The 72,089-nt window shown below is 40.9% G+C and overlaps 3 protein-coding genes, 1 long non-coding RNA gene and 2 pseudogenes across 8 annotated transcripts in view; 2 read left to right on the top strand and 4 right to left on the bottom strand.

Moving 5' to 3' along the window:
• Positions 1–1,201, bottom strand: part of tmem243b (transmembrane protein 243, mitochondrial b) — a 7,514-nt gene extending 6,313 nt beyond the window's left edge. For 4 of the 5 annotated variants that reach the window (XM_048235421.1, XM_048235422.1, XM_048235423.1 and 1 more), the window contains exons 1-2: positions 1,016–1,201; positions 297–397 (exon numbers count right to left, since the gene is read on the bottom strand). The gene's annotated coding sequence lies outside the window, so the exon portion shown is untranslated. The other variant, XM_048235424.1, reaches the window with a different exon arrangement.
• Positions 1,202–5,271: 4,070 nt separating this feature from the next.
• Positions 5,272–7,795, bottom strand: meig1 (meiosis/spermiogenesis associated 1). Its single transcript, XM_048235213.1, has 3 exons — positions 7,712–7,795; positions 7,009–7,180; positions 5,272–5,604 (listed from the first exon to the last, which is right to left on the bottom strand). Exons 2-3 carry the CDS (start codon positions 7,159–7,161, stop codon positions 5,476–5,478), a joined length of 282 nt encoding a protein of 93 aa, XP_048091170.1. The 5' UTR covers positions 7,162–7,180; positions 7,712–7,795; the 3' UTR covers positions 5,272–5,475.
• Positions 7,796–39,904: 32,109 nt separating this feature from the next.
• On the top strand, positions 39,905–40,023 carry LOC125289000 (annotated as a pseudogene).
• A 10,794-nt stretch (positions 40,024–50,817) lies between these two features.
• Positions 50,818–50,931, top strand: LOC125289007 (annotated as a pseudogene).
• A 2,707-nt stretch (positions 50,932–53,638) lies between these two features.
• LOC125288767 lies at positions 53,639–55,387 on the bottom strand. The gene is made up of 3 exons (XR_007192529.1): positions 55,310–55,387; positions 53,777–54,116; positions 53,639–53,655 (listed from the first exon to the last, which is right to left on the bottom strand). It is a non-coding gene; the product is annotated as an uncharacterized LOC125288767 (long non-coding RNA).
• Positions 55,388–56,575: 1,188 nt separating this feature from the next.
• LOC125288665 (unconventional myosin-Vb) lies at positions 56,576–59,885 on the bottom strand. The gene is made up of 3 exons (XM_048235208.1): positions 59,837–59,885; positions 58,293–58,643; positions 56,576–58,171 (listed from the first exon to the last, which is right to left on the bottom strand). Exons 2-3 carry the CDS (start codon positions 58,636–58,638, stop codon positions 57,648–57,650), a joined length of 870 nt encoding a protein of 289 aa, XP_048091165.1. The 5' UTR covers positions 58,639–58,643; positions 59,837–59,885; the 3' UTR covers positions 56,576–57,647.
• Positions 59,886–72,089: the final 12,204 nt, after the last annotated feature.

Here is a 72,089-nt window from a genome sequence, read left to right as displayed (position 1 = left end):
GAAACATCAACCACTTCAAAGGCCTGATCAGAACTAAGTGACTCATCTAAAGACATAAATTAATTTCACCATCAAATCATTTATAAAGTCACACAAGCTAATAGGGGAAAGCCACCTACACACACTTTTATGTTGCAACACGCACCCGGTACTATATGGATGTTCTACATGCAGATTATTGTTCGCTGTATTGTTTAAATTATACACATGCAAAAACAATACAATCCAACACCACATACACACGGGCCCTCATCTCGACAGAGCAGTATGCTGAGCGTTAAATTAGGTTAACTTACCTGTCAAGCCAGGGGTTATCTTCATCTCAAGGTTTCTTTCTGTAGCATTCAAATATTTGTGCGAAGGTAACGTTACATTGCCTTTTTTACAACCTTTTTGTCTGGAGATGAAAACAGCATCGTTAGCGTACAGGATATCTAACGTAACGTTATGACACACCTGAACAAGATAGCTTGTTAGCTAACGTTAGAGATAGTTAGCTAGCTTAATGAGTTGTTTGCAGTGGTGTTGTGGTTAAACTTACATTTACTTCCAAACTAGCATTAATGGTATCTAGCCACTTAAGTAACTAAAGTATAACCCGAGGAACAACAATGCGCTGTTTACTAGTATAACTCAGCTGACAGATGAACATGAATGACAACACAATTAAATGCAACACACAGCTAGCTAGCTAGCTAGCTCACGTTGGCAAACTACAGTAGGCTAACGTTAATGTGTCTCACAACTCTGCCCAATGATGTTAAAATAGCATAATATTCGTTTTAACAAATGCGCAGATACGCTTTACAGCCTTCGTAAAAATACATGTATATCACTTGGAAATTGATCAATTGACTCACATTAAGATTATCATTACACCATAATGATGCATAGAGTAAAACAAGAAACGTTCATGTTAAACTTGAACTTACACTTAACATCAAACTAACGTTAACGTTGTTCAGTAAGCGCTGCATGATTTCAAGGAATTAACGTTACCAAGGATTTCACTCACCTTACAACAACAGCCTACTCAATAAACTGAAATACCACAGGTCAATATTGTCAGTGATTTATGTTGTGCAAAGTTACTTATTGATAGATAAATAGCTAACGTTGCCTTAGCTATAGATAGTTGGCCTACTACGAGGATCTGCACTGCACCAGCTAACACTATTCTTAGCAGCGTGAAACTAGCGACAGTAAAGACAATTCCAATATGGCCGACATTCGCGAATCCTTCAAAATAAAAGTCAGAACATATTCATTACTTTTTCAATTCATGAAGACGAAAATTATTATTTTAAAACTTTATTGTGTTACCAAAGGAAAAGTAAAGTTAGAAAATAATGAAATAAGATATTTCAATCGAAAATACACCTTAGAATGCTATATTTCTTCTACTTTATTTTCTAGTGTTGAATTATGTGGCTGATAAAACAATAAAGTTGTTAAAAGGGGGATGAAATGGAATCCTTACAACATGTTCTTTCAGAATATATATATTTATACCAAATTCACCTTTGTAGTACCAGGCCATACTAACTCTGTACCGAGTCACATATTAGGCCTGTCATTGACACATACTGTTGAACTTCAAATTGTGAGGCTGTGAAAACAATAAGTTGTGCATATTTAAAAAGGAGGTAAAATGGAATCCTTATAAGACGTACTTATAGGAAATATATAGATATTTATACCAAATTCGCCTTTGTAGGTACCAGGCCATACTAAGTCTGTACCGAGATTCTTCTTCTTCTTCTATAAGGTTTATTGGCAGTTTGCATACTTAGTGCACTACCGCCATCTTCTGGGCTGAGGTGTGATCCAGTGGGATGCTACTTTATATCCATTTTTTTTTTAAATAATAAAATAAAATAAAGACAGAAAAAAACTATTAATTCTCAGGAAGAGCCTTGTGTGGGTGGGCAAGGAAAATTAAAACGATGGCGCCTATCGCTTAAAAGGAAGTAGCCTACCCACCAGCTAAGAATAATGTCGACCCAAGAAAATGTGGCAGCAGTTGACATATGTGCTTGCGGCTGTTAGAACGATTATGCAGAGAGGAGTGAAGTAGGCCTAGAGCTGTAAAAATGCTCTACAATTTTCCACTGTCACATTTTAGAGATATTCATATGTATTCCTGATATAGGCCCAAAATCTTCAAATGCAAAATCATAAAATAGTATGCTGTGTAAATTTATGATGTTAAACGTGTAAAAGCATGTTAGACATAAATTAAATTATATGATAAATGATGAAAAAGCTGTGATACATGTTACAAAAATAAGACAATCACAAAATGCATGGCTATTTAAGTTGATAGCTATATGGAGGGAGATATTTTTGTTGTAATCTATGACATAAAACAAAGGGCTTCAAAAGGGCTTGCAATAGGCTCTTTATAGGTCTACTGTAATCGTGTACTATCATTTATAAAAAAAATAATAAAAAAAAAGTGTTGCCCACCTCTTGCTTAGGGCCATCACACTGGGCAGGTGTAGCCTCACTAATACAGGTGTAGCCTCACTAATACAGGTGAACCCTGTCAGAGGGCATCAGATCTGGCAGTTATAGAAGTCACTGAATATACTTTGGGCTAATATATTCGACACAAGACAAAGTTTTAGGGTCACTAGACTGTACTGGTAGAGTAGTGACAGGCAAACTGTTGGGGCCACTCGGTCAGGCTGCGGACCAGCCACAGGCCATCCGTTGGGGCCATGCGGTCAGGCTGCGGACCAGCCATTGTTGCACCTTTGCAGCAAGGTAAACCTTTAGAGTTGGACCTCATATTGGACTGTAACAGCTGTCAGCAGAAGTACCAGGTTGTATAGTGGTGCACTTGTTGTATGATCTTCAGGGCTGCTAGGCTGGACTAAAAGAGCAGTCGTGGAGGCGCCTAAAGCAGTGGCAGTAATCGGAACATGTCATTCAGTCTTTCTGCTTTGTTGGCTCCCAGATAAGATGTTCATGGCATTTTCTTCATCACACGCTCAGCACATTGTCTTTCTATGTGATTCACTCAGAGACTGTGTTGGATTCACTGTGCAAAGTTTGATGAAGATCCTTCAGCCCCCTTTGGGGATGTTGTACAAACACTGCTATAACAGCCAGATGACCAGAAAACAGTACCTGTTGCCAGCCTGGACTTTCATTGGCTCCAGTGTTTTTATGATCACTGCAATGTTAGCGTGTTTGTGAGATTTTTTTTACCCCCTGCAATTTTCGGTCAATAATTCCCGGGACACATGAAATTTGGTGGGCATGCAGCATGGTGGATTCACCATATTCACCAGTGCATCTTACGGCATCATTATGCAAAAAAAAGTCCCGTCTTAGAATACAGGTCACATTTTTTTAAGCAAGGCGAACTGTTTTTAAATGTTTTCCCAAACCTTAATGTATTGGCATACTATCTAACAAAGATTTTGTAGATTTGCTTGATTTTAATTGAGCAGATAAATCCAGTCTGCTTAGTCTTTAGCTAATTCTGGGGAACCAACCAACAAACCCTCTCTTTAGCTCAGTGTAGTGCATGTGGGTCTGGTGCGCGTATCAGGCTAACAGGGCCCACTAGGTAACTTTAATGCTGATTCCAACAAATCAATCACAATCCATATTCGGGTCTATCAGCTCCAATATTGTTAGTTGTGTTCTCAATGGTAAAAACAAGTGTAACAAGTTAAAAAGTGTCTCAACGGAGGCTGTTTTAATCAGTCTATTCTTTGATATAGTTTTGTAAGTAAATAGTACTGCCACTGTTGCAGTTTTTATAGCTACAGGGGAGTGAATGTCCCCTGCAAGACTGTTTTTTTTTTTAAAAACTAAACAGACATGGTGCCCAAAAATAGCTAAATCTCAGATAAATGTCTCTGCTCCGGCCCCAGCCGTGGTGCAACTGGCTGGGGCACCTACACCTTACTTAAAAAAAAAAAACATGTCTCTGCTCCATAACAATTAGTGAGACAAACAACTGATGAACACAAACCTCCAATATTTATTCTTCGATTTTCATGTATGATTAAGAATTATGACCTCATTCAGAACACGCCACTTGTTCTAAATAAAAATTCATGCTGAAATGATTCACCTGAAGTCTTTTTTTTAACCTTACACAACTAATGACTTTAATTTCATTTGGTTTAAAAAAGACACTACAATATTTGGCTTAAAGGACAGTATGTGGCTAAATACCATAACTAGGCTTACTACTGCACACTCACCATGCATAGAACATATTCCCATACTGTATCTCCAGCCTTCAGGGGAAAAAAGTGAATTTGGCTGAATTTCTTGGAAGTCATTTGATTAACCTTTGTAAAGTGGCTGTGCTGTATACTGTTTGCCCACATATCTAATAACACATATCAGTAATAATTGCCAAAATGTATGAACATTTGAACATTTCCCAATACATACAACAGTGCCTACTATTCAAATATTCCCCCATGTCTTGGCAGGTGGAAGCAGTTGTACAGCTACAAGCATGGCAGCCTTTTCTGGCCAGACAAAGCACATAATGTGATAGGTTACTGAAGTTAAAGGAAATGCAAATTTATTCAGAGACAGAAAAATGTCCAGAGTTGAAACGCTGTTCGTGCTACTGCTGTTACATCTCTGCTGGAATTGCGAAGAACACAAAAAGAAGGGAAACAAATAAAAAAGACAAAAGATAGAACATTGTAGAAAAGAGAAGAGAAGTGCTGCTAGGGGCCGCGTGCTGCTCAGTATGCTCAGTATGCTCAGTATGCTCAGTATGCTCAGTATGCGTAAGTATGCTCAGTATGCTCAGTATGCTCAGTATGCTCAGTATGCGTAAGTATGCTCAGTATGCTCAGTAAGTATGCTCAGTATGCTCAGTATGCTCAGTATCCTCAGTATGCTCAGTATGCCAGTATGTATGCAGTATGCTCAGTATGCTCCAGTATGCTCAGCCCAGTATGCTCAGTATGCTCAGTATGCTCAGTGGTGCTCAGTATGCTCATCGTAAGTAGCAGTATGCTCAGTATGCTCAGTATGCTCAGTATGCGTAAGTATGCTCAGTATGCTCAGTATGCTCAGTATGCTCAGTATGCTCAGTAAGTATGCTCAGTATGCTCAGTATGTCCGGTATGCTCGTGAAGTATGCTCGGTATCGTAAGTATGCTCACGTGCTCAGTATGCTCAGTATCTCAGTATCAGTATGCTCAGAAAGTATGCTCAGTATCGTAAAGTATGCTCAGTATGCTCCAGTATGCTCAGTATGCGTAAGTATGCTCAGTATGCTCAGTATGCTCAGTATGCTCAGTATGCTCAGTATGCTCAGTATGCGTAAGTATGCTCAGTATGCTCAGTATGCTCAGTATGCTCAGTATGCGTAAGTATGCTCAGTATGCTCAGTATGCGTAAGTATGCTCAGTATGCGTAAGTATGCTCAGTATGCTCAGTAGTATGCTCAGTATGCGTAAGTATGCTCAGTATGCGTCAGTATGCTCAGTACGCGTACACCTTCACTTTGCGCACTTCTTTGTCTTCACACTCCCGTTTCCTGTTGTAATAGTAGAAGGTGTTATCCCTCCTCTGGAGCTTTTTCACAAAGCCAGTCTCTGGCCATCGGTCCACCTGTCAGTGACAAACAGTCAGTGACAAAATATAGGCTACTCATACAGCAGGCAATATCTCAACCCTACTCAGGTGACCAAACCGAGGTGAAGTAAGTTTGATATTTGATATTCGACAGATATTCAATTTTTTTTAATGCGGCCGGTTTCACCCCGTGTTTGCAGACAATGTACAAACAGATGACCTGTCTACTTGCTCCCAGCCGACCTACTTAGGGACCTTCTGAATTACCTTCATAGTCTTTCTATAAAGTACCTTCTGAATTACCTTCATCAGAGTTTTTTTATAGCGACTGTTTTTTGTCAATAGAAAATACATTTATTTTTGCCAGCCATGTGACCTAGTGACTCCAAACCAATGCAGAATAGTTATCCTTTATGGGACTCATCAGACACAGGTCTAGTGGTGTGCGTTACTGTAAAATTTGGTTTCGATCCGATACCAATTAAATATAGGGCCAGTATTGCCGATACGATACCAATACTGATATTTGTAACTAAAAGCAGTTAAATATACTTTTATGTAGGGGGGAACAGTGTGTCATGGTTTATGATGTGAATAAAACATAAATATGCTAAATTTGAATACATTTCCATGACCACTAATGATTTTATGATTTCCACTGTTAATACTTTACAAATATTTCAGCAACGAAACATTGCAAAGCGGGCATGCAATATGTGAAAGGAATGGTGTTTGCATGACTATAGGCTAGCCCTTGGTGAAACAGGCACAATGTGTAAAAGGTGTGCATACAGTGACTATAAAAAGAGGTGTGTCTGATGAGTCCCATATAGGATAACTATTCTGCATTGGTTTAGAATCACTAGGTCGCATGGCTTGGGAGGTATTGAAAAAAAGGAGTCTGTTTCTTATAGGAAATAATGTATTTTCTTTAAAATATTCATATAAAATACAGTGTGCTTACAGTGACTATGAAAAGAGGTGTGTCTGATGAGTCCCATATAGGATAACTATTCTGCATTGGTTTGGAGTCACTAGGTCACATGATGTCAAAGCTATTGACAAAAAAGACTATGAAGGTAATTCAGAAGGTACTTTATAGACGGTCCCTAAGTAGGTCGGCTGGGAGCAAGTAGACAGGTCATCTGTTTGTACATTGTCTGCAAACACGGGGTGAAACCGGCCGCATTAAAAAAAAAAAGAATATCTGTCCAATATCCGAATATCAAATATCAAACTAACTTCACCTCGGTGGTGACCAACACCTTAAGCCCAAACTACACACTTTAAGTATTTTTAATTTCCTGAACACACCTATCAAGATTTTCAGACAGACGAAAATGCAATGCCATGGGGACCTCTAATCTCCAGTAATCCTACATAATCCATGTTCCTTTAACTTTTGAATAGCAGTAGAATAGCAAGAAAACATATATTTACCAGCTCCACCTGCTTGACTTGACGGTATTCCCTCTCATCTCGATAGCCTGCCTGCTGGAATCTGTACAGGTTCTCGATCTCGTCGGTCCACTGTCTCGCCCGGCTCATGGACTTGGGCTGGCAGTTGCCATCAAGCAGCGCTGCACAGGACATTTTTGAGAGGGATCCACTCCTTGCATGTTTAAGGACATAATGGTAACGTTAGTAGCTGGATTTTATAATTTTACCTATTAGCCTTGCAAATAACGAAAATATTAATTCTAGTCCTCTAACGTTAAAGTCCTCTGATCGTGCATGTTCGAAATAACGCTAACATTAACGTTAGGTGTCACAAGCATGATGACGTTGACTGTCAAGCCCATAGCTTATTTGAGCCTGTTTCGCTCAAGACAAGGTAATGTTGGGCTACACGAGGTCATAAGGCACCCATCAAACACATACGATGATGTTAATCTTTTAACTTAACTAACGTAAATTTAGCTAATTTATCCGCTGGCATGTTAGACACATTGAAGAGTGCACTGTGCACAGCACTACAACACTAACAGAGTACAAATATGTTCCACTAAAATAGACATTTGAATCAAATGATTTGATCGAACATTATAACTGACTACTGATACCAATGGGTTGCGAGAGACTAGGCTTTATGATAGTAAAATGATCACTCAGATATTACCACGAAAACAGGTTTCAAACTTACAGTTGTCACGACCACTTCCACTAAGCGGGGACTTGCTGCGGTATCCTAGCAACAGCTAACGCCTTGACGTGTTTTTTTCCTTACCCAGGATTCCGTGCGCGTCTGTGTGTGTATCTTGGAGTGCGTAGAGGTTACTTCAGTTCAGCCGCTGGTCCCATCTCCATTCTGTCCAAATCCCTTGTAGAAGCTCGTTTTTATTGATCGTAAATGTAAATGTTTTGTTTACCAGGTGGCCAGTCGTCATAGCTGCACACCCAAGAATGTATACAGATATGTTGTTGAGACATAATGTATTGTGGACAGAAATTGAGATGAATAAAGAATTTATTATGAACAAATAGCCTAACTAAGTTGTTAAATTCAAAAAGGAAAAATGACATTAGTATAGCCTATCATAGACACACCTGTAGGCTGTAGGCTAAGTGTTTGATAGATTATAGGCATTAATTGAAAAAAACAAAAAAAACAACAATTGTTAAACTTATATATCAGAGGAAAGTTGGCAAACACCATTTTTACTTTTTCAGTTTATTCATAAAATCCACATCCAAGCTTGTAAATGGAAAAAGATGGAATTTGACACATACAAAAAAATTAAATAATAATAATTTGACCAGTGGTGGAGGAAGTACTGAAACTAAGTACTTAAGTAAAAGTACCACAATGCCAACCCTACTTAAGTAAAAGTAAAAAGTACCTGCTTTTAAATGTACTTTAAGTATTAAAAGTAAAAGTACTTGCATAATGATTTACTATCTTAATATCTATAGGCCTATTCTAATAAAACATTTTTTTAATAAAGCTAGTTTTAGGTTATACTAGGCTAGATAGTTTTAAGCTGATGTAATTGTGCTTACCATCCGTGGCCCAGTTTACATTCTGACTTAAAATTCTGGAGACTAATTATGGTTATCTACTAGTGTGATCTGCTGAGTTAAATATCATTCAGCAAAACACGAGAGCCTGAAGTTTAACAGGGTAGACAAGGGAAACGTCTGGTGGATCGTAATGCCAATTCTGCTGGTCCAGATTGAACAGAAAAGTTGTTGAGAAGGTGTCTTTATGAGAAGGTTCAGTTTCACTTGTGCAGACGCGCATAGATATTGAATGAGCGCTCACATTACTACCCCCCAATTGTAGGCTATGCCTCTTTATTTGATCACACAATTAAGAAATATTTTAATCTGGAACATGTTTAGTTTTTTTCGGACAGCGGTTCTATAGTCTACCATTAATTTGAGCCGCAAATGATCAGACGTGTGACAGAAGCATGGGCATACCCTGTAACTTCGCTGCTCCGCGGACTAGCAATCTCATCAAAGAGGAGCTGTCGGAGAGGAGGCAACACTGCAGATAATAGACAGAGAAAGGCAAGCATATGCGCAGGGCACAGAACACAGTTGCATGTCCAGTATAGCCATGGGTCTGGTGAATATAGCCTACCGAATGCAGATGGCTACAAGCTCAAGTTTTGCCTGGTCTAGACTAGTTTCAAAGATTTAGAAGTGGGCACGTAGCGCTCTCTTTGGTAGCAACTCAGCCCCCTGGTGAAACAAACGTGTTTGTCAAAGAGAAAAAAAACTGATGTAACGTAAAAAGGACCGATGGTGTTGCAGAAATGTAGCGGAGTAAAAGTATGATGGTGTTGCAGAAATGTGGCGGAGTAAAAGTACAGATAATTGCTGCAAAATGTAACGAAGTAAAAGTCAAAAGTATGCACTATAGATTCTACTTAAGTAAAGTACAAATACGTGAAAAATTTACTTAAGTACAGTAACTACAACACAACAAGTATTTGTACTTCGTTACATTCCACCACTGAATTTGACAAATACCCCCCCCCCAGCATACACAAACACACACACACAAAAATACTAACATACATGCAGGCACACACACTCAATAAACACACATATACACTCTAAAAAATGCTGGGTTATTTTCTCTACCCAAACGCTGGGTTGAAACTGTTGAGTCATTGTGTGGGGTAGTTTTTATTCATGTTGGGTTATTTTCTGTAACCCAGCTTGTTGGGTTGATAGTTCAGGACAGCGCCCCTCTTCTCCCTCACCTGACGTGAGTACACTACCCAGCACCAGGGTAACTTTAACACAGCTGCATAGTTATTTGAGAGTTCAGGGGAAATCGTTATTCTTTTAACCGTCCATGCAGTCCAGCAGCTGTCAACATGCAGTGGAAATCAGGCGATTTCGGAAGGTATGTATCTGCTTTGAACTTTTTTTTTTATTATTATGCAGACGGATTTTAGAAGTCCACCCATACCCTTTGTGATATGAATGGATATTCTGCCTCAATAAGAATTGTGTCATTCAAGCCAGCTAACGTTAGCTAACATTAACTTACAATTACTGCTCATGTTAATGTTACATCTACACAAAGACAGACTCTTAAAAACATAGTTCTGTGTTCACTGGGTATGAACTGCTGAACAGAAACAAAACAAACTTTTAAAACGAACTAAACATTTGCATACCAACAGCTGGCTAGGTAACGTTAGCAGACGGTTGGTATGCTAACGTTAATTAAATGCTTCGTGGTAACAGTGCAGCATGTGTGTCAGCTAATGTAGGCTATACAGTCGAAGTAGTCTCTTCACTCCTACGGTATTCATTCCAAACAACATATTAATTCATTCAGGGTAGCTTCATATTATAGCCATGAAGTTACACTGGGTGGTTTTTGGTGGTAACATTAAGTATAAGTATATATACTCTTTTGATCCCGTGAGGGAAATTTGGTCTCTGCCTTTAACCCAATCCGTGAATTAGTGAAACAGACACAGCACACAGTGTACACACAGTGAGCTGCCTGCATCAACAGCGGCGCTCGGTGCCTTCCTCAAGGGCACTTCAGCCGTACCTACTGGTCGGGGTTCGAACCGGCAACCCTCCGGTTACAGGTCCGAAGTGCTAACCAGTAGGCCACGGCTGCCCCATTTTGTGAAAGTTGCAGGGATTAAAGTATTCCGGCACCGTGCCGGATTTCCGGCGTTCAGCGTTTGGCTGCGAAAAAAAAAAAAAATCTTCTAATTTAAAAAACACTTTTAATATCATCCCCATCGCTTTCGAGTGTATGCGTTCGTCTGCAAATGATATGAAAGGAGCACAACTCTTCCGCTCTCAAACTAACATATTAGCCAATCAGAAGTAGAATGGGGCGGGTCTGGGGAAAACATGCTGCAATCAGAAGTAGAATGGGGCGGGTCTGGGGAAAACATGCTCCAATCAGAAGTAGAATGGGGCGGGTCTGGGGAAAACGTGCTCCAATCAGAAGTAGAATGGGGCGGGTCTGGGGAAAACGTGCTCCAATCGAGTCATATGTTTTCACTATCGCTCTGCCCGAGTAGAGAGACGTCTCACTGAAGGAGAGTAAGATGAGTAGATTCATGAATCCTGGGGAAGATGCCCTCCTAGTTGAAAAATGCCCTCTTAGTTGAAAAATAAATGGCGCTGGGCCTGGATAGAAGAGATAGGAAAGGACAGTAAGCTTTTTAGTTGCTGGTGTAAAAAGTTGAGAGAACCGGGTGCTTGCTTCTGCACTCTGCTTGAGAAAGCTATATGCAACTAGCGGCAGAAAAGTGCTTCCATGACACGAGTCAGACCCCGCTCACAGAGCAGCTGTTCGCGCTCTCCCACACAAAATGCGTTTACCGGGAGCAACAACCACAGCTGATACCGGGCATCAATACCGGGTACTGGGCATCAATAACTGACCGTGTGTGACTTGAAAATACGCGTGTGCGCGTTCTTTGAAGAGCATGATCCATCTTTCAAGCTCGCCCAACCCCTGGTGAATTTATGCAAAACAAATAGCTGAAGACAAAATTGCTTTGACTAAACCAGGGGTGTCCAAACTATGGCCACGGGCCAACTGCGGCCTGCCACACACTTTAATCTAGCCCACAGAGCATTTAATTAGGTTATCATAGGCTGCTAGCTATTTTTTTCCAGCGATAGACGATGTTGTGAGTAGCTTTAAGCTACTGCAAACTGCTTTACACTCTTTTTAGAGGGCGATTGAAATGTCAATGTCAAAACAGCTTGTTAATGTAGGGGAGATTATGTGAAAAATCTAACGCGGTGGATAGAAGCATGAAATTTGGTAGATATATTCCTTGGGTGACCCTAAGACATCATAGAAGGGGTGATCAAACATATCTCAAACAGGAAGTGAGATTTTGAAGAAATTCAAAATGGTCACCCATATAATTGACAGCTGATTCAGAGGCCACTTAAACAACCTCCTAAAAGCTTGAAATTTGATATATGTCCCTTGGGTGATCCTACGTTATCCTGGAAGATTACTCCAAGAAATCTCAAACGGGAAGTGAATTTTTAAAGAAATTGAAAAAAGGCTGCACTGCCTATCCCCATAATTGGCAGCTATTTCAAAGGCCACCTAAACAACCTCCTAAAATCATGAAATTAGGTATATGTGTCATAGATATGTCTCTGTTTTAAGCAGACAATACGGCTACACTATGGCTATATCCACCTATTGTCTCAAGGATACTATAAACACAGACAGTCAAGCAACTCAGGCAGACCTCATAAAAAACATACAATTAAGCACACATGTCCCCTACAACTTCTTTGTACTTCTCACCTTTGCTGCCACATTTAAGAGGTTCTCTACATACTTTGGCTGCCTCTGGTAAAAGTGTCCATAAAGGTGTCCAAAAATCATCTAATTTGGTCCATCCATATTTTTCAGGAGAAGGCACTGACTGGGTAGCCTGCAGACCTTTGGACCAAATGCTAGCTTGGTACACTGCTCTATTTGAATGGTGTATCAGTGCAGCCTGTGTGGGAGGAATATTTTCCATTGAGAGACATATTTGAGAAAACAAGTCCTTCCTGAGATCATTGACTTTCATGATCTGTTTTTTTATCGTAAAGAACACAAGTGTACTTCTTCAGCATGCAAACATGTTTGATTCCTGGCTAAGCAGTTGAAAAGGATTTGCTGTCATAGCAATGAAGGCATCCTTTACTTCTGGAAATGGTTTCCATGCTGCCCACCCTTTAGAAGGAGTCTGCTGTTCCAGAGGTAGCCACCCCATTATCACATAGTACAGTTGTTCAACTACTTCCATCTAAAAGTTATCCGATTGTGTTCCATAGAGCCATCTATATGTGTAACCCACCAAGCATTACAAACATCTCTCCATAACAGTCTGGATCTCTGAATCACTCCACTGAACCATTTTTGTAAATGTATATACAGTAGTGGTTGCTCAAATGCCATGGTTGGTCAAATGGTCAATGGCCGGAATTTAGGTGCTCTGTCAATTGTTTTACAACATTCATGCCATGTCTGACCATAGCAAAGCTGGCAGCTTTTTCATGAAAGAGAGGAAGGAGTGAGTTTATAGCAGGTGGGTCAGACAGTTCTGGCTAAAGTGAAGCATCAGTTTGATTCCATGCTCACCCCACTTTCCCTCCTCTGTTATTGCCCATGCTAAGTTCGGTTTGGTTAACTTTTGGCACTAAGATGGCCTTTGGTTGACAAGTAACAGCTGGAATTGTAGTGTATACTTCTCTGGAAGACAGAACATATATTTTTGCACTTTTTGAGCTGGCTGAATGTATATTTGCTCTCTAGCACCTCGGATCGGGAGGCGAGCGTGCTAGTAATTGAGCTAAAAGCCCAGGCTGCCAGTTCTCTCACTAGCACGTCAAGGTATCATGAGGTTTACTCAATGAACATACTGCACAGCTAAATACTAGCTGGCTACCGTTACTGTAGTACAGAGGTTCCCAAACTGTGAGGCGCGCCTCCCCTGGGGGGCGCCAAATAATTTCAGGGGAGGCGCGGAAGGTTGATTCAAAAAAGAAGGAAAAATGTTTATTTCATGTTAGAACTATCTATGTTTTTTTCCAATGATTATGTAATTGACAACATTATAAAATCGAAATAAATCATAGAAGAGATGTATCCTAAATCTTTGGGATAGTGGAAAGTATTATTGATCCCTATCCTGAGTGAGAATGTATATGTGCCAAACCTCATAACGTAATTTAGCAACAGTGCCGCCAGCCGAGCTAGCTGCAAGTTACCAGTGCAGATTTGTACACGCAGCCTTACAACACTGTTTACAGCTCTTCGAGTCACGGTAAAATGAATTTTTTGGTACATAGCTAATTTAGATAAACTTATGGTGTGGGTGCTTGCGTTCATTTAGGAATCCGCTGCCTTGGTTTGTATAGAAATTAATATTAAGTGGCAGATACACGTAAGAGGTTGGACATACGTGACAGTAATATGTGACGTTCCGATAGCTAACTTACTTTAAAATGGACAGATTTGTCACATTGTATTGCTGCACGGCCCGAGCCTGATATGGGCAACAAAGCCAAACGTCAAAAATATGAAAACTCATTTCATTGCATAGCATAGTATACCACCGATTTAAGTGGCTTAACTGAAGTGAATATCATTATTTGAAAATGATTGTTGTGGGGGTCACTGTTTTCAGAGGGGAGGCCCACATTGATGGAGTTTGGGAACCCATGCTGTAGTACAAATCAAAATTTCGTAGCTTCTAATGTTATTCCCGAAATAACGGTTGATAATTTGAACCCAGCTAGTGGTTCTACATTGGCTAATGCTAACGCTAACACTGGCATAACATTTGGTCAATGAGTTGTGTCCCTATTTAGGGCTTGATCTCTGATCATGTGGAATTTTTTAGCAATAAACTGTCTTTTGAAAAATTATTAAGTGATTCTTCCAAAAGTTTTTAAAAATATTTGTTATGCATACATAAATAATTAACTTCTCAGATGAGGATTCATTTGGGGAGTCATGTCATTCTGACCATTTTAAGCCTGTTTTCCCCCCTTTAAAGCTGTATAAAAGGCATGTAAGAATATTTTCAGGGGTTATCTTGCACATATTATTTGTTACCCATCTCTATATATATCAAATGTAAAATAATAAAGTAGCAGAATAAACCATGATCCCCAACTATGTAATGTTTTATTATCCTTGGGTCGGTTTAGGCGGCCATCTTGGATTTTCCCTTTAAAAATGACCTAAATGAACCAGAAATTTTGGGCACCCCTTCTCAAATGATGAGATACATCATAAAGAGTGTTTGTACCAATTTTGGTGCTTCTATCCACCGCGTAACGATTAGGTCCTTTTTTGTTGATAATATTATTACATTGAGATACATAGTATCTCCTTTGCAGCAGATCTAACTACGTTATGCTACTCCATTTAATTGGGAACGCATTTGAGCCTGCACAAGAGGGAGAGAGCGCAGCAGGTTCCAGCTGGCTTGTCATTGTTGATAATTGATATCTCCTTTTTAAATAAGAAACTTTTAAAAGGAAATCGCGATGGCAACAGTAGTTCCCACTACTGACCACTTATAAACTGTGATAAGCTATTGAGTGGAGCTGGCAAAAAAGTGACAGTGCACCATTTATAAATTAATTAAACAACATCAAATGAACAGTATTTCTTAAGAAATTAATTTTCTACAACAAAATTAATTTGTCATTTAAATGATATATACTTATACTTAAAAGTATACTTATACACACATTATTTTTTGTTGTGTGTCCCATCGGCAAATTTTCAAAACCCAATGTGGCTCGAGTCAAAATGTTTGGACACACCTATCTTATCAGCATGCCAGCTATTTGAACACACACGGCATAACACCAGAGTTTAAAAGATGTATTTCGAAAAAGCAAAAAAACTGCATGTTTTCCTTAAATGTCGATGAAGCCACCAACACGAACATGGACAAAGTCCTCAATGTCCTCGTTCGTTTTTTTGATGAAGATGAGAATACAGTTAAAACGCAACACCTGGTGAGCAGGAAAATGAATATAGCCAATGCCTCAGCACTTACGGTGTTTCCACACACCGAAATTTCGCGTCGCTCTCATTGAGGTTGAATGGAGACGAAATTCGCCCTGGTTGGGGGAAATGAAAGCAAATCGCCGAGGCAGGCGAAACAAAGTTGGCCAAAGTTTAACTTTATTTATACGAGGACCATTCGAGAACCAATCAGGTCTGCGTCTTTGTGTTTGGAGGCGGGAGTTACAAAAAAGTCTGACCAAGATGGCGGAGACTACCTGAGCTGTAACACGAAAATGTTTATGTGATTAAACTGTTTCTACACGAACATTGACACTTGTATCAACACGAATTGTGGTTTATATGCCACACAAACTTAGTCAAAGCACATACACCACTATATATGTTAGTTTAAGCACTCGATCTTTTTAGCTAGCTGACAGGCGAAATGCTAGTATTTTAGGACATTGGATTTCATTGTAAACCTAGCTAGACAGCTAGGCTACATGTTGCAACACAGGTATGAAATATATTATGTGTTATTGACCTTGTTGTTTCTATGAACATGAATTGTTGTTTATAGGCAACATCACCTTAGTCGAGGCATAAAGACCCCTGGATATCTTCATTAAGTACTTAAACGTTTGAATTAGCTGATTAGCCTAATTAGCTCGCTTGCCACCACTGGCTAGACACTCTAGTCAAAAGGTTAGCGGTTTCGTCGTCACGCCCCCGAGGCGAAATTTCGCTGGCCGAAAATCGCGAGGTGTTTCGCTGTGTGGAAACCCACCGTTATGCTAGAATTAAAAGATGTCCTGCAGTCCAATGGTTTGGGGCTGCCACAGGATGACCCACCACCCACATAAAAAAAACTTTAATCCCTGAAGTTGTAGTCAATATTGTTGCAGCATATCAAGGCTGCTAGCCTGATATTTGCTAAAACATGTCTTGGCATTTCATTTGGTCAAATTAATCTATTATCTAAGGCTCTTCTGTCTGTTACCAAATGGATGGATGCCTATGATTATATTCATTCATCTATGATTAATGGAGTTGGATGAATAATAAAGCTAATTCATTTTATGTTGTTTCTTTTGTAGGTTCTGACCATTAGCATAAATCATGGTATGGACTGGAAGTGTAAGCAGAGACTTTCTAATGAGGAGACACAGCACTTAAAAACTCCTCCATAGAAATGCATGCGTTGTTTACTCATATCCTACCCCTTCCGCGGCAAAACGTCGACATGTTAATAGATTGAGCCAATCATGTGTTGTTGTTGTGAATATATTGAGCCAATCTTGTGGTGTGTTGTGAAGACATCGTGCCAATCATGTGTTGTGATCTCGCCTTGGTGTTGTGAAGCCTTGCGCACACACATTTCTGCCGAAGTAGATGCCCAATAAGTGCCCAAAAAGCGTGGCAATATGGCCGCCGAGTGGAGGGACTTGCCTAAAAGGACTTTGGTGTAAGTACTGCTTCTTGTCTTTTGAAAAGAGGGCTCAACTCTTTAAACATTAGCGCTTAAAACATGGAAGCTACACCAGGACTACTCCAATGCCTTGCCTCCATGCAGATTGCATGTGTTCGTTTATATTGTTTAATGTCCTCAAAGTGAGTGCATCTGATGAAATCCCTGTGATATTCCATTGTCCTCCTTGTGATTTTGAAGAAGCATGTACAGAAACTATTGTTTTATATGAAGTGTCCATATAAAAATTGCACTCAACATTTAACGCTCTATAATATCTGACATGGCACTACAGGGGATAATCCAACAACTAAATCAAATTATTCTTCTGTCAGAACCTCTACTGCATAAAGACATTCAAGCTATCCTCAATGAACATGGTGTCAGTGACAATGAGTCAGTTGTGAGGGAAATTATGAATGCCAGACATTATGAATGCCAAAGACAATAACCAGTTTTTGAAAATGACTGATTCTGGGCAATTGCTCTCCACAGCCAGTAAAAGAACATAATATTTCCTAAATGAATTTCCACTGGTCATGCCAATTGAGTACAAGTCGCTGACATATGTGTCAGGGCGGGTGAGGCCAGGTGAGAATAAGCCTACCCCAAATAAATACCTGTGCTTTGCGCAGCCTAAGTAAATAGCAGACCCCGGCAGGGTAGGAATTTCACGGCGGCCACGGCCGTCGTAGCCCCTTGCGTTGGCCGTGATGCCCCTTTGAAAATCAGAGGTTTACAGGCCACGGTGGCCTTGGTGCCCCCTTCTTTCAATATTCTGCTTTGCGTCCTACTAATAGCGATTTTTATTTAGCCTGTGGCTGGTCAAAATAATCTTAGCATTCACAGCGCAAATTAATTTAGTCTTTTACGCAGTGGAGAAAGTGACAGCGCAGGAAAGAGTGCGTTTCTCAGCTTTTAAACAATGTTAGCCGATAATTACTGTGTTGAACAGTTCGCGAGAAAAGTAAATAATATAATTCAATTTAATCATACATACTACTGAAGGTTTTGCGTCCATGATCTCCCTACCCATTCATCTCGGTGGAATACTTCACGAACCCTTCTTTTAACAAATGACAAACCATATATCAGAATAAACAGCAGACCTTACCGAACACAAAGGTGTAAAGCAGTCCGCTGTACAGTTAGCCGTTCCAGAGTAATCCAGTTTTGAAATTGCAGTACATTTCAACATGCATGGGTGTCTCCAAATTTGGGCTTTAAGATTTACAATGTGTTTAAATTGTTCCACATGATTTTATAACGGGCCAAATACAAAATAAATGTTACAAATATCGCCTAGATATTGGTAAATAAGAGGACAGCTGACTAAGAGTTTGTGAAAGTAGTCTTAATGATCACAAAATGCTAAGCATGCATCTATGCTATTTGAGTTTCTTAAAGCTGAGCTGTGCTTAAATTGTTCAATACATGATTTCATAGCAGGCCAAATATAAAATAAATGTTATATATAGCCTAGATATCTGTAATTATTAGATGATCAGATGATTTACAGTTCTATGTAATATGTCATGTTTCATGTTTTTGTAATGTTTCATACAGTGATGCAGGTCTACTGCAGTGAATAGGCTAAATACAACTTTGATTATTTTTATATGCTACTACTGTATAGTTAACTTTGGCCTTGGTGCCCTGACATGTGGCCCTTGTGCCCCCCACCAAATATGCCCAACTGAAGGCCAAGTGGCCTTGCCCCCAGAATGGTGAAATTCCCAGCCTGGACCCCGGACATAATTTAGGATTTACGGAAAGTATGCAATCATATGATGTTGGATGCCTGGCGATGTTCTGGCCATCTATTGTGCCTCTGACTCCGCTGCCTCATTTGGATGGTAACTCAACAGGTGAGCACGATTAGAGTTGGGCACCGAAACACGGTTCTAATATGGCACCGGTGCCGACGCAAACGGTAGTAATTGCATCGAATAACAACGTGGATTTCGGTGCCTCATTTCGGTGCTTACCCGACAAACACGGGACGTCCCCGATTGGTCCCGAACGTCATGTTCTCTAGCGGACGTTCCGGTGACCTTATTGACGTCTGGAGCAAGTTATCGTTTGGTTATTGCGTGAAGTCCGGTGCAGGACTTTCTGGGGACGTCACCGTCAGGTCCCTCGGATGACATTTGCATTTGGGCATTTCAAATACCTCCTAAGGACCCGACAATAGCGTTATACCGGGGACATGGGGGCGTTTGTTTATTCACACATGGCAGCGGAGTTGAGAGCGCTCTGGCTACGGCCTGTAGGACGGAGACATCACATCCATGCACGACTTCACGTTACACGTCTGGGGATGACTAAAGTATCCATCTCTAGCAGTAGCTGCATTAGCCGTAGTCTAAGGCAACATACAGTTTGTCTACTTGGCTCATAGACGCACAACTTCATAAACTGGGAAAAGAGTTGTTAACGTTAAACTCAAAATGTATGTGCTACATGATTCAGCATGTCTGAATTATGTAGCACATAGCCTACATTTTGAGTTTAACGTTAATGTGCTGAATGATGTAGCACATACATTTTGAGTTTAACGTTACAAACTAGGGAAGGGATTTTATCAAATTCATGTTAGCTGATGTGATGCTTGGTGTAATGTCGCTTGGTGTCGCTGTTCTTAGCTTCTAGCTTAGCCTACAAGGCGCATTTCTTCAGATAACTGTCATTAAGTGATGCATGTAACATGCTCTAAATAGGCAGTGGTTTATTTAACGTAGTCACGTACTTATTATCTGTTTTATTTTCAGAAACACACACACGGCCGAATTGGGACTGAACCGACTTTTGGAGCCGAATACGATGCAATAAAACTAGAGAAATGTTAAAAACAGACCACGTAGCATTTGTTTAGGGTTGTCTAGCAACAGAAGTGACTAGGCTACTTAATTTGTAAAGCAAAACGATCTAGCTCAACATTGCAGAAGAATTAAGGATAGGCTACTGCTTCTTCATGACTTGTTTAAATGTCATTGTAATTTATTTGACGCATGCTCGCGTTTAAAAGTGTCACGATAGCTGTCCCCGATGTTACAGCAGCTCCTTGTGGAAACAGCAAAGAGTGCACATATCCGATGAGATTTCTGACGAGGAGCAAGCTCTTACTGTTTATTAATAAAACAATGATATAGAATAGAAACATCTGGAATCTATTTATTTCATCTTAAAGTTGGCTACAAAGAGCATTCATAGCCTAGAGAAAACGATACATTTTTCTTTATCTGCAATGTTCCAGGAAGATAGGCTTACATGTATAGGCTGTCCCTGTTTGATCACAGGTCCAAGAAAACGAGTGGATATAACGTCAATGCAGTCTAGTTATGTTTCATGTAGGCTACTTTATTTCATGTTGAGTTTTGCTTCCCCGCTCTTAGGCTAGCCTAGGCCTACTCTGATGATGTTTTGAACAATATGCTACGGGATATGGCCATTAAAATGTCGTATTAGTTTATTAAGAAAATGACACCGTAGATGTGAAAGCAGCACATGCTAGCACGGTATAAATATCCATGTCTACTCATCATCAGTGTAATGCATTCGGAGGACGTGATTTCATACATGTGTGAAAATATGGGGTGAGTGAAGTTGATTGTGTAGTTGTAGATCAAGTCATAAATGCGTGTTCATGTTCCGTCTACCTCTCTCCTAGCAACGCTGAGACTTACAGGATGTAATACCATACCAAATCGCGCTTCATGTTTTTTTACCATCGTGGAAATATAAACGTTGCGCGCATAACGTCGCAGTGACCATTACAGGACGTCCTCTCAAAGTCTCGTGGACGTCTTTTAAACCTCCCGAACAGAGGTCTGCGGGACGTAAAGGGAACCCTACACAATGTCGAGGAGGTGACGTTCGCCAGGGGACCTTTACTGGGTAAATCGCGTTTTGTTTTTTTTGTACGAGGCATCACTGCATGTCATGCGCCATCTCTAACGTCTTGCTCTGATAGCAACACATCCAGATACAGTTAGCTAACGTAAACACTGGATGTATAAACCAGAGGGGTGCACCACATACTGTAGGCGAGTGGACAGTGTTTGACAGCTTGCGTGAGCCCAAGTAGCTTTAAAGCGAGATCACGAGCTCCTGTCAAAATCTAGCAGTGGGCCTAACTACACACAAGCAAAAGGCTATGAAACAACATCAACAGTATACGTTACACAATATCTTTGCTAATGTGCTAGCTGGCATTTATTTGAAATGTTATCAGCAAAGTTGTAAGATGAAAACTTTATTTCACGGTGTGTTCTAAACAACATAATGGCATGATATTAATCGTTCATATGCATGAGGTCCATATAGCATCACAATGAATATGAAGATCATGTTAAAAGTTAGCTGGCAAAAACATAAATGTGTAGGTTACATACTTGATGTCACTGAGCTGTCAAAGAGGCTACGGAACCCTCCGTACTTTATCGCTAATTAAACTCAGCTGACTGGTATAGCGCATAGCCATATTGCTGTTAAAATACCTAGCGCTGGGAATCTAAACATTTCAACACCGACATGTAACCTAACATGTTCAAAACTTTTGCGTGTTATGGAGGAAGACATGAAATTTCTTGAAGCATTTGGGAACACACTAAATTAATTGGAAAGTAATTCAGAAAGAGTCCCTGTTAGATTAGCTCGCTTGCAAATGCCGTTGTCCATGACCTGGCAGTTCTATATGGCATGCGGTTTTTAACATACCTTATGGCAAACCGCCTACACTGGGTAAACTTGAAAGAAGCGCTTACCATTGTTTGTGCATCCATGGCAAGCTGTTTTAACCTTTAAATGTAGGCTATTATGCGTAGGAGCAATGAGATATTGATAGTAAATTGAATATAACAGTTCAATTTCCTCTTCAAATGTGTCTTATCAATAAAAAAAGCAATTCATGCTTTAGACCATTTTAATTTAAATACAAAGTACTCGTTCAGGCACCGTTACGGCATCAAAAGTACCGATTTAGCACCGGTATCGGATAAAACCCAAACGATACCCAACCCTAGTGGCCAGTGAGTCTAGTATCGGTCAATATGAGTGTGTATGTCAGCTAATTTCAGAGACATGGGGAGCAGGACATTTGCAGCTTGAGGCTACATGTCTTGGAGCGACTGGCGGGGGAAGTAACCCGCGATATATATACCCCGCGAACGGTGACCGAATCTGTTAACTCGGTAGGCCAACCAATGACCGTCCAGTTGAACCGACTTGTAAAAGAGTGTGTGGTTGTCCCATCACTACTTTGAATATAGCAATTTGCGGGTTGCCTCGGGTCGGGTTGATATTTACTGCACATATTGGGTCGGGCGGGTTGGGCTGGACGTTATGGTGGGTTGTGTAACTAACTCTTATTTGGCTACTTTACAACTTGTACAACTTGTTGTGTTGGTATGTAAATATCCAGTCCAAAACTAACATTGACAGAATGATTGATGCTGAATCTGAACCAAATATCTTTAGGTCAAATCTCACACATCTCCTTAGGTCAAATCTCACAAACTCAAAGATCGTAATTCTTGATTTCGCTTACAAACTGACGGTTTTATGCGTTCACTAAACTACGGTTATGGAAATTAATCACCACTTTTCTATCAAAAAGCTTGTTGTAAAAAGCATAACTTGTTGGATTTAAGACTGTGCCCGCCTGTGCACCGACCCTCGACGAGAACCCACGTGAGAGATATGATGCAGGATGTAACTTTGTGATTTGTATAATTGCAATGTGTACATATAACAATGTCAAAAGAGACACAGCCATTTTGTAAGCGTATACATACTTGGTACCATGTTCACATTCAAGCAAAACACTGCTACTTGGGCAAAGTGATAAGCAGGCAGCACCTGAAAAGCTCTGGTGTTACTTCTTAAAACCCCAAGGAGCAGTGTTTTGCCTGAATGAAAACATAGTTCCAAGTATGTATATTAAGGATGGGCATAATTAATCGACGATCGATAGTTGATCATTAAGAATTTTGTCGATGACGTTAATTTGTTGTCGATTAAACTAATGCAGGTTGCGTTGCATAGTGTGTCTTGAAGCAATTAAATGAATCACTGTGTGTGGCAGCAATTAAACATTATACCACCCGGGGACAATATTTGACGCTATAGGCTACTCAGTTACCTACGAGTTTCCGTTTTGATTCATGAAGAGTTCACGGTGAAGGGTGGCGTGGGACTATTTTATCGTTTCAAAAACGATAACGTTCACTGCAAACACTGCGATGTAATAATTGCCTACCAGTGCATGAGAAATAGAAGACATTGTTTCGATTTAACTCAATGAAATAAGAGCTCTTAATACTTTATATTGTTGGTTGGTTTAATACCTTGTTGTCAATGAAAAGTCGTTGTCCTACACCAGGGCTATTCAATTAGTTTGTAATGGGGGCCAGTTCATGAAAAGCATCTCAACTGAGGGGCCGGAGAAATGCGGCTTGAAATATGAGTAATCACATTAACAGCTGTATATACTAGAGATGCACCGATATGGAATTTTAGGGCCGATAACGATAACCGATATTTATTGGTTTATTGAACTCCTCAATAGTCCTCAATAGTACGGCAGTCAACAACATAACAGTAGCCTAGCCCTACAGTATGTGTGGCTCCTTTGAGTGCCAAAAACGTAATATTACGTTTTTAGCTTTTTTACACTCTAACAGACCTTATATGTGATTTTGGGAACTCTGTGATGAATGGATATTAAATATATAACGATCGAAAACTCATGAAAACGCACAATCTGGACATTTTATCATAACTCGGTTGCCGCTTAGGGTCGAATCAGTGACGCATGCACGTCATCTCAAAACCAGGCCATTTTCGTCGGTCTATCACTAGGTGGCAGTCTCCCCAGGTCTTGCTGATCACTACCCGGAAAGTTTACAGGCAACACTTCATATTTCATGAAATACGTTATATCTCCATTTCTAGAAAGAAAAAAAACAGCGATTTTGATGAAAACTAGCCACTGTTTGGCTTGGGATTTCTCAGGAACAGAGGCATGTAGAAATACACGGTTTGCACCCACTGAGAGCTTAAAGTCTCACCTTTTAAACAAGCCATTGTATGTGTTTATAGCTATAACACAGAATATGCTGTGGCTGTACAAAAATCATCAACAATGGTCTAGATTGCTGGCACTCTAGGACAAAGCTTCCTAAAACAGCTTGGCATTCAATGAGTTAAGTGAACCTGACATCAGTGAATTGCGAGTGAGTGGCTAGAGAGTTTGAATCGTTTTCATTTAGGACTAAATGCTCATAAACGGCTCAGTTTAGTTGGAATAAGCTACAGTATAGCGACCAAATCAGAGTTTGTGAGGGAAACTTAGGTTTAGTTTCAACTGCGGATAACTGAATAAAGCTGCAACTCCTCAGACTGTATCTTATGTCCGTCTACTCTGTTGCGCACAACCTGCTGCAGCAGAAATTAAAGGAGTTAGCCCCGAAGGTTTTAATAACTTTATTATGATGACCTGTCTGGAACTGAAGCACGAATGGTTAGCATATTTCTAGGTAATAATACAAAACCCAAGCTAAAGTAATGCAAATATAATACTAAAACACAGCTTAGAACTAGGCCTACTTATGTTGCCTACTCGTCCCACTAACAAGTTTGTTTATTTGTTTCCCCGACCAGCGCGGTAAAGTGCAAACACACCGGCACAAGACGGCAGAGCTCCGCTCTGTTAAGGTTATATGGCGGATCATTCACGAGAGGATTTTGAGATGCAGATTCCCAAATGAACGCATATCCACAGATTTTGTTAGAGTGGTGAAATACATTCACACCGCTGACGTTATATTGAGTAAAAAGTATAGCCAACCAAGCTCAAGTAGCTCAGTGTAGCCAGACGGACCTTACGTAGGCCTAAATTAGGACTTTAAAAAATATCGGCGCAAATTATCGGCCAGAATTCTGTTATCGGACCGATAATAATATTTTCATTTTTTCACTTATCGGCTAATAATATATCGCCGCCGATATATCGTGCATCCCTAGTGAAATCTGTGATAACAGATAACACAAATGGAATCTGTGCTTTGCACAGTAACTGCTAGGTCCAAGATCTCCAGTGAGTACAAACAGTATTCAAACTGTTCAGGTGAATTAAATGTGTAATCAGTCGCATATGTAGCTCTTCTGGCTTATAGGCCTACTTGTTACAGTGCATGAAAATGCACTGTTCTGTTATCCGAAGTCTTCTTCTTATTATTACAGTGCATGAAAATGCACTGTACTGTTCTTCCTAGGCAACTTCTTGTTATTATTACAGTGCATGAAAATGCCCTGTACTGTTCTTCCTAGGCAACTTCAACTTCTTCGTATTATTATTCCGCTTACCACTTTTCCTGTACGCTATTTCTCTTGAACAGTTTAACTTAGAAACTTCATTCAAACTTTGTAATGTAGGTATTCAAACGGACGAAGCTGCTATGTCTTTTCAACTTTGAAACTTTTATACTTTTTAAACTATTAAAGAAAAGCTTTTTAAAAATCCCCATAGACTTAACATTGCCGATTGTGACATCATAATAAGGCCGTTAAGCAATTAGAATCCTATGGCAGGCCACCTGGATCAACTAGACTACACATCCTGTTCAACTGCTTCCTCTGCCAAAAACTGTTCCAAAATAAAAGTTCTCAATTTCACTGTTAAACAATTTAACCCTTTAAACTACTGAACTTTTTAACTGTTCAGCCATTGTAACTGTTACTTGTCATCAACTATGACTCCTACCCACTGTAGCTAGTTAGCATGGTTAGCATAGTTAGCAAAACTGCTAAAAATGATTAGCTAAGTAACATGGTTAGCGTTAGTTAGCATTTTAAACAAAACTGCTAAAAATTATTAGCTAAGTAACATGGTTAGCGTTAGTTAGCATTTTAAACAAAACTGCTAAAAATTATTGTTAGCATGCTAGTTAGCATAACTGCTAAAAATGATTAGCTAGGTTAGCTAAGTCACATAGTTAGCATGCTAGTTAGCATGTTAGCATTGCTAGCATAGTTAGCAAAACCGCTAGAAAATGTTAGTTAAGTTAGCTAAGTAGCATGGTTAACATTGCTAGCATAGTTAGCATGTTTATCAAAACTGCTAGAAAACGTTAGCTAAGTAGCATGATTAGCATGTCTCCCAAACAAATCGTTAATTTGGCTATATTACAGTTGTCAAAAAAGTTTTATTTTGCCATCTAAAATCATTTCATACATAAAAGATGAAATGACAAGACTGGGTAGATTATCTGTTCACATTTAAGTAGTTAATTATCGTACTTACATAGTAGTGAAAAATGTGTATTCATTTCCCGTATCACACAATCAACACACTTCCAATCTCGTAGCGGTCATATACAAACTTGTTTTTTCAAAACTATGACTATATTACAAAAGCCTAATATGTCCTCCACAAGACCATGTTTTTTATTCACTTGAATATATCGTACTCCTTGTATGGTGGTAGTTTTCATGTTTAGTGCATGTACCTAAACCACTTCCGCATTTTAAACTAACGTCTGTATATGCGTCACTCTCCTAACCACAGTTTCTGAACTGATTGACACCTGTTTTATCCAATAGTATTGGATTTCAGCTTCAAAATGGTATCACCATTGGCCAGCTTTGAAAGTAATTGAGGTGTGATTGGTCCATGCGTAACCGGACCTTGACAAATACATTGATTCGTGCGTCATGCAGTGGAGTCATTGCGCATACACACGTGTGTATAGTGTTGAACGTAGTTTTCTGAAAAATTATCTAGATTATTATATTATTAGACTATGAGGAGATTTACCCCCACAACGGAGAGGTTTAACAGGAGTCAGGTGTTGGAGTTACTTTTTCCTGACGAGGGAGATGATGATCACGAGTCTCTCAGTGATGGGCATCCAGCGAGCATGGACTCCTCAGAAGAGGAGGTGTTTGAGGAAAGGCTGGACCGTGTCCTCGATGTGTAAGTATCTGTACTTTGATTGCATATGTGAATTAGTATGAACATGCATTTAGATTGTGTATCGGTCTGCATTTAGATGTGTTGGTATTGGCTATATTTATTGACTTAGATTTAGCTAATGTTAGCAAACTATATTTTAGCCAATGCAGCTCGTCACACATGTAAAGGAACTTGCCCTCATTGTGTCATAGCCTGGCTATCAGATATTGCCTTACAGACGTCTAAGACCTTTCATCTGATAATGCTGTTTTCTAATCTAACAGGGGGGCTACATGGGGCACATAACTGAAGGACTCCGTTCGCGTTGCGTTTGCTGTAGCTTACAGCTAGCTTACACTTTGAGCAGTAGAACTGGCTACACCTGATGTGATTAGTGCGCAGTGCGCACATTCAGAAAAAACATAGAACAGTCTTCTAAGGTCTCTTTTCCACCTCTTGTCGTGACTGTCCACCACGTTGCCCATTAATTTCAAGGGAATTTAATTGATTTGAAACAAACCGTTCACAGTCGAATACAAACATTTCCCCCAAAACGTGGACTGGCAGCAGCACCACCACCGTGCAGAGCACCACATAGACTGGCAGCAGCAGCACCGTGCACAGCAGCAGCAGCACCACCACCACTGTGCAGGGCACCACGTGGAGCCTCAGCCCCTCCACGTGGACTGGCAGCAGCAGCTGCCCCAGCAGTGAGATGGCATGACCGTTTCGAGGAGGATATCAACCCTGTGCTGTTTCCTTTCTGCCCCAAGCGGACACCTGGAGTTCAGGTGGATCTCCAGCATTCGTTCAGCCCTCTGGAGGTTTTCCCGACTCATGTCCTTCAATCCCGTTGTGCCAACACAAATCGTAATGCTGCTCGGCGAGTAGCAGGAGGTGCAAAGAGGCTGTGGAAGGATGTGACCCCAGATGAGATGCTGAACTGGATGAGCCTGGTGATCTATCTCGGCTTGGTCAGGGTGTCTGCTGTGAGGGACCTGTGGAAGAAGGAGTCGGTCTTCAGATTTCCCTTTCCTGCCGGTGTGATGGCAGGTTGTAGGTTTGAGGCCATCTCTGCCTATTTGCACATGAGTGACACTGCTGCTAGTGTGGTGAATGACCGACTACGTGGACAGCCGGGGTATGATCGCCTTTTCCGTCTAAGGCCACTCCTTGACGACCTCATCACCGCCTGTCGTGCATATTACCACCCGCACCAGAATGTAGCAGTGGATGAGCGCATGGTGAAGACAAAGGCAAGGATTGGGATGAAGCAATACATAAAGGATAAGCCCACGAAATGGGGATATAAACTCTTCGTCCTAGCCGACAACCTGAGTGGCTATACCTGCGACTTCACCATCTATGAGGGAAAGGCAACATCTCCGAGTGGCAAGGGGCTGAGCTTTGATGCAGTTGTCAACTTAATCAATGTAAATTATCTAGGCACAGGATACCACATTTATGTTGATAACTTTTACACCAGCGCAATGCTCTTCACCCATTTGTACCAGTTGCGGCTTGGGGCCTGTGGAACCGTTCAGGAGAACCGTGTGGGGTTTCCACGAACCAAGGAGAACACTCTGCCCAAGAATGCTGTTGCGTGGGGATATGTGCTGGATCAGGGAGGACCCCCTGCTGTATGTGAAGTGGAAGGACACACGTGAGGTCTCCATGTGCTCTACTGTTCATAAAGCGGGGAGACTTCACAACGTTTTATCCGGAAGGATGGAACCTGGTCCAGGGAGGCCATTCCTGTGCCTGCAGCGGTCAAGCAGTATAACAAGTACATGGGAGGGGTGGATCTTTCAGATGCCCTGATCAAGTACTATACTGTTGATCGCAAGACCAGCCGCTGGTACATGAAGCTGTTTCTCCATTTCATTGATATTGCAGTGGTGAACAGCTTCATAATTCACAAGGAGATGGCAGAGGCAAAACAGCAAAACCCTCTCACTCAGAAGTGCTTCCGGATCACTCTGGTTGAGCAACTAGCTTCTGCTGGGAAAACACAGGAATCCACCTCCGGAGAGGCAGCTGTTGGTGCCACTGCTTCTCTGCCACAGGAGCCTGAGGGAAAGTCTTGCTACCCGGTGCCGGTGTGTGTCATCTCCAGTGATCCCTCTCTGAAAGCCACTCGGGGGCGGCAAAAATGTCCACGGTGTAAACTATGCACCATTTTCAAATGTGAAGCATGTGATGTGCCTCTCTGCATAGTTGCAGATCGAGTATGCTTTACGCTGTGGCATAAAGACAAGGACAGTCGGATAGGCTGATTGTTTTGTACATTTGTAAATAGTTGTTTTATGGAGTTCATGGTTCATGTTCAGGTGGAGTGGAGTGGCGTGGCAGCAGCAGCAGCACCGTGCACAGCAGCACCACCACCACCGTGCAGAGCACCACGTGGAGCCTTGGCCCCTCCACGTGGACTGGCAGCAGCAGTAACACTGCGCATAGCAGCACAGAAGTTGTAAATGGTTGTTTTCATGGAGTTCATGGTTCTTTTTTTTTTAAGCCTCCTAAAGTCCAACCCCTCGTCCACGTCGTAGGAGGTGGTAACAGCACATGTAATTGTTCTGGCTAATGGGGCTCTGGTGTGGACATTTCATTTTCGACTGAAATCAAATGTGAGTATAATCTTACAAATAAGTGCAAATCCACTGCAAGTTCCAAAACCACAAACATACAGTGCTAAAATATTTAAGTTTTATTTAGAGTCATTTTAAATGTATTGGGTATATTTTGGAGAGGATGAAGACCATAATTTAGATTCCCATAAGAAAATGCATCATAATACCCAGAAATTAAGTCAGGATGGTTTGCTGTAGGACATAATGCATGAAAAAAGTAAACACACTTGATATTCAGTGATAGATGTGTTGTTTTGTATTTGGTGATTTTGGATAGGCTATGAGACACTTGGAAACGCCTAAACATACTATATGAAATCTGTTGTGTAACACCTGTAAACCTTTACCTATGTTCTTCAAAATTTACACACAATCTACCATGATGTTGTTGAATCATGAAATGCAGTTTTTAATTTCCTAACACTCTCATAACCAGCTCCACACTGTAATAACCAAACAAAACAATAGGCGTTTTGTATTTTTTGGAATTTGTTTTGCTGTTGCAGCTGTAAAATGTAACTCAAAATGAACTTAATAAAATACTTAAAATGTCTGGAGTTGATGGCCCAAGTGTCCTCTTTACTTTAAGCCATAACTGATTATTGTGCAATTTGTAGAGCCTCAGATATTTAAGTTTAAAATGAAACTGTCCAATATAGGCGGAAATTGCCCATTTTTGCCCACTGCACCAACATTAAACTAGCTGTATATCAACAACTTTTAAACTATCTTCTGTCTATCAACAACTTTTAAACTATCTACATTCAGCTTTTAAACAGTCTACTTTGAAACTATCAACTTTTATTAAGCTATGCAACCACCATGTCTATCCTAGCATCACCGTAGTAACCATCTCTGTATTATCTGTTTTAACTATACATGATATTTTACATCACAACTTAAGCATTTTCATGCACTGGTAATTCCTTGGAATTGCATTTCTAGTTATTGCATTGCATGTAAATGCAGTGGACTATTATCACTGTTCTTCTTATTATCGTCTTTTATTATTCTTCTTCCGACCAAGTTTGACGTTTAATGACACTAACCCGTTTGACGTCATTCAAACACTCCTACAAAGGTCTTGTAACGGACAATTGTACAATGTATTTTTTACATTTGTGAACTTTATACTTTTTGAGATATTTACGATAAAAGAGCGCTTTGGCGGCAACTTTTAGCATTATGACGTGACCTGCAGCTGAACGCAATCAACCTCTACCACTGGAGCTGTGAGTCTTCTGAACGTTCGTCTTATCGCCTGCCGTGATCCCACTTTAGGCTACTTGCTCGTAACTGACTGTACTTCTCTAATTACAGACACAGTAAGTGGTCCGATTTTTGGCATTTGACTCATTTATGTCGTCAAACATTATGTTGTATGAAATGATAGGTGACAAATAGCCAAACTAACGTTATAACCCACCTTATCAGCGTTAATAGGCCTAGCAGCTATAGTAACTCCCCCAATTATCACCACTTTTGTTCAGAAATTCTAAAACAACGATGTTTTTTAACACTTCAAAATAACATTTACTCAATGAACCTTACATTTTTCAGTTGCCATAGTTGTGTAGATTTGAACAAAATCTGGTTTGGTTCTTAACGAGAGGATTTACTGCCTGAAATATCCGATTTTGTTTACCACGCTCGGAGTTATAGTGCTGGCCTGATGGGTCGCCTATTTACACCGTTTCAATGGCACATGGGCGGTTAGACCGAGAATTCTCGTCGTGAAATTAAAATTCCACTGGAGCTCCAAGCGGTTGTGTACTACAACACTGTTTACAGCTCCTCGAGTCACAGTAAAATGTCATTTTTGGTACATAGCTAATTTAGATACACCTATGTTGTGGATGGTTGCATTTCTATAGGAGTCCGCTGTCTTGGTTTGTATAGAAATGGATATTAAGTGACACATACACGCAAGACGGTGGAAATACGGGACCGGTGGAAATAGGGGGAGTTCCGATACTGTATGTCGTCAACTTTAAAGTGACCGGTTAGCCGTAGGTTTCGATAACGTTAGCTAACGACAATCAAACCTAACATTGCTCCCAGCTAATCACCGACGTTAACGTTACATTTGCTCACTAACCAATGTTAACGTTAACCAGATACAGTAGTCTAGCCTAATCATATTGTACAGATACTATCTGGCTCTTGATTAAATACACCTGTGAAAAGGGACCTGATAAAAGCCATACTGTTTGGAAACGGACCATATGACCAAAGTATTGTTAAAAACACACGTACAGAAGTTGAGGTATAACGTTTGTGTCGTCAACATAGGCTACAGAGTATGTTTACTTGGCCTAGGCTAACGTTACTAATTTCTGCATTATTCTGGCCTAAAATTTAAAGTGTAGCCTGGCACACGAATCAAGCTTCCAAGTTGTAGTACATCCTAGAGTAGGTCGGTAACACTTTACTTGACGGGTGAGTTCATAACACATTCATAGCAGCTGTCATAAACTGCACATAAAGCATTCATGACTTTCATGAGACATGACTCGAACATTCATACCAAACCTTTCATGAATGTGGAAGACAGAATGACAACAACTTGTCAAAATAGAAGTCCAACAATCGCAAAGGCGCATTCCTTGTTTTTGGTATAACTAACTTGTTTGCTTTTGTCTTTTAGGTTCCAGGCCAGACCAGTGTGGTGGTGACCGTGTATTGCATTTCGTGTGTGCCTGTCTGTGTGCACATCCTGCCAACCATACATCGCTGACATTAACACTTACATTCATTCCTAAAAACATGTGACCATATCTCAACATATCTGCACATACCTTTGAACTATAGACGTAGATCTGAGATCTACACTGAGACATTCTGAGTATTATATTGTTGCAGGAGGACTATGCCGACAACTATATGAAGCATGCATACATTTGAATCATGTGCTGTGACATCTGTGAAACTTAGCTATGTTGTTAGACCTCTGTTTTTAGACCTGAGCTGTGCTGTGTGAAAATTAAGATTCTAACCTAAGTTCTGTCTAAAACTGATCATCTGAAGGGCTGAATCTTGTTCTTCAGTCTATATCACCATCAAAAGTGACCTATTTATTACAATTAACTGAGACCTCTAGCTCTTGCTGCCATTTCAGAATTACCACTGATAAATAGATCTGTCTTAGGATAATATGATTGGCATTATCAAGTTCTGTATATACATACACACACACAACTGTGATTTTTTTTTTTACTTCAAGCTTACATTGGTTGTTAAGTGTTCATTAGTGTATTCTGAGTATCATTCTGCTGTATTAAAAAAAAGAATGTTGATCAATATTGAATTAACAATTTATTTTTACTGACTGTCATATACTCTAAGCTAACATCTAATCAAGTAAGTGGTTTTCAAGAATACTGGACACGTCTATGTAATCTGAATAATCATACTGTAAGTAATATAATGTTATACACAGCAGCTTTTTTACATTTACATGCAATGGTAATTCCCTGGAATTGCATTTTCTAGTTATTCTTCCCACCAAATTTCTGCGTCTAATTCAGCTTCAACCGTTTAACGTAGAAACTTCGTTCAAACTTTGTAACGTAGGTCTTGAAAAGGAGACTTGAGGAATGTATTTTTCACTTTTGTAAACTTTATACTTTTTGAGATATTAATAAAAAACAAGCTTATTTTTCCCCATAGACTTTGGTATGGGGACTATGACATCATAATGGGCTAATTAACTTGAGTTGCACCTGTATCAACTTCCAGCTGCTCAACTAGGTCCCATCAAAAAGCTAGTTAAACTAATTGCACCTGTATCAACTGCTTTCTGCTCAATTAGGCCAATTCTCTCTGTGTATCTCCATTCTACAAGGATATAAGGCACATTCCATCCAACTTTCTATCCATTCATCCTCTTCAAACCATTCACTCATTTACCCATTAAACTATCCCATCAACATCCATTAAACAATCTGCCTATCAACATCCATTCAAATTTCTGTCTATCAACATCCATTACACTATCTATATTTAACTTTTAAACTATATACTCTGTCTCAGGCTTTAAAGGGGAACTTGGCAACTATTTCAACGTAATAAACCCATTTAGAAATCATTTGGATGCTTAAATGACCTGTTCCGGTGAAAATGGTGACTTTCACCACTGCGCCTAGCGTCCCCAGGCGGAAAACCAACCTTGCAACATTGAGACTACCGTCCCGGAAAGAGAAGTGAGAAACAATAAACTCGTTTTAAATCGTGTTTCTTACCTTGTAACATCCACATAGTTATGCCAAACGTATGCTAGCCGTTCGCTAGCTTGTAAACAAATCCATGTGCTTTATCGTTACCTTTTCCCACAGTTTAAAATAGCATAATGCACAATTTCTCCAGCAGAGGGGGAAATCCTGACAAGTTTCCCTTTAAACATACAATCTGGCTCTACAGATCCTGTTCAACTATTTCCTCTGCCCACAACTGTTTCAAAATAAATGTCCTCACTAAAATAATTTAACTATTTAAACTACTCAACTATTTAACTGTTCAGCCATTTCAACTGTCAGTTGTTATCAACTATGACTTCTGCCAACTGTTATCAAAAAAAAGTTTGTTTTGCATTTTATGTTAATATACAGTATGTTTATTTTTTCATGCACTGGTAATTTCCTCGAAATTACATTTTCTAGTTACATTTGACATTCCCACCATTTAAATGAGATGACAGTGAACTCTAGATGTTTTTAGCAGTGGGGGCTGGCCAGTCATAATAGCCTAATAATAACTAGAAAAGCATTTCCTGAAGGAAATACAGTGCATGAAAATGCAAAAATATGATGTAAAATATCATACAGAGTAAAAACAAACTATATTGGTTGCTAAGTAGATGAGGTTTAATATAGTTGGAATGACTGAACAGTTAAAGAGGTGGATAGTTTAAATGGTTAAATTATTTAGGTAGATAGTTGACGATAACTGACAGTTGGAATGGCTCTAATGTTTGCTAGCAGTTATGCTAACTATGTTAACAAAGATAATAATGTTAACCAAGCATGTAAACTATGCTAACCATGTTACTTAGCTAACTTAGCTAATCATTTTTAGCAGTTTTGCTAAAAATTCTAACTAACATGCTAACCATGTTACTTAGCTAAAAATGTTAACAATGTTAACTATGCTAACTAGCTACAGTGAGTAGGAGTCATAGTGAAATATTGTAGTGAGGACTTTTATTTTGAAACAGTTTTTGGCAGAGGAAGCAGTTGAACAGGATGTGTAGTCTTAATAGGCCCAGTTTGTATGCTTAAAGCCTGAGACTGGCAGTTGGTCCAGGTGGCCTGAACACCTGCCATAGGATTCTAATTGCTTAACGGCCGTATTATGATGTCACAATCAGCAATGTTAAGTCTATGGGGATTTTTAAAAAGTTTTTTTTTTAAAAAGTATAAAAGTTTCAAAGTTGAAAAGACATAGCAGCTTCGTCCGTTTGAATACCTACGTTACAAAGTTTGAATGAAGTTTCTAAGTTAAACTGTTCAAGAGAAATAGTGTATGGAAATTAAGCGGAATAATAATAATAAGAAGTTGTTGCCTAGGAATAACAGTACAATGCATTTTCACTCAGACTTGGAACAAAATAGGCCCAGTTCATAGGCCTATTTTATTCTTGTAGGCTAGGCTATAGCACAGTTTTATTTTATTTCGGTATTGTCTTACCTCAACAATAGGCTACAGCTCCTTGAAAACAATCAGATATAACTCTATAAAATCTATAAAGTCTATAAAAATGTATTTTATGTTGTATTTGGCTGCTGTGTTTGACTGAAATGTAGACTATTCTTTTTTTCATTTCAATACATATGATACAAACTTCAGTTTAGATAATCATATTCACACATTTGTTTTTGCCTAATTGACATGACCATGATAATTGATAATATAAAATTAATGTGCACCTTAAGCAAATGATAAAAAATCTTTCAGAATGCTTTCCATTCTTCAACTGCATCGAAACGCATCGAATTGTATCGAATCGTGCCCATGTATCTAGATGTGAATCGTATCGTCTTTAACATGAGAGATTCACACCCCTACTACTTGGCTACGCAATAAGGTTTCCATTACAGCACAGCACACATTTTGAATGAATGAAAGCGGCTGCCTTGTCTCGCAATAAACAGCGGGTGAAAATCTCGACTCTTTCAACTACATGAAATGTAATAGTGAGCCATCAAATAGGCTACCTCCCAGATTTCAGTGCTCATCAGTCCCAACATTGAGCAATATAAACAAACTATCCAAAAGTAAATTAAATCCCAAACCAAACGGAAAAGAGCTACCTGTGTTTTACAAAATGTGTAACATTTATTCACATGGCCAGTTCAAAATCACCTGAGATTTTGACTGAAATGTGTGCCGATATCAATTATTGGGAAAAACATTGGAGTGGATGGTGGGTGGATTGTTGATGTCTGCAGGTGCAGATGACATGACTATAGCTCATCCATGCATGTTGGAATTTGATAGGATACAGGAACTGTAGAGATAAATTGAAAATGAGGATTGGTAATGTCGGAATAGTGGTACTAAAAAAAATCGGAGTAGGGGCATGTCTAAATAGAGGCATGTCGTAATAACGGTATGTCGTAATAGAGGGTCGTCGTAATAACGGGATGTCGTAATAAAGAGTGAACCCCCTTTTTTAGCTCTTAAACACGAAAAATACACTGTAATATATATATATATATATAATTTAGTCTACCCGACATTTCAAACACGAAAAATACACTGTTCAACGGAGCTGGTGTGTGAGACGCGACGGTTGAAGTTCTTGTGCGTAGGCTATTATAGAATCCAATCCTGTTGCCCCTGCTATTGATCAATGTAGCCTTTTATTGGTTTTTTTGCCATGAGTCATCTGAGCTGTGATGAAATCGTGTGTTGTTTAAAGTTGGGATTACTGTAGGCCTAGGCTATACTGCCCATATTGGAATAAAAAAAATAAAGGCCCACCCTATACTTCGCAAAAGTCCACTTTGTTGAAAAATCCTGGCTACGCCACTGTTAATGACCTCGTGTCTGAATGGCAGGACGTTTGAAAAAAAGGTCAAGTGTCGCTACTCCGACAATGGAAAAAAAAAGTGTTGCAGTAGTGGGACGCTTGAAAATTAATGTTAATGCCGAATTAACATTAACAGTAGCGGCATGTCAGAACAGCAGCATGTAACCCTGAAAAATTGCAGTTTATGAATAAACAGCAATGCTAATCCGAGGTACCTGTCTAGTTTTATTCCATAAATATATTGTTTTTATAGACGTTAGTGGCATGCGCTATCAAGAGCTTCCATGTGCTACGCATGTTTGTCAACATCGCAAAAACTACAATTTTCGCACAACTTGGTGGAAAGGTGTAGCACAGGCCAAGGAAAACCCATTAATTTCTGAAGCTGATTGTATAAAGTGTTTCCCATATCGTAGTCTATAGGCCTAAGTTCGCTCGCAACAACAGCAAAAATGAAACTGAGAGGATGTCTCCGCGAAGACACCGCTGTTAGATGCGCACTAAATCGCGGATCGATGCAGTAAAAAAGCAACGACTGCTGGTAGTAACGAAGGTAAATTTCAAAACATTTTGTATGCACTGTACATTGGCAGTGATGGCCAATGTGAATCACGGACTATAAAGTAAAGGATATTTGCACCAAATAAAGGCAGTGTTGTGGGTTGTGTTTTTACAACGTGTTGGCACAAAACTTCTGTCATAAACTAAGTAAGCTAAGCGTTTCTCCATTGTCAACGTGAACTACCGGTATGTTCAAGCGTTCAAGTGACAATGTGGTTAAATGCATGGGTTACCCGTGAGTCAGACAGAAGATGGGTCTGTCTTAGTTTCTGAATCCTGTCCCTCTCAAGTCACGTTAGGCTAAATGGTGTAATTAGCAACTAGAATTAAATAAACATCCCGCGAGTGACACCCGACCAGTTTTTTATACTAACCTTCTTTTTCCTTGGGGGGCGGGGGCGCTGCCGCTACTGTTAAAAAAAAATCTAGCGGAAACACTGTAGTTAGTTAGTTTGTTAGTTTATTTGTCCTTACATAGGAAATTTGTTTTCACATACCATACAAGCCTCACAGACATGAAATACATAGATACACACAGTTACGGTTCTTCACCCACCACCCTGCCACCACATACCCCACCCACATAGATGTTAACAGCACATATATCACAACAGCACATATACAGCACATATACATCACATTACACAGATACAAACAAGAAAACCATCACCAGTTGGTATTACAGAGGAATGAGGGTGGCACAGTGATCCATCACTGCTGTGACCTGTTGTTTAGTGCTGCTATTGCAGAGGGCACAAAGCTTTTCCCAAAGTGTACTCGCTTCCACCCCATAACCCTGTATCTGCGTATTGATGGAAGCAGAATGAAGAAGGGATTAAGGGGGTGGGTGGGGTCATGAGTGATGGTCTGTGCTCTGTTCTTGGTGAGTTTACTGTTGAGGTCTGATAGGGGTGGGGAGGCCTATTGTTTTGGCTGCGGTATGAGTGATGTGTGATCTGTTCCTGTTGGCAGCAGTTAGCATGTTGAAAAAGCAGGGAAGGTAGAAGAGGAGGATGGGCTAGACTATGCTTTTGTTTACTTGAATTTTAAAAGCCCACCAGGGGAGATTAAAAATAAAACAGCAAGGCAGATGAACGTACACAGAGAAATAACTCTAGAACAGTGTTTCTTAACTGGTGGGTCGGGACCCAAAAGTGGGTCGCGGAACGGTTCTGGGTGGGTCGCAGAGCTTGTGGTTAAAATACATTTAAAAATCAGCAATTTAAAATGATACCTTATCAGATCTAATAATGGACCTTTATGTTATGTTTTTTTGATAAACTTTATTTGTAGCCCACATATCAGTCATTGTCATGGACATAGACAATGTTTATGTGACAGGTCATGTTAGAGATAATTTTAGTGGTAAAGGAAGTAGGCTGCTACAGTGAGCTCAGATATGGATTTGCTTAAACTGAGGACAAAATAGGATAGAAACCCCATTGTGTGGTGTGCAGTAGATGGCTGGCACATGAGAGCATGAAACCATCAAAACTAAAATGCCACATAGAAACAAGGCACCTCTGTCAAAGTCATACCTGTAGAGTACTTTGAAAGGTGACCTTAAAAGTTGAAGACTTCACAAATGTAGGCTAATGCCAAACAAGTAGGCCTACAGGCACTTCGCTTGTCTTACCATGTAGCTCACCATATCCATGGCTTGAACGCTAAAAAAATATATATGGGTCGCGACTTTATGAACATGGGAAATTGTGGGTCCCAAAGTCAGACCAGTTGAGAACCACTGCTCTAGAAGGCTAGCCTAAACTCCCCCCAAGCTGCCATGCCAACTCTATAGCCTACTGTTTGGTCTATTCTGGGTTTGGGGATAATTGTTGCCCTCAAAGAACAATATAGCACCTTAATAATATTAATTTAATAATTTACCATTTTTATCAGAGCTTGCCCTATTCCAAAGAGCAGCAACCGCCACTGCGTAACCTAGCAACCCTAGGCAGTGTAGCGCCGAGGCTATTTGCACCCGTGTTGGACTTCCCCGTGTCTTCTGATTTCCCGGTGTGTGCGCGAGTGTGTGTGTGAGAGTGTTTGTGTCTCCCTCTCCCTCCTGTGTCATAGAATGTGTCAATGAGTTCTAATGTGTTTTGATTGGGGGAAGGTGTCCAGGAAGGAATATTTAGGGGTTCAGATAGGTTAGCGATTGATAAGATTGATAAGGGAATAGAATAGGATGTTCTAAGATGTCTAGCCAGAGTAGAAGTGGATTACGTGCGAGTGGGTTGTGTTGCGTTGTGTTGTTGGCCGATGAGTGTGAATGACGAGTGATTGAGACCGTGATTTAGCAGTGATCAGTTTGTTGTTTTGTAGTGGACACCTCTTACTGCCCGTGCCATTTTAGACATTTATTGTAAAGGTTCTGGGGCCAGAATGAATGTGGGCAAAACCAAGTTCATGAGGTTATGTGGAGGAGGAGCTTTGTCAAGGGTGTTACCCTTCACGTGTCCGAGTGGGGCAGTAATTGCTTACGGCCATACCACGCTGAGCACGCCCGCTCTCGTCTGATCTCGGAAGCTAAGCAGTGTCGGGCCTGGTTAGTACTTGGACTATATAAGTTACAACTTGTAAATGGGAAATGCTACCTTGGCAAGGACTCACTTGTAAATGAGATACCTATCTCAATGTGATTTTCTTCCCTGGTTAAATAAAGGTATAATAAAAAAAAAAAAAAAAGTGTCCGAGTGGGGCAGTAATCACTTACGGCCATACCACGCTGAGCACGCCCGCTCTCATCTCATCTCGGAAGCTAAGCAGCGTCGGGCCTGGTTAGTACTTGGATGGGAGACTGCCTGGGAATACCAGGTGCTGTAAGCGTTTTGCTTTTCCATTCACCCGCGGTTGAGGTTGATGAACGTGTCCGAGTGGTTGAGTAATCGCTTACGGCCATACCACACTGAGAGCTCGCCTGATCTCGAAGCTAAGCAGCCGGGCCTGGTTAGTACTTTGATGGGAGACCGCCTGGGAATACCAGGTCTGAGCACGCCGCATCGCCTGATCTCGAAGCTAAGCCTCGGGCCTGATCTGGATGGGAGAGCTGGGAAACCAGGTGCTGGCCTGGTTGAGTACTTGATAGGAGACCGCCTGGGAATACCAGGTGCTGTAAGCTGGTTTTGACCTGGCCTTTTCCATTCAGTATTTTGTTTTGCGTGCAGGCAGAGCGGTTGAGGTTGATGAACGTGTCCGAGTGGTTGAGTCATCGCTTACGGCCATACCACGCTGAGCACACCCACAATCTGTGAGTTTACAACGTGAGAGACTGGCTGCAGTAGAGGGAGATAGGCTCCTACATTGTTCGTTTAAATTCAAAGGTTTATTTTCAGTTATTTAATTTAGTGAAGTTGAAGTTTAAGTTTTTTGTAGGTTTTGAGACAGCATGCCCAGCAGTGCTTTTTTGCTGCTGGGCGAGCACATGGATCAAACAAATCTGCGACGGCGTTTATTACAAGTGAAAGGACTAAAGGATATGGAAAAAAACAAAGAAATGGACAAGGGAAAGAATTTAAGACCTCGGAACGATAATAAGGATTTGGATAAAGGAACATCGGATGAATTGTTTGACGCAAATAAGACAACAAACGATATGAACAATGAAATTGATGATGGAATGATTGAAGACGACGGATTTACTGTGCTGGATAGAGGGAGAAAGAAGGCAAGTCAACGTGTGATTGACAAAGTAAATGGCAGAGGACATGTTTTGAATGATAATGAAGATGAACAAAGGGATAATGTGACAGAAGATGCTAACATGAAGGCAAAAGCTAAAAGCAACGCTGAAAGGAGTATAAAGGAAGCAAGAGAAAGACACCGAGTGGAATACAAAAGAGAATATATGTGGACTGAATGTAATGACTTTAATAAAAGCAATTGAAGCAGTGGTTGGTCATGGAGCTCTGTTGGCTCTTAGACCGAAACAAGACAAGCAACATGAGGCAACAATGATTTCAGAAAAGGCCTGTGAGGAGTTGGAGGATGGACTGTTGTATGAGGGGGAAAGAGTGGGGGTTAAAAGACTGCATAAATCAGAGGTGCTGGTCTCTTTCCTTCACCTACCCCCAGATGTAACGGATGTTTGATGTTTGAACAGACTTGCCAGGTGGGGGGTCCTTCCAATTCTGCCAGTCAGGAGGCGCTATTACCCGGGCACAAATGTGGCGGATGGAACGCACTTTCTAAAAGTGAGGTTCCCAAAGGAGGTAGTGTCATTGCCCTACAGCAAGATTTGAGACAGAAGACGGCCCACAGTACTGCAGAGTGATTCATGACAGGCAGGTTAAAATATGCCGTTTCTGCATGAGTCCAGGACATGTGTTGAGGGACTGCCCTGGCTTTGCATGCAGGGAGTGTTTGCAGCAAGGACACTATGCCCGGGAATGTGATGCAGTAAAGTGTCCAGACTGCAGAAGGGCAATGATTCGATGTGTCTGCGTATCTTCTGTCAGTAGTGGGGAGGTGGATGAACAAAGGCTGGAAGAAGAGAGCACCGGTCAGCAAGAGATGGAGGAGGAGAGAATCTCCTGAGTCCCTTCTGGAGGAAGAGAATAAGAGTGAGTGCAACGCAGACATGGAGTTGCCCTGTGGCCAGCCGCTGACAGAACCGGTGTCCTCCCCAGGGAGCACTGACATGGTGGGGGTAGAGGTCGGTAGCGTGGAGCTGGCGGAGGACACCGGTGAACTTGGACTAGTGGACAATGTGCCTGTGGTGGGGGTGGAGGTCGGTAGCGTGGAGCTGGCGGAGGACACCGGTGAACTTGGACTAGTGGACAATGTGCCTGTGGTGGGGGTGGAGGTCGGTAGCGTGGAGCTGGCGGAGGACACCGGTGAACTTGGACTAGTGGACACTGTGCCTGTGGTGGGGGTGGAGGTCGGTAGCGTGGAGCTGGCGGAGGACACCGGTGAACTTGGACTAGTGGACACTGTGCCTGTGGTGGGGGGTGGAGGTCGGTAGCGTGGAGCTGGCGGAGGACACCGTGAACTTGGAGTGGACACTGTGCCCTGTGGTGGGGGTGGAGGAACTGGAGCTGGCGGAGGACACCGGGTGAACTTGGACTAGTGGACCTGTGCCTGTGGTGGGGGGTGGAGGTCGGTAGCGTGGAGCTGGCGGAGGACACCGGTGAACTTGGACTAGTGGACACTGTGCCTGTGGTGGGGGTGGAGGTCGGTAGCGTGGAGCTGGCGGAGGACACCGGTGAACTTGGACTAGTGGACACTGTGCCTGTGGTGGGGGTGGAGGTCGGTAGCGTGGAGCTGGCGGAGGACACCGGTGAACTTGGACTAGTGGACACTGTGCCTGTGGCGGGGGGTGGAGGTCGGTAGCGTGGAGCTGGGCGGAGGACACCGTGAACTTGGACTAGTGGACACTGTGCCTGTGGTGGGGGTGGAGGTCGGTAGCGTGGAGCTGGCGGAGGACACCGGTGAACTTGGACTAGTGGACACTGTGCCTGTGGTGGGATCGGGACAAAAAAGAAAAGAGCTGGACCAGCCAGAAAAAGAGGAAGAAATAACCCAAAAATAACCCAAAAATAACCCTAGGAAATAACCCAAAAATAACCCTAGGAAATAACCCTAGGAAATAACCCTAGGAAATAATACAAAATCATGAAGAAGCAGAGGTGAAGGAACTGAGTGAATGTGTAGAAAATGAAGAACAGATTTTGAAAAACCAACTGAAGAAAAAAAAAAAGTTAACGTATGTTAATTTAGAAAGTGCGTTAAAGAAGCAGGAAAGCAGGAGAGGTATGGCAGCAAATCCTAAGTGAGTTTTAAAAGGACAATAGTGATAATGAAAGGGACAAATTATTTATTGGGGGCTGTTTTTATTTATTTATTCTTATTTATTGTTCTAATGGGGTGGGGTTTTACTTCTATCAATTTAAGAGGTGGTGTTAATCCAGAAAAGATAAACAGAACGACAATGGAAACAGAAAAAAGTGATATTGTACTGTTGCAAGAAACAAACTGGACAGATGATATAGGAGAAAGTGTTAAGAGAAGATGGGATGGGGAACTTTTTTATAATAATAGTGTTAACAAGGGAAGAGGAGTTGCATTCATGGTGAAAAGAAATGTGTGTGATAAGATAACTGAAATGTATAACGATAAGGAGGGGAAGGTGTTAATCTTATGTTTTGAAAAAGATAATGAAAAAGTGATAATGTGCAATATCCATGCTCCAAATGAGGACTCAGAGAGAGTTAATTTTTTTAAACATCTGGGGTTTTTAATGGAGAAATGGGCTGATATGTTTGTTATGGGGGATTTTAATACTGTTTTAGGACAAGAAGATGTTGGAGAATGTATGGTTTTGGGGCTGATAGAGGGAGAACTGAGCTAAAAGATGTAATGGGAAAATATGATTTAATTGATGCATGGAGAGAAAGAAACATGGGTAAAAGAGACTACAGCAGAATACAAGTAGTTAAAGACACAGTGAAACAAAGCAGAAATTGATTTTATTTTGATGAAAAAACAAGTGTTAACATATGTTAAAAGACTATACTATAAAAGGTGTAGTTTTAGTGACCATAATTATGTGATTTTACAAATGGATTTTAATGAAATAGAAAGGGGACCTGGGTTATGGCACTTAAATACTGAAGTATTAAAGGATCATTTTTATAGAATGGAGATGGAAAGTTTAATATTAGGCAGTCTTGGTGAAATTAATTTATACAATAATTGTGTAGGAGTATGGTGGGACAATTTGAAATATGAAATTAAAAAAATATACAATAACTTATTGTAAAAAGATGAGAAAAGAAAAAATCAAGTATGAAAAGACAATTAGAAAGAAATTGGAAGATTAATTGGCAAAGGCAGATGCTGGAAAAGAGAATGTTAATAACATATTAGAGTTAGAGGAGAACTTAAGGAAAATAGAAGAAAATAAATGTAAAGGAGCTATGATCAAGAGTAGAGGGAACTATATGGTTGAGGGGAAAGGTGCACAAGATTCTTCTTTGATCTAGAAAAAAGCAGAAGAAATTAGAAGCATTAAAAATGAGGAGGGGGGTGTTTTAAATAATAAGGAAGATATTTTAAAGAGGGTATTTATTTTTTATAATAAATTATTTCTTAAAGAAGGTACAGAGGAAGGAGCTGAAGCTTATTTATTAAACCATATTGAGAAGAGAGTGAGTAAAGAGGACAGAGAAATGTGCAATAATGACATCACAAATGGGGAAATTGAATGTGCTTTGGGGGGTATGAAAAATGGCAAAAGCCCTGGCCTTGATGGCTTACCGTGTGAATTTTATAAGGCTTTTAAAACAGTCTTAATCCCTGTTTTAAATATTATTTATCAAGAAGTATGGTCAAAGAGAATCTTAAGTCCGTCAATGACGAAGGGGGTTATTAAAATAATTTATAAGAGAAAAGGTGATAGGGAGAAACTGGAAAATTTTAGACCTATCAGTCTTTTAAACTGCGACTATAAGATTGTAGCAAAGGTATTGGCAAATAGACTGAAGCAGGTTTTGCCCACAGTCATTCAGACCAACCAAGCGTATGCTGTACTGGGTAGGGACATCTCAGACACAATTAATATCATAAGAGATAAGGTATGGTACATGGATAAAGAAAATAAGAAGGGTTTCATTGTAAATATAGATTTGGAAAAGGCGTTTGACAGGGTGGAACATGATTTTCTTTTCGGTGTTTTAAATAAGTTTAATTTTGGAAACAATTTTATTGGGTGTCTGAGGTGTCTCTACTCAGATGCCAAGAGTTGTGTTAAGGTAAATGGCTTTTTAACTGATTTTATCTATTTAACTAGATCGATCAGGCAGGGATGTCCACTGTCTGCATTACTTTACACTCTGGTTGCTGAGTCTCTTGGCTTAGCAATTAATGCGGACAGTGGAATCAAAGGTGTCCCAGTTGGAAATTTTAGTGGTTTTAATTCTGAGACGAAAATCTACCAGTATGCCGATGACACAAGTCTTGTGCTAAAAGATGAAAAAAGTATAGACATTAGCATGAAAATTGTAGACATTTATTGTAAAGGTTCTGGGGCCAGAATGAATGTAGGCAAAACCGAGTTCATGAGGTTAGGTGGAGGAGGAGCTTTGTCAAGGGTGCTACCCTTCAAGGAAGTTCAAAATTGCATGAAAATTCTGGGGGTTAGCGTAGGGCCTGATGAGATTTTGACAACTAAGGAAATGTGGGAGGAGACAATAGGCAAAGCAAAACAAAGATTGGCATTTTGGGGGAGGAGGAGTCTCACGCTCAGGGGCAAAAAATTTTGTGTTGAATTCACTGTTTTTGTCTAAAATATGGTACGTCCTTGGTTCAGTCTGTATGCCAATACCTGTCGCAAATGTTTTTAAACGTTTAGTGATGGATTTTATCTGGCACGGTAAGCCATCTAAGATAAAATATGACACTCTGATCGGGGCAGTGGAGGAGGGAGGCCTGGGACTGCTGGACCCCATCCTAAGGCTGAGGGCCCTAAGAGTGAAAATGGTAAAGAGCTTTCTAGGTGATGAAAATAAAGAATGGAAATCAACAATGAAATACTTTTTAAATAAAGTTTGTGGTAGGGGTCTGCAGCCTTATGGATGGGGTTGAGGTAGGGGGTCTGCAGCCTTATGGATGGGGTTGAAGGACAACATGACTGTTGGCATCCCAGAGTTTTATAGGGACGTTTTAAGGGCGTGGGTAAAATTTAGGGAGAGTTTAAAAATAACTCCAATTGGGAGGGAAGCGATTTTAAATCAACCACTGTTTTTAAATCCAAATTTAAATATTGGATGGGGATTTTATTGGAAGATTTGGTATGAAGCTGGTTTTAAAACGATCAGAGATCTCTTTTATGAGATAAGGCCAGGGCTCTTGCCATCCCAAGCTTTTGTGGATGATCTGAAACAAATAAAGGAGGGCTAAGAGGAAGATCAAATTAAAAAGGATCTAGGAAAAATCATAAGTGCAATACCAAAAGAATGGATAGAACAAATAGAAATGAATGAGGAAAAACAGGAAGAGAAATTTGAAATTGTTTTTAAAGAAGGTAACGGTGTGTTTGAGCTTTGTGTTTTAAAACAGTTTTATTTATTTTTTAGAAGCCTTGCTTTTGTGGAGCCAGTTTCAAATTCATATTGGGGAAGAGTGCTTGAAAACATAACAAAGGAAGATATATGGCGAAACATGAGACAAGGTTTAAAGTGTCCAATTTTAGAAAACTTTGATTTTATGCTGGGCCACAATTGTGTTTTTAATGAAATGAGATTATTTAAGATGGGGTTTGTGAGCAGTGATTTATGTAACATATGTGGAAAAGAAAAAGAAGGAGTGAAGCATATGTTTTTCCTTTGTGAGAAACTAAAGTGTTTTGTGAGAAACTAAAGTGTTTTGTGAGAAAACTAAAGTGTTTTGTGAGTGAGAAACTAAAGTGTTTTGTGAGAAAACTGAAAGAAATAGTGATTGGTTTTAATGAAGAAACAGAATACGTAAATAATAACTGGGAAAAACTGTTTATGTTTGGGGTTTTTGAAACATATAAGAAAAACAGACAAGCAATCCAGGTGACGTTGGCAGTTGCAAGGCATACAGTGTGGGTAAGGAGAGCTATGGTGAGACAAAAGGGGGTTGAAATTGATATATGCATCCTCTTCAAAGCTAAATTGTTGAGATTATTGGAAACGCTGTATGTCTACTTCAGTGAAAAGGGGGATTTGGAAGTATTTAATAAAATATTTGTTTATACTAATCCTTTTATTCAAGTGACATGGAAAGGTATAGAGCTAAATTTACCAACTTGTTCTTAAATCATGTTGCTGGTTTGTTTATTCTGTTTTTATGAAGCTTGCAAATTTACGGGTGTATTTATTTATTGCTTTTACTTATTTGTTGAAAGCATAAAGCATAAACATTTCTGTAACATTTTGCACATGTTTTTTATGGCCTTCTGGAAGTGTTACATATGTGGGCCCTTGCGTATTTTGCACATATGCGATTTTTGCACAACTGCATTTTTTCACAGATGTTGTCTATAGATAATTTGTTGTATTTTATGTATGGGTCTAATTTATGCTTAAGCACATGCACTTTGAACTGTATGCTCTTCTGCACTGTTTGCATATGTGGAAAATAATTGATATGGATTTATGGACATTATGTTGGAAGTGAAATAGAAGTTGATCAGTAAGTGATTTCTTGTGAAATGTAATATTTTGAATGTTGTATCAATAAAAGAGACAAAAAAAAAAAAAAAAACGCTCGTCTGATCTCGGAAGCTAAGCAGCGTCGGGCCTGGTTAGTACTTGGATGGGAGACTGCCTGGGAATGGCTCATGACCCCCCCAAGTACATATTGCTCAACCCTGGGATCGATCAAAAAAGATCAAAACGGATGGCTCCATCTGGTGGTCAACGTCTGGAAGTGTTATTTACAGAAATTATCATGCACAAGGCCTAGTTTATTGAAATCCACGAGTCTGCTGCATGTTTTGTTTATTATTTTCATAATTTGAGTTAATGTAGCTGATGAGATTCATATAGTAAAATGGAAAAGTGTGCAATTGTCACATTATTGTGTAGTTGGCCTTTTTTTCTCCCCTTAAAATTAAATTTGATATGGATTTCTCATTAAGATTGGGCAGAGGAATGGAAAGACCAGAGTGGATTAGATTACATTCAACTTTATTGTCATTGTGCAGAGTACAAGTACAAAGACAACAAAATGCAGTTTGCGTCTAACCAGAAGTGCAAAAAAAGCAGAAAAGTGCCATATGATAAAGTATAGACAGGTGGTACATAGACAGGATAAGAAATATAGTGCAGTGTAGACTGTAGTATACAGTTGGTTTACAGAAGGTGGTTTAGAGTAATATAAATTAAGTATAAATATGTGCAGTATATTAGCAGTTACTTTATAAGAGCAGAATAAATATGGCTATGTAACATAAACAATGTATGAACAACATGGTTATGGTAATGGGATTTGGCAGAGGCCTTTGTCCAAAGCGACACACAAATACAAAAACAACATAATATTTAAAATTTAACAGGGAACAGATTAGAATGTTGATCAAACTATAATAAGGAGAATAGCAACAATAAACAACAATGACAATTCAATCAATAGCCTAAATAAATAAACAATGAAAATTAGGGAAAAAAGCAATAATTAACATTAATGTCCATTCAATCAATAATATAAAAACAATGACATGGTAAAACTACATGAAGGAGAATATCAATAATAAACAATAATGTCAAATTAATCAACAGCCTAATGGAAATAAAACAATATTATACAAAACCATAACGCATAAGAAGCTTTAAAGAACTAAGTGCATGTTGAACAGGAATGTCTTTACACCCCTCTTAAACGACCCAAATGTAAACAACATGTACAGATATGTGCAATGTAGTAGCAGTAACAGTATAATAGTAGAAAGAATAATATAGATATATTCAGTGTATTAACAGAATATACATTATAAGAAAAACAGAATAAATATGGATATTCAGTATGAACCATGAAGACAGATATGTGCAGTATGTGCATTAAGTTGTGCAGTAAGTTTATATAGCCCCTTTATTGCAGTTGTAATTTTACTGGGGGAGAAGAGGTGACTGGCTGGTGGACGATTATTTTATTTTTTATTTTAATGACGAGGTACAACAGACGACTGTCCTCCGTCACCTGTGCTTTCATGAGGGTATTTCATCCAGCCAAACTTTGTCTTCTGGGCAGCTCTGGTCTCGGATGTGTCAGCCCCAAGACACCGGCCAAACAGGGTGTAGCCCCACCTAGATTCGTACTTTTTCACAAAGTTGACAGTAGTCTTGTCATGCTCGAGAACTGCCAGCAGTAGCAATCTTCTGCCTGAGATCAGCTGGCACTAGGTGGTGGTCACTGTTGTCTGCCAGTTGTAGAAGCAGCAAAGCCCATGCCTACACTTCCTCTATTCCTGGCAGATGCAGATGTCCCTGGGTCATCAGCACATCCTGCAGAGCAGGACTGTCCTCCTCCACCTGTTCTGCTTGTGTAGGGATGGCATGTTTCCTACAGATGCTGTCAATAGGATCCTCGTCTGACTCGGTAGACATGTCAACACCCTCATCTGCCATCTCCTCTTCACTTTGTCCAGTCGATTCGTCTTCTTCACGGGACTGCTCTTCTTCAGCTACAAATATGCAATTGTACAAATCACAGATGTGTCCGGGCAGTTGCAACAACCACTTGTAGATTCATTCATACACAGATATGCCAATAACATGCACGGTTTCTTTATTTCATAAAATGAAAAGTTAACTTTATACCATGTTGGCTGTAATTTGCTAGAATTATGCAAGAAAACTGTAGGGATATCCTTGCTTCATATGTATGTATATTGTTTAAGTGTGTGATTAAGTTTTTTACCTTTCTTGGCATAGTAATCCCCTGCAGTGAAGCTGGTTGACTGGCACATGGCGTACTCAACACCAAGGAGCTCTGGGTCCTTGTATTCATCAGGGTAGGGCATAGGAGCAGCGAAGTTGGGCTCTGGAACATGATCGTTGCCGAAGAGCACCTCAGCTTGCTGATTGATGCGCTGGATCTGCCGTGCATCCATACATGACATCTGCCGACCCTGACCACCCGCAACCCAGAGTGATTCCATGCGGCTGTTCCACTGCACAGCAAATGCAATCAGGTACACCTGACAGAGCACACGACCATTTTATGTATCATTGTATATGCTTTGCAGAGATGACGTACTAAAGCTATGAAATAAAATGCATTATTGATAGAATTTTCTTTATATTAAAGTGGGTTTTTTTAATTACTCACTTGGAATGCCGTAATTCCACATCTTTCTGAAGGAATGTCATTCATTGTACATGTGTGCGTGCAACCCCTCCAAGGAGTCACTGCCTCGCCAGCACCTGCCCAACGCCATTGAGCACCACCACCTTCACAGTAACTTACAGTTGTATGCCAGTGGGATCCTGTAAAACACAACGAATTGCAAGCTCCTTATTTATTCTGGTGTCTATTTAAATATGGCCATATTATTTTAGATGGCTTTGCAATGACACATGACTACTACAACCCACCTGCATACAGTTACCATACAACCATACAGAATCCATTTTGAAGACACACACACATCCCGTGAGATGTAATAAAAGCCTATCACTGCACATATTAGCTTGATAGTGGTGTACTCATTAACACAGCTTAAAAATCAGGTGTTGTGTTGACACATCTAAAGCATATTTAGACCTCGAATTATTTCGACTCCACACTGTAGTAACAACATCTACAAAGTCTAAACATGCTAGCCAGATGAGGGCTTAAATACATTTTAGAGACCCTGCAGCCCTCGTAAAAGTAGTAACTAAAAACAGGCCATTCATTCATCACTTTGTTTATAGCATGCAAATCGCGGTTGACATGTTTACACTTCTAAAGCATATTTACACATCGAATTTCAACTCCACACTGTTGTAACACCATCTCTATGGTCTTAAGAAGTGAGCTAGAGTGCCTGATCACGTTTTTAAAGTATTTCCAGTGATCGTCAGGTCATTACAGTGGCGATACCAGGTGCTGTAAGCGTTTTGCTTGTGTAGGCAGAGCGGTTGAGGTTGATGAACGTGTCCGAGTGGTTGAGTAATCGCTTACGGCCATACCACGCTGAGCACGCCCGCTCTCGTCTGATCTCGGAAGCTAAGCAGCGTCGGGCCTGGTTAGTACTTGGATGGGAGACCTCCTGGGAATGGGCCATGACCCCCCCAAGTCCCTATCCTCGATCCTGGGATGAGCACGATCCTGGTACTGCAAGATGCGGTGGACGAGTGGGTAAAGCACTTGTTTCCCATTCATAAGATCACAGGTTCGAGCCCCAGTTCAGCTATTTGAAACTCATAGATTGAAATCTCTGTGAAAGATGTATAATCCCTTAAACTGCTTGAGTGAATAATTGTAGTTTAAAGGTGCAAACCCCTTTGCTGAAATGCAGTTAGTTTCAGGGAAGTATAATACAAGTAAGTATTCTTCATCTTTTTGGACCCTTGATTTCAGGTAAACTTTTAATTTCAGGTAAGTATCGCACCCCAGTTAGTTTCAGGGAAGTATAATAATGGGTAAGTATTCTTATTCATCTTTTTGGACCCTTGATTTCAGGTAAACTTTTAATTTCAGGTAAGCATTGCACTCCAGTTAGTTTCAGGGAAGTATAATACAGGTAAGTATTCTTATTTATCTTTTTGGACCCTTAATTTCAGGTAAAGTTTTAATTTAAGGTAAGCATTGCACTCCAACATAGGTACATGTTATAAAAGTTATCCAAGTGGATTTTTTTTAGTATGTAAAGCAGTTTATAACTGGTAAGTATTCTTTGATTAAGCTATCGCAACACATGAATGAAAAATTACCCTTTTATATACAGCGAGTATGAAACACTTAAAAATGGAATTATTATGTTAACACCAGGTAACAAGCAGAGCCATTTTCAAATGCAATGAAAATATTTTATTGACACCACAGGAATGAAACGTGAAATCAAACATGACGTGACGAATCCCAAATGCTTGATGCAAAAGGTAATTTCAGGTAGTAACAGATATGTATGAATGAAACATGAATGAACATTTTGTATGAAACACATGAATTACACTAAAACATGTATGTAAAAAACAACACACAAATAAGTTAAATAAATATACATTATAAACATTTAAAACGTTTTTAAACAATTTCACATTATTTACATCATTGTGTGTGTGTGTTAGTGAGTGTGTGTGTGTCAGCGTGTATGTGTCTGTCAGTATGTGTGTGTGTGTGTCAGCGTGTATGTGTCTGTCAGTGTGTGTGTGTGTGTGTCAGTGTGTGTGACAGTCATTGCAACCCACAACAGGTTTAGAGGGTGGTTCTCCTCTTCTCCAGTTCCCCATCCACCACAGTTTTAAAGTGTTCATAGCTGGTGTATGTTACACCTTCGAAGCCAGGTGTGGTGGACATATTGGTGGAGGGACAAAAGGTGAAGATTTTCTGGCTGCTTCCAGCCACCTTGTCTTTGGAAGGGGTGTATTTCTTCTGCTGCCCCCCCACACTGCGGCACCTTGCAAGCCCCACATGGCTTATTGGACTTGTTGGGCATAACAGGTTTCACTGCGGGAGGACAGGGTGGGAGGACAGGGAGGAAGACTGGGTTGGCAGATGGCAGCAACCTCACTGATGGAGCCTGTGGTTGGGTTGGCAGCACCAGGGAGGACAGGTGCTTTTTGCCACGGCAGATGGCACGTAGGATGCAGTGGCAGGCTTGGGCTGGATACAGCGGTTTGAAGGCCCTGGTTGACAGTCTGGCTGTGGGTCTTCAAAGTCCAACCTGTAAATATAAAAGAAAAAAAACACACAAGCACAATACTGTGAGTATCATATACAATAATACAGTGTCATACAGTACAGCTCCCAGTGTGCTGTGTGCTCATTGGGAAAAGATATATATAAAAAACTTAATAGCAATACAAATCTGATAAAATCTTTTATAATAAATGAGACTCTTTAGTGGTGAGAACCTTATAAGTATGGGTGTGCATTAACATTTTACTCTACACAAAAAAATAAATGGTTGAAGGCTTACCTCCGCTTTTGGTTGGCCATGGTGAGGCTCCTGGTAGCAAGGTCTATTCACGGCAGAGAGGGGCATCAGGCATTGGTTGGCCTGACAGAACATTCCGATGAGTCTTCACTCTTGGCCTGACCGTTGCCCTGAAGTTGGCCATCTTCTCCTCCCTCCTGAAAAAGTTGCTGATGGACTTGACGTTTATGTTGGGCAGCGGGATGGCGAGGCTTTCCATGACCGGGTCGTCCCTCACTCTGTCGGCAATCCTCTTGTACTGGCCTTTGATGGATGAGGTCAGCTTGCTGGGAGACGAGTGGAATTTGCTGCAGGTGGGATGGTGCTGCAGCATCTTAATCAGGAGGTACAGAAGACGGCTCTCCTCGGTCACCCGCGCTGCTTGGGGTACCTCATCCAGCCAAACTTGGTCTTCTGGGCTGCGCTGGTCTCTGGCGTGTCGGCTCCGAGGCAATGACCAAAGAGGGTGTAGCCCCACCTGGACTCGTACTTCTTGACGAAGTTGGCGCCGGACCGGTCGTGGTCGTGGAGAGCAGCAGCAGCCGTGGCAATTTGCTGCCTCAGCACGGCGGGCACGAGGTCGTGGTGGTCGCTGTCGTCTGCCAGCTGGAGGAGAAGCGACGCAAGGGCCTCCACTTCCTCTATCCCTGGCAGATGGAGATGGCGTTGGCTGGCCAGGACATCCTGCAAAGCGGGGTCATCCTCTTCCTCCACCTGCTCTGCCTGAGTGAGGACGACATGCTTCTCACAGACGTGGTCTATGGGGTCCTCCTCCGACATGCCTCCGACACCCTCGTCAGCCTGCTCGTCCTCCTCTTCCTCGCCACTCTCCTCAGCAGCAGACTCCCCTTCCCCTCCCTCCTCCTCCTCCTCAGCTGAAAAACATTACATTGTGTTAAGTTACATTGTGATTAGTAGTGATGAGTACAAGGTCAGCAGACAGTTAGCGGGCAGGTGATTTTAGTATATATTGTTGTGTGATGAAAAATGCTGTACCTTTCTGCGCGTAGTAGTGCCTTGCAGTGAATGCAGTGGACTGGCACATGCCATACTCCACGCCAAGCAGCTCCTCCTCGTCTGGATGGTTGTAGTCGTCAGGGTATGGCAGAGGAGCAGCGAAGTTAGGTTCAAAGACGTGCTCCTTACCAAAGAGCAGCTCCGCCTGCCGATTCATTCGCTGAATCCTCGCAGCTCGTCTGGCGACCACGACCTCCGTCGACGCGAAGGGACTCCATCCTGGCGTCGTGAAGCTTCATGTGGCGTTTAAGGTTGGACTTCAGAGTAAACCTCTTGTTGCACACCTCACACTCATAGCTATCATGGCTCTCCATTCTTTCTGGTAATGTAAACACAGGTAATAGGGATCAGTGATGACTGTTCATTTAACTTTCCAACAAGTAACTGTAACAAAACTTTTAAACATGGCTCATTTGCAGTTAGTAGTCATCATATAAATAAGGTCAAAGCAAGAGAGCCATGTTATTTATTTAAACTGGATGACAGTATTTACACACACATCCCGTGAGACGTAATAAAAGCCTATCACTGCACATATTAGTTTGATAGTGGTGTACTCATTAACACAGCTTAAAAATCAGGTGTTGTGTTTACACATCCAAAGCATATTTAGACCTCAAATTTCGACTCCACACTGTAGTAACAACATCTACAAAGTCTAAACATGCTAGCCAGATGATCAGATGAGGGCTTAAATAAATTTTAGAGACCCTGCAGCCCTCGTAAAAGTAGTAAGCAAAAACAGCCCATTCATTCATCACTTTGTTGTTAGCATGCAAATCGCGGTTGACATGTTTACACTTCTAAAGCATATTTACACATCGAATTGCAACTCCACATTGTTGTAACACCATCTCCATAGTCTTAAGAAGTGGGCTAGAGTGTTCGATCACGTTTTTAATGTATTTACAGAGATCGTCAGGTCATTACAGTGGCGATTGGTACTTCATTCATTTTCAATGCATTCATGCCAATCGCAGTTGGCATGTTTACACTTCTAAAGCATACTTACACGTCGAATTTCAACTCCAAACTGTTGTAATACCATATCCATGGTCTTAAGAAGTGAGCTAGAGTGTCCGATCACGATTTAAAAGTATTTCCAGAGATCGTCAGATCATTACACTGGCGATTGGTAGAAGCTAGCTCAATCATTCATTTCAATGCATTTAGCTAGCATGCTAATCCGGGTCGATATTCTAACAAATCTAAAGCATATTTCAGCTTTACATTTCAAATCCACACAGTAGTAATACATTCTTCAAGGTCCCAACATGTAAAATCAATAGTCTGATCGGTTTTCAACGATATGAGAGAGATCGAACCTAGCTATTTTAATGTAAACAAGCGGTGCTAGCCCTAGTTAGCTACTAGCCAATTGGTGTCTGAAAATGAGTGTCAGTACGGTAGCTAACTAGATTATCATGTCAAACCTCAGGCAAATTCAGGCAAATTATCCAAAAATACATAGAGTTTCAGTCATTACTTATCAAATAATTACACCAAACTTACCTGAGAATACAAATATTAGTCTGTCAAATCTGTCAAACGGCCGACTGCATTAACAAAAGATGGCCGCCAGAATTTTTCTAACACAGCTCAGTCTCGAATGACGATTCCACAACAGAGGTCTCTGATTGGCTGATCGCTGCTCAGCTCTCCTCAACAGGGCTCAATGATTGGCTTGTCGTTCCTCAACTTTGCACAACAGGGCTCAACCATTGGTCCGTTGAGCAGGCTTTAGGGACTTGGGAGAGAATTCGCCTGGGAATGGGCCATGACCCCCCCAAGTCCCTATCCTCGATCCTGGGATGAGCACGATCCTGGGCCACCTGCTGGACGATCCTGGTACTGCAAGATGCGGTGGACGAGTGGGTAAAGCACTTGTTTCCCATTCATAAGATCACAGGTTCGAGCCCCAGTTCAGCTATTTGAAACTCATAGATTGAAATCTCTGTGAAAGATGTATAATCCCTTAAACTGCTTGAGTGAATAATTGTAGTTTAAAGGTGCAAACCCCTTTGCCGAAATGCAGTTAGTTTCAGGGAAGTATAATACGGGTAAGTATTCTTATTCATCTTTTTGGACCCTTGATTTCAGGTAAACTTTTAATTTCAGGTAAGCATTGCACTCCAGTTAGTTTCAGGGAAGTATAATACAGGTAAGTATTCTTATTTATCTTTTTGGACCCTTAATTTCAGGTAAAGTTTTAATTTAAGGTAAGCATTGCACTCCAACATAGGTACATGTTATAAAAGTTATCCAAGTGGATTTTTTTAGTATGTAAAGCAGTTTATAACTGGTAAGTATTCTTTGATTAAGCTATCGCAACACATGAATGAAAAATTACCCTTTTATATACAGCGAGTATGAAACACTTAAAAATGGAATTATTATGTTAACACCAGGTAACAAGCAGAGCCATTTTCAAATGCAATGAAAATATTTTATTGACACCACAGGAATGAAACGTGAAATCAAACATGACGTGACGAATCCCAAATGCTTGATGCAAAAGGTAATTTCAGGTAGTAACAGATATGTATGAATGAAACATGAATGAACATTTTGTATGAAACACATGAATTACACTAAAACATGTATGTAAAAAACAACACACAAATAAGTTAAATAAATATACATTATAAACATTTAAAACGTTTTTAAACAATTTCACATTATTTACATCATTGTGTGTGTGTGTGTGTGTGTGTGTGTGTGTGTGTGTGTCAGCGTGTATGTGTCTGTCAGTATGTGTGTGTGTGTGTCAGCGTGTATGTGTCTGTCAGTGTGTGTGTGTGTCAGCGTGTATGTGTCGGTCAGTATGTGTGTGTGTGTGTGACAGTCATTGCAACCCACAACAGGTTTAGAGGGTGGTTCTCCTCTTCTCCAGTTCCCCATCCACCACAGTTTTAAAGTGTTCATAGCTGGTGTATGTTACACCTTCGAAGCCAGGTGTGGTGGACATATTGGCGGAGGGACAAAAGGTGAAGATTTTCTGGCTGCTTCCAGCCACCTTGTCTTTCGAAGGGGTGTATTTCTTCCGCTGCCCCCCACACTGCGGCACCTTGCAAGCCCCACATGGCTTATTGGACTTGTTGGGCATAACAGGTTTCACTGCGGGAGGACAGGGTGGGAGGACAGGGAGGAAGACTGGGTTGGCAGATGGCAGCAACCTCACTGATGGAGCCTGTGGTTGGGTTGGCAGCACCAGGAGGACAGGTGCTTTTGCCACGGCAGATGGCACGTAGGATGCAGTGGCAGGCTTGGGCTGGATACAGCGGTTTGAAGGCCCTGGTTGACAGTCTGGCTGTGGGTCTTCAAAGTCCAACCTGTAAATATAAAAGAAAAAAAAACACACAAGCACAATTTTGTGAGTATCATATACAATAATACAGTGTCATACAGTACAGCTCCCAGTGTGCTGTGTGCTCATTGGGAAAAGATATATATAAAAAACTTAATAGCAATACAAATCTGATAAAATCTTTTATAATAAATGAGACTCTTTAGTGGTGAGAACCTTATAAGTATGGGTGTGCATTAACATTTTACTCTACACAAAAAAATAAGTTGGCATTGGTTGGCCTGACAGAACATTCCGATGAGTCTTCACTCTTGGCCTGACCGTTGCCCTGAAGTTGGCCATCTTCTCCTCCCTCCTGAAAAAGTTGCTGATGGACTTGACGTTTATGTTGGGCAGCGGGATGGCGAGGCTGCCCATGACCGGGTCGTCCCTCACTCTGTCGGCAATCCTCTTGTACTGGCCTTTGATGGATGAGGTCAGCTTGCTGGGAGACGAGTGGAATTTGCTGCAGGTGGGATGGTGCTGCAGCATCTTAATCAGGAGCTACAGAAGACGGCTCTCCTCGGTCACCTGCGCTGCTTGGGGGTACCTCATCCAGCCAAACTTGGTCTTCTGGGCTGCGCTGGTCTCTGGCGTGTCGGCTCCGAGGCAATGACCAAAGAGGGTGTAGCCCCACCTGGACTCGTACTTCTTGACGAAGTTGGCGCCGGACCGGTCGTGGAGAGCAGCAGCAGCCGTGGCAATTTGCTGCCTCAGCACGGCGGGCACGAGGTGGTGGTGGTCGCTGTCGTCTGCCAGCTGGAGGAGAAGCGACGCAAGGGCCTCCACTTCCTCTATCCCTGGCAGATGGAGATGGCGTTGGCTGGCCAGGACATCCTGCAAAGCGGGGTCATCCTCTTCCTCCACCTGCTCTGCCTGAGTGAGGACGACATGCTTCTCACAGACGTGGTCTATGGGGTCCTCCTCCGACATGCCTCCGACACCCTCGTCAGCCTGCTCGTCCTCCTCTTCCTCGCCACTCTCCTCAGCAGCAGACTCCCCTTTCCCCTCCTCCTCCTCCTCCTCAGCTGAAAAACATTACATTGTGTTAAGTTACATTGTGATTAGTAGTGATGAGTACAAGGTCAGCAGACAGTTAGCGGGCAGGTGATTTTAGTATATATTGTTGTGTGATGAAAAATGCTGTACCTTTCTGCGCGTAGTAGTGCCTTGCAGTGAATGCAGTGGACTGGCACATGCCATACTCCACGCCAAGCAGCTCCTCCTCGTCTGGATGGTTGTAGTCGTCAGGGTATGGCAGAGGAGCAGCGAAGTTAGGTTCAAAGACGTGCTCCTTGCCAAAGAGCAGCTCCGCCTGCCGATTCATTCGCTGAATCCTCGCAGCGTCCACGCAGCTCGTCTGGCGACCACGACCTCCGTCGACGCGAAGGGACTCCATCCTGGTGTCGTGAAGCTTCATGTGGCGTGTAAGGTTGGACTTCAGAGTAAACCTCTTGTTGCACACCTCACACTCATAGCTATCATGGCTCTCCATTCTTTCTGGTAATGTAAACACAGGTAATAGGGATCAGTGATGACTGTTCATTTAACTTTCCAACAAGTGACTGTAACAAAACTTTTAAACATGGCTCATTTGCAATTAGTAGTCATCATATAAATAAGGTCAAAGCAAGAGAGCCATGTTATTTATTTAAACTGGATGACAGTATTTACACACACATCCCGTGAGATGTAATAAAAGCCTATCACTGCACATATTAGTTTGATAGTGGTGTACTCATTAACACAGCTTAAAAATCAGGTGTTGTGTTTACACATCCAAAGCATATTTAGACCTCAAATTTCGACTCCACACTGTAGTAACAACATCTACAAAGTCTAAACATGCTAGCCAGATGATCAGATGAGGGCTTAAATACATTTTAGAGACCCTGCAGCCCTCGTAAAAGTAGTAAGCAAAAACAGCCCATTCATTCATCACTTTGTTGTTAGCATGCAAATCGCGGTTGACATGTTTACACTTCTAAAGCATATTTACACATCGAATTGCAACTCCACATTGTTGTAACACCATCTCCATAGTCTTAAGAAGTGGGCTAGAGTGTTCGATCACGTTTTTAATGTATTTACAGAGATCGTCAGGTCATTACAGTGGCGATTGGTACTTCATTCATTTTCAATGCATTCATGCCAATCGCAGTTGGCATGTTTACACTTCTAAAGCATACTTACACGTCGAATTTCAACTCCAAACTGTTGTAACACCATATCCATGGTCTTAAGAAGTGAGCTAGAGTGTCCGATCACGATTTAAAAGTATTTCCAGAGATCGTCAGATCATTACACTGGCGATTGGTAGAAGCTAGCTCAATCATTCATTTCAATGCATTTAGCTAGCATGCTAATCACGGTCGATATTCTAACAAATCTAAAGCATATTTCAGCTTTACATTTCAAATCCACACAGTAGTAATACATTCTTCAAGGTCCCAACATGTAAAATCAATAGTCTGATCGGATTTTCAACGCATATGAGAGAGATCGAACCTAGCTATTTTAATGTAAACAAGCGGTGCTAGCCTAGTTAGCTACTAGCCAATTGGTGTCTGAAAATGAGTGTCAGTACGGCACTAACTAGATTATCATGTCAAACCTCAGGCAAATTCAGGCAAATTATCCAAAAATACATAGAGTTTCAGTCATTACTTATCAAATAATTACACCAAACTTACCTGAGAATAAAAATATTAGTCTGTCAAATCTGTCAAACGGCCGACTGCATTAACAAAAGATGGCCGCCAGAATTTTTCTAACACAGCTCAGTCTCGAATGACGATTCCACAACAGAGGTCTCTGATTGGCTGATCGCTGCTCAGCTCTCCTCAACAGGGCTCAATGATTGGCTTGTCATTCCTCAACTTTGCACAACGTCCGTTGAGCAGGCTTTAGGGACTTGGGAGAGAATTCGCCTGGGAATACCAGGTGCTGTAAGCGTTTTGCTTGTGCAGGCAGAGCGGTTGAGGTTGATGAACCTGTCTGAGTGGTTGAGTAATCGCTTACCGCCATACCACGCTGAACACGCCCACTTTTCTGTTTGTTGGTGGCTGCAGTGGAGGGAGGAAGGCTCCCTCGAGTTTTCGTTGTTTTCGTTTTTTTCTTATTTTTTTTGAAAGTTTTAGTTTTTTTTTCATAGGTTAGTTTTTTTTCTAAATTTATATTTTGGGTTTTGGAAGCAAACCCGACAGTTGATCTGTCTGGGGGAGCTTTTAATCCTCATAAAAATGGACAGTCTACATGGTAAACGACACGGACCGGCAACCGATAAACAAATGGATTTACACGTTAAGAGAGGATTTAAAGTTACAAAGAAAACGGGAACGGATTTAACAACAACGAAAACGAACGGTGGACTAAAGAAAGCTGATATACGGACTGACAAAAAGGTAACGAACAAAGGACTTGATACAGAAGATATGAGAAGGCAAGCCGATTCAAATATTTCTGACAAGGAAGGGAGAATGGTGGATATAAATGAGCCGACTGATAACTTAAGCAAACGGGAATTAACCCTTTAGGCGCCAGAGGTTTTTTTCCGAAACGATCAATTTTGACATCTTCATTTCAAAAGGCTATATCTTAAAAGTGATAAGAGATAGAGACTTTCTGTAAATTAGAGAAATATTAAGGATGACCCAAAGTTTATGTAGAGATTAAATGTTTATATCTAATTTGCATATTATGACGTCATATGGTGGCGGCCATCTTGGATTATAGAATTTTCATGAAAAGTTGCATGTTTGAATGATAAAATGCACCACTTCTTCCCCCCCAAAATGTCCCTCACCTTCTGTATGCTATATTGCACAATACTGAATGCTCAGGTAAATAGTAAGTTGTGAACAAACTGTGTAAATCATTACTAATAAATGGCAGAAACAAACCAAATGCATGTAGCGGTAGACTGGCCTTTTGCTGTAGAGATTTTCCATTTACTACATACAGTAGGCACTCTGATTCCATGTATGGGGCACATATATATTATTCAGATGACACACATACACAAGTAGACAAGACCTGTTTAGTTCAAAAGCTCATTTGCCACGGCAAGGCACAGATCAGGAGTGAGATGACGAGACAAGACAAGAGACAATGTTAGTATATTTTTTGTTTTTGTTTTTGTTGATGTTTTTTTGTTATTTTTCTTAGCTGACAAAGACACACACATCACAAGGACATGAACACACAAAAAGGAACATATAGTGTATGTCCTAAATGATCAGGGAAATAGATAGCAAATCAACAGTGTAAATCATTACTAATAAATGGCTGACATTTTTTTTTTTATGCAGCAGGCCTTTTGCTGTAGAGATAATGACTCCCTATCCCTATCCATACAGGGCCGGCATTCCCATCATCTTGTGATAGACTATGCATTACCTAATGTGTGTGTGTGGGAGAGGGAGAGAGCGTGTCACCACCTCCACCATGCGAGCAGCATGGCCAGATCTGCCTCGCGCGCGCCGAGTGGAGAGAATTTGCGCAGCTCTGACTAGGCCTACTGTCATTCTCATTGCGACTCCCCACACTGCCACTCACGTTTCCCCTAACTGTCCTATGAGCGCCGACCTCGTCTAACATACCCAGTGGCATTAGACAAAGGCTCCACCACGTTACCGTCGCCGCGATTGTGGAGAGGCACACGTTCAGAAGACAGAAGCTAGCGCTATGGATATTAGGCTACCTCCAGCCTCGTTCGCCACACCACTAACACCCTGCTAACTTCCCGATGAACACTCCGAACCCGTGAAACATTATTCCCACCAGTGACATTGGGCAAACGATTCAACGTTTGTGCTTGGTGTAAGCTAAACTATGGAGTAAACTCTCACTTTGTCCAGCTGCATCATTGCAAGGCAGGGACGCATCTGAAGCCTCGCTAAACGAATCACCGTCATTTTCTGAAGGCAGATATTCCCCATTTCAGAATCAGGGTCCGCGAATAGAAGACCCAACACTTAATTTCAGGTAAACTTTTTTGATGCCATTAGACGATAATCTAATGCAAATACTCGCTGACGTTGACAATATCGCTCTGATAAAGTAGCTCACACTCACACTAGCTCCGGTATTGCACGCACTGATTCACTGCAGCTGTAGCGTGAAAGTTTTGTTTAAAGCATGACTTTTTTTCGACTCAGGGATGACGTATGACATGTCTGCCATCTAGTGGAGTGGAAGTCGAACGAAATATGACACCCTATTTGACTAAATCGGCCGTTTTATTCAGTACCGCATTCAGTGGCGCCTAGAGGGTTAAAAGAAAGAGAACAAAACAACGATGATGGATTAAACATGAGAAAATGAGAACGGTGGAATAATGAAGGACAAAAATCTAAATGAAAAGACGAATGCTGAAGAGAATTCATATGCAAATGGAGCGGAGGAACCAAAAGAACAACGGAGAAAGAGAAATGATGGAAAACAGAAGAATGCAAAAGAACACGTATATCTAAGAGAACTAACGGTCATTATAGAAACGGAGAATATATTGGACATGAACGTAATGAAGCTCATTAAAGTAATCGAGAAGGAGGTGGGAGTTGCGAAACTTTTAGCTCTTACTCCTTTAGGCAATAAACAGTTTGAAGCCATATTTGAATCGTTGGACTGTTTGGATATTTTAGAAGAGGGATTTTTTTATGAAGGAAAGTGGGTGGGAGTTAAAAGACTGTTAAAATCGGAGATCATGGTATCGTTTCTCCATCTGAGAGGTGCTGGACAAATTAGCCAAGTGGGGAGTAGAAGCCATCCTCCCGCTGAGATCTAAGATTCTACCCGGCACGGCAATATCGGATGGTACAGCTTTATCAAGGTGAAATTCCGAAAGAAGTGGCCTCTTTGCCATACAGTGCGAAGTTCGACACGCATCGGGGCCAAGATACTGTCGGGTTATTCACGATAAGCAAATCAAAATCTGTAGACAATGTATGGGGCCAGGGCATGTGTTCAGAAACTGCCCTGAGTTTACTTGTCGAGAGTGCCTGCAACAGGGACATTACGCGACGAGTGCACAGCTCTCAAATGCCCCGACTGCGCCGCGCGGACATTAGATGCACGCGCCGCACGCCGGAGAATGAGGATGACGGGAAGAGGCGAGAGTGTGGCGGCAGCGGAGGCAAGGCTCTACCAGGATGAGGAGGATGAGGGCTCTACCACTGCTGCCTATGGGCAGCCCAAGCACCGAGGGGAGGAGGACATCCCTTGCGCCCAGCCTCAGAGAGAGCCGGCACCCTCCCCATTGTCGGAGAACTTAGACCTCAACTTTGAGGCGCTTGATGGGGAGTGAGGATGCCGGGCCGCAACTCAGAGACAGAGGAGGCTGAATCGCGAGGGAAGGGGCAGTTGGAGGAACATGAAGACATGGATACCGATTTAAGCCAGAAAGAAGACAGGAAAAGATTAAGAGACGCTGAAGAAGAGGGTGGGTTTTTATCTAAGTTATTATCTTTTAAACAACCCCGAGTAAAACAAAAGCAGACGCAGTTGAACATAAAAGGGGTTTTAGAGGACCAGGAAAAGAGGAGAAAAAGAAATTGCATGTGCAGCTTAGGAGGAGAGGAGAAAGAAAATACTTAAATGATGGGTTTTAATTATGTATTGTTTTTATTTCTATTTATTTTTTTAATGGGCTGGGATTTTATTTCCATTAATATGAGAGGGGGTGTAAATCCAACAAAATTAGAGAAACTAATAAAGGTGACTGAAAAAAATCAAATTATTTTATTACAAGAAACAAATTGGACTAATGATATTGGAGAGGGTTTTAGGAAAAGATGGGATGGTGAAGTGTTCTACAATGTTAGCAGAAAGCAAGGCAGAGGTTTAGCTGTTTTAATTAAAAAAGAAACATGTGGGGCAGTGAATGAAATATATAGTGACAATGAGGGGAAGATTTTAACTTTACAAATTGAAAAAGAAAATGAAAAAGTTACTATATGTAATATACATGCACCAAATGAAGAATTGGAAAAAGAAGAGTTTTTTAAAAGGTTGAATGTTTTAATTGAAGGGTGGGAAAATGTTGTTATGGGTGATTTTAATACTGTGCTGAAAAGGGAGGACATAAATGAACAAATGGTTTATAGAACTGATAAAGGGAGAAGAGAGTTGGAGAACCTAATGATAAAACATAACCTGCAAGATGTCTGGAGAGCAAGAAACAAAGATGTTAGAAAATATAGTAGAATGCAAATTGTAATGGATAAAATCAAACAAAGTAGAATAGATATGTGTTTAGTGAAAAATGAATGGGAGGGGGAGGTGAAAAAAGTGTTCTATAAGAAATGCTATTTTAGTGATCATGATTTTATGGAATTGCAACTGGATTTTAATAAAGTGGAAAGAGGGCCTGGAGTTTGGATTTTAAATACAGAGGTTTTAAATAATAACATGTATAAAATGGAGGTGCAGGAACTTAAGTAGTCCTTATCATGAACTATCTGTCAAAAATAAGCCCCGCCCCTGAAATGTAATAAATCACGTCATAACCACGCCTCATTTTTATGCAAATTAGCCATGTGGTTGTTTGTTATTGTTATTGTTTTGTGAGTCATGTGACAGTCATGTGACTGGTGTCAAACCCCTGGGCAGCCATATTGGATGTAAAGTCATGTGACAGTCATGTGTCTGTTGTCAAACAATGCCACGCCCCCCTTGGCATCCATATTGGATGTAGAGTCATGTGACAGACATGTGACTGATGTCAAACCCCTGGGTGGCCATATTGGCCCCAAACCCATATGTGTGTTTTGTTGTTATTATTATGTGTTATGTGATAAACTTTGTATGAAATGTATAGGAGTGTTAATAGCTGGAAATAAACTTATAGTATGCTACTAGCATAGCCAATAACCTGTTTAGCATGTTGTTAGTGGTTTTGGTTGAAAAATGTGTTAGCTAGACGCTACGCATTGTGATGTAACCTTTATAACTGAAATCATGGAGGTCTTAGGTGACGAAAATACTTTGTAGGGGTGGTGTTTTGTCCGGGCATGTCTCTGAGTGTATTGTTTGAGACCCCTTTCATGTGGGGGGTCTGCCTACCACTTACGTACACTAGTGCTGATAACATTGTAAAAGTATGGTTTGTCAGAGTTTCTGGTTGGTTTATGTTCGAATCTAAAAATGTATTTCACTCGCATATTTATTCTTCTATTTTTATTTTGTAGCGCCATCCCATGATCTAGCTGGTCACTGTGTTATCAGCCCGAAACATCTGGTCTCTTGTGCTGACTAAAACGATTTGGGCGGTTTTTCGAGGGGGATCTGAATTAGATGCTGCGACAAGCAGTAAATCTACATCTGGTACAGAACCAGGCCCGAGTGGGGTCGGAGAATCGGGGAGAATTCCCGGTGGGCAGCTTCACTTTTGGGCGGTCGAGGGAAAAATATTGGCATTTGTCACGTTAATCTATCTTCTCTTAAAGTTGGCTACACGTTAGCATTCTATGCCTAACACCGCAGCCTCTGCATGCGTTGTTCTCCCTCCCAAGAAGAGTTAATTGGTTGGGTCCATATAGCCCGTCTTTCCTAAAAAGTTTTCTCAGATACCAGCCGGGCCGGACCTACCGTAGTGATAAGCGCCAGGGAGGATGGATGGTAGAAAGATGCCATGAGGGACTGAAAAGGCCAGGTAAAAAAAGGCGAAAAGTATTGGAGGGAAATGCTGCCAAATGTGCCATGCTTCCAATTTTTTGAAGAGGACAGACATAAGTGGCAACTGGTAAAGAGAGATAGCCATGATTATAACATCGTAATTGGGCTAATAACCTACTGAACGTTGTAGCGTTGTCAACCTATTCACAAGTAATATAATGAATTAAAATATTAGCATTTTGGTATCATCCAATATGGCTATTCATAGACTTTGCAAATATTGATAACAAAACTCAAGCTTGATCTGTGTATGCAGTAGCCTATAGGCCTAAAAACAAAAGTAGCCTGAGCAGCAGATCAGCCAGTCCCCCGCAATGATGAGCCCAAAATGAACTATGACTATAGGGACAAGTAGAAAGGATAATTAACCATATGAATTAAAGTTATTTTATGTAAGAAAGAACAGTAGGCTATGACAGCAGTAGGCTGCATGATCAACCTATATGCCTTGTTTGCTCAGAAGTGGGTGTAGTAAAGGAGCAAATCACCAAACAACAACATGATAGCTGACCCATGCAGAAAAAAACATGTAAACAATACAGTAGTTCAATATGCCTCTTAGTGGAATTGTGGGATACATTTCAAATGCTTTATTTCTTCCTTCCTGTTTTTGTTAACTTATCAACCTATCCTTGTGGAATAGTGGAATATTAGCCTATAATAAAAACTACAGGATAGTAAGAGCTGAAATGATGCCTTTTTTTATCCAATTTCCACCACCACTAAAAAAAGGGGGCCGGTCTTGGGCCTGAAACTTCTGGGCTGAAAAGTGCCCCCACTCCGGCCCTGTACAGAACCCTTACCATCTTACGACCATGTCTATTGGAAGGATACTAAGAAGAGGCGTTATAGCGATTCTGAAGATCTAGCCATAACTGCAGAGGCCTGCTAAAGCGTTTTACTGGGGGTAACAGCGTGTGTGATACGGGGTAAGTTGATATTTCCCAATAGTTCATTCTTTCCCCTTTTGATAAAACAGCTGTTGTTCTGGTATGTTTATAACTGTGACACCCACTTTGGGGTAGAGTGTTGGTCTAAATCATTACAGGTGACCATTTGGAGATCTCTGTAATTTAATGTCTAGTTGTTTTCTTCTCCATACATGTATGCCTTCTAAGTGTAGCATGGTAGCATAATGTGTTTGCGGTCATTTCATTTGCAGAAAAAACAATACGATGACTTGATAGGTCTTGGAGACGCATCTATCAACAGGGGAATACACATTCAAAGGACTATCAAACTAATGTTAATACTCAATCAAAGGACATTAACCGTGTGGATTTATGGAGTGATACTATACTAAAAAACTGGATGTCAAACAATTTCCTCCAGTTGAATTCTGACAAAACAGAAGTCCTCATCATTGGATCCCAGCACATAGTGAAACAAATGATACCATCCTTAGGTCCCTTTCAATTTTTAGACTGTGTGTAAAACCTGTTGCAAAGAATCTTGGTGTTTGGTTTGACAATAATTTAAGCTTTGAGCGTCACATCACAAAGCTCATACAGTCTTGTTTCTATCACCTCAGAAATATTTCCAAGATTAGTTCCATCTTAACTTTTAAACACACTGAGACCATTATACATGCATTTATTTCTTCACGCCTGGATTACTGCAATAGTCTTTTTTCTTGTCTGAACCAAAAATCTATAAAGAGACTTAAAACTGTTCAGAATTCAGCTCCCCGGCTTCTTACTAAGACAAAGTACTAAGACATTTCTCCTGTTTTAGCCTCACTGCACTGGCTCCCAGTAAGCTTTAGAATTGATTTTATGATTCTTCTGATTACTTTTAAAGCTCTACATGGCCTGTCTCCCAACTACATATCTGATCTCCTAGTAACTTATACACCTGTGCGTACTTTAAGATCATCTGGTAGTGGTTTCCTAACTATTCCTAAAGTCAATCTCAAAACTAAAGGGGAGAGAGCATTTAGTGTCAGGGCACCTAGGCTCTGGAATGACCTGCCTGATGAAATCAGGTCAGCCAAGTCAGTATGCTCTTTTAAATCCCTCCTTAAAACTCATCTTTACAAGCAAGCCTTCCTTAGTTTTGTTTAAGTAATATACTTCATTTTGTGTTAAGTTTATTAAGTTTTATTTCAGTGTTAAGTTTTATTTCAGTAAGTTTTATTTCAGTGTCAAGTTTTATTTCAATGCAAGTTTATTTTCCTTTTTCAAATTTATGTTAAGTTCTAATTGAATTAGTATATATTATTTGATTGTTATATTATTATGTCTTATTTGCATTTTCATTTATGTTGATATTGTACAGCACTTTGTAACTTTGTTTTGAAAAGTGCTATATAAATAAAGATTATTATTATTATTATTATTATTATTATTATACAGAACTCGATTTTGACGACCTATCTGACGCGACTTTACTGGAGGCTGCGGATGCTGTCGATGTGAACTACATGAAAGGTCAGATTCGTTGAATGTTTCTGAACCGGGGGGCGGGGTGGCTGGGCCCTCTGCAGATTTAGCAGTGTGTGATGTAAACTCAGTTCGCTATAATTACACAGATGTAGAATCAACATTGGATAGTGTTGCGCTGAGACTAAATTATGCCAAATCTGAGGCTCGTAGAGCTACGGATGTAATAGGTCACACAGTGGCAGATCTGCTTATTGGTGCTGTGGAAACTCTGCAGAAGATTAGCCGGGATCATATAAAAAAATTTGAGGCTGTTATCGATGGCATACTGAAATGAAATGTTACTTTAATGATGATCTGAATGGGGTTTAACCTCGGTGTGATAGATTGTTTATAAGGTTCATGTTTATTTTTTCTTTGTTGTTGTTGTTTTTACGGCTATAATTGCGGAAGAGTAGTATACATGTGTAATATAGTTTAAATTTGTTGAGTAATCAGTGAGTAGCCATGCCCCCGCCAAATAAGCGTAATAGAAATGACAGTGGGTGCAATGATATTGAAACGCCTGATAAACGTACCAGAGATGATCAGACAGATTGTGTTAACACTATACATACATTGGCCGGTCAGCTTGGAAGGAAAATCGCTAGAGTTTTACAGAATCCTAACCCTGACAACCCTATTATCAAGAGCATGAAACAGAATTTGGATGCATATAACAGGAGCCTCTTAGTCTCCAATAATCCACAGTCAACCGCTAGTCAGACTTCAACACATGACTCTATTGACAATGACAATTCCGACATGCATTCAGCTGATGTTGTACATACACCAACCCTTTCAGATAATGCACAAGATGAGACCTTACTGCAGACAATCACTAGACAGAGTTCAGTAGATGACTACATTGACAATCCTGACATGCATGTAGCTTATGTTGTGGATGTAGCAAACTCCACAGACATCTCTCACATTCCAGATCCTGTAGACATCTCACACGTTCCAGCTCCTACAGCTATTTCACATATACCAGTTCGTACAATCGTTTTACAAGATGACCCCCCAGTATGTGTGGATGCGATACCTGGTAGTTCCGGATTGCAAACGGGGAGTGGTGTTGATGTTGTTCATGACAGGGTTCCTACAGCAAGCGTGGATGTGATACCTGGTAGTTACGGTGTGCAAACAGGGCGCTGTGCTGATGTTGTTCATGACATGAGTCCTACAGCTATTTCGGTATGATGAGCCCCCAGTAAGTGTAGAGGTGATGCCTAACAGATCTGATGAGCACCCCCATGGTGGCGGTAATGTTGATCATGACAGCTACCATGATTATGATTTAGATAGTGCTACCGTAGAAAGTTTAGTGAGAGATGGAGGTGTTGTTGGTGATTACACGGTTGTACCGCGTCGTCGCCATAACTCTTTAACGCTAAACAGAACAATGAATTTCAGGGGCTTGCGTGATACTGACATGGCCACATACGTAGAACACGTGTACGGTACATTGAATGATATTGTGATTTTGTCAAGGATATTAGGTGGTGCGAATGCTGTGATAGACATTGTGTTAAGGGGTGATGGTCTTACTGCCGATGTACATGCTAAATTGAGCCATGAAGATGGCTATGCTCTGGATCGGTTGATTGAGGCTATTGAAAAGGTGTTACAGAGTAACACGATGCTCTTGACCGATCAGAGTCAGGATCTCACAGTGTCTATAGCCCGCGATAGAATGGTGGTGGATAAAAAAGCTAAAGGAATTGGCTCATGATGAGGTTATCAAGAAGAAGAAAAAATGTATCTGTTCACACCAGTTAATGACTCAAACAATGCATGTTTAGCCATTTGTCTGGCTGATTATTTGTACCCTGACGCTACAGCCGATAGAAAACTCGAAATAAATCATTCTTGGATCATAGAAAAGGTAAATGTCTTGCAATGTTATTAATTTTTATGATTTTGGTAGCACTACACAAACTAAGCCCACAAGCTAGCAAACATGACACGAGCTAAAAGGACATCATCTCCAGGTGTTAGGTAAGGGTTTGTCCTTTGCTCAGCTCTCCGGGTCAGAGGGGGGGACCCAGGGTCAAGGGTTATGGTTAGGATTAGGGCTAGGGGTGGGCTTGGGGTAGGATATTGGTTGGGGGTAGGGGTGGGGGTTGGGGTTAGGGTTAGGGCAAGGGTCAGGTCAGGGTCATCCCCTCCCTCACCAGGAGCCAGGCAAGGTTGGGCACTGTCCATCACCCACACCCAACCACTCAGCAGGTCTACTGTAACCTTTGCCTTCCTATTAATTTCCCTGTCTGTAGGGAGGTTTCCCGGGTAACTGTCAATTTACAGTATTTACTTCTTGTACTCATCACATTAGTGGTGGGTTTGGGGTTACTGTTTGTTCTTGTGTGGTCAGTGCTGGCTTACTCCCGCCGCCTGCACTGGTGTGATTGGCGTTGGTGGGATTGGTGTTAGTTTTTCTATTTCTTTTTCCGCTTGGGTGAGTTGGAGGATTGTGGAGTCAGCGATGGAAGTCCAGGTTCCAGGATGAACTCAAGTAAGTCCCTAGCTGTTTGGTTATTCTCTGCAAGTGTACTCCATGTATTCTTTTTGTGTTCTATTTGGATTTTAACCCTTGGTTGTTTTGGTGCTTGCAGGTGCACTGGAGTAAGAGGAGGGTCAGTGGTGTTGGAAGGAGAGGAAAGTCCTCATCCAATGACCACTTTCGCCTGTTAGTCCCTCGCCTAAAGTTCCTCAGCCCGAGCAACAGTCTCCATTTTTAGTCTCTTTCCCAGATGTTTGGTTGCCCACCCTTTGCAATATTAAAGGCTGTATGCCCATCTCTCCCCATCAAAGACCCCAATTTTCTGAGTGTCTCTTGAATTTCAAGTTCATAATGTTCTTCCAAAAATGACTTGTGTTGTGTACATCCATTTTTTTTTGCATTGCCGGTAAAGTAATTCTTGCACTTTTTGCACTGGGGAGGCTGGTTTATGATTTCCGTGGAATTTTTTTCCAATCTTTGGAAGGATACAGGTGGGTTTTCATTTTTGTTTTCTATGTTTTTAGGTGATGTATCATCGTTATCAATTTTGCATTAGTTTGACTGTTTTTCTTAGCTCTGGACTGGTAGGTATGTATTTTTTTTTTATTGTCTTTAGGCATATAATTGTTTTCTCTGTTGTCTTTAGGTGATGCTTTTTTTGCCTTTTGGTCATATCGGTTATTGCTGAAACGGTCCGTGATTTCACTTTTTGGGAAGCCCCATCGTTTCCATGTCCACATCGGGTTAGGGTTTAGGGTTAGGGTTAGGTTTGAAAAAATGTTCTCACGAACTCATGGGTCCCAGACCGAAGTCCAGGACTCGGGTTGTTGTGCACTGTCCATCGCCCCTCTTCATCAGGGTCCCCCACACACACACAATGCCAAAATAAGGCCTTAGATTTTTAAGCAGGTTTGCTTGCTATCGGTTAGGGTTAGGATTTAGTTTAGATGAGGGTATAGGCTAGTCAAAATAGACTTTACGCCAATGTCATGCCATGAATATGGCTATGACGGTAAAAACATTCCCGATTAGGGTTAAGTTTAGGCAAAATAGCCTTAAGTTTAGGCAGAATAGCCTTTAGTATTTTCACGCCGTAACCACGGCTATGGGGAGTTCAAAAATTAGGGTTAGCAATTTCATGCCCTGGTTTTGCAACGCCGTTTCAATTTTTTTGTCTTCATCAGGCACAGGGGCATATTGCTCCTTCAGTGGTCAGGGACAGAATGAGGGCTTAGTGAGAAGCTCCTCCCATTTATAGACTTAAGGATAGCATAGTTTAGCTTTATTTGCTGTGGTTAGCTTTTTTGGTTTTTAGACTTAGAGATAGCATAGTTTAGCTTTAGTTTC

This window comes from Alosa alosa, chromosome 23, assembly GCF_017589495.1.
Source record: "Alosa alosa isolate M-15738 ecotype Scorff River chromosome 23, AALO_Geno_1.1, whole genome shotgun sequence".
NCBI classification, from domain to species: domain Eukaryota; kingdom Metazoa; phylum Chordata; class Actinopteri; order Clupeiformes; family Clupeidae; genus Alosa; species Alosa alosa.
The sequence above is the reverse complement of the archived record's forward strand: the minus strand, read 5'-3'. Positions and strand labels throughout refer to the sequence as shown.

Excerpts from the sequence above, each read along its gene's own strand:
- LOC125288665 (XM_048235208.1), bottom strand. The coding sequence starts at position 58,638 with ATGGAGAGCCATGATAGCTATGAGTGTGAGGTGTGCAACAAGAGGTTT. Across the intron at positions 58,172-58,292 it reads GCACTACTACGCGCAGAAAG|CTGAGGAGGAGGAGGAGGAG; the intron begins GTACAGCATTTT and ends AATGTTTTTCAG.
- meig1 (XM_048235213.1), bottom strand. The coding sequence starts at position 7,161 with ATGTCCTGTGCAGCGCTGCTTGATGGCAACTGCCAGCCCAAGTCCATG. Across the intron at positions 5,605-7,008 it reads AAGTCAAGCAGGTGGAGCTG|GTGGACCGATGGCCAGAGAC; the intron begins GTAAATATATGT and ends TGTCACTGACAG.